Consider the following 69,250-nt stretch of genomic DNA (forward strand, 5'->3'; position numbering starts at 1 on the left):
AATTGAAAAACTAACATTTAATGTGAAAGTTAACTAGAATTCGGTGAAAAGACACGTGTCAATTGATTATGTGTATGGTGAGCATACACCATAGTTTATGGTGGTGAGCAAAAATGCTCCCTAATTGACGTAGGAAAGGCGAGGATTTGAAGACTTAAAAGTGGAAATTGGATCCAACTTTATGAGACTATTCTTCCATGACCCAAAAGGTGTGTTTAAAGTTGATGGTGATGGGGTGGGCGTGGGGGGCAAAAAGCAAAAGACAGAAAGAAAAAACACAGAATAAAAAATCTTTTTCAAAACCACAAGTAAACTTGTGGCTCAGAATTTCCCCCCCCAGATGACGTGGTACACCACCTCCATAGACAGCTGAAGGAGAAGGGACGAACGCACACACTCTCTCTCCTCTCTCTCTCTCTCTCTCTCTCTCTTCACATATGCACAGCGAGCACACAACGTGTCAGATCTTTCGTCGATTTCTCTCCATCTCTCTGTTTTTCTTTTCGAAATCGAACTTTTGGTGAAAAAAAGGATAAAGGAAAGGAAAGGAAAGGAAAGGGAAAGAAAAGCGTAGCAAAAATGTCGGAGGCAGCAAAGGACCCAGCGATCAAGCTTTTCGGGAAGACGATCCCCGTGCTGAGCTCCGACGGCGACTCGGTCGGAGTCGCCGGAGCTCCGGAACCCGATCCGTCGGCCGGAACTGTCGCGGAAGAGACTGTCGATCAGGACCGCGCCGCCTCCTCCTCCTCCAACTCTTCGCCTGAAGTCAATACCCACAGAGACCGGGAAGAGAAAGAGGTCAATGACAACAAGGTAATGGGATTTGGGTGTCCGAAATTTTCAATTTTTAGTCTCGAACATTGCTTGGAAGCTCGAAAGGATTCATGGGTTGCTTTCTGTGGAGGATTTTTGTTGACTTTTTGGTATGCTACTCTGGTTTTTGCTTTTGGGGGCTTTCTGGGATTCGTTTCAATTGCTTTCTGAACATAATTTTTGCTTTGGTTTTGCCTCTGGGTTCTTAATCTTATGAATTTGTTTGGAGATTGCTGGCTTTTGTGAATGGAATAAGATTGTTCAAGCTATTCGGTTTTCTTTTGTGTTTTCTGCTAGTGATTAATCAAGCAAGAAACTTTAATTTGCTGTTTCAAATGGGGTTGCTTCCCACTTGCTCAGCTTTTCATTTCTGGCTTCTTTTGAAATTTGAATTGACGGGTTAATGAAATTTGTGTGAATAAATGGATTTCCTTTATGATTTGTGGCAGTTTGGGGTTAGATTTTGTTTCGAAACTTTGCGTATTTTACATTTCTGTTGGTGATATCGAATTCTAGTTTACACAGCTTGTTCATACTTGCTTCTTCTGTTTGGGGGTTGAAAAGATTTGGAAAAATACTCTTCAAACAAGCTAATCATTTTGTCCTCCTACCGTGATGCATTCGGAGGCGAAACTTCTGTTTTCTAGTGTTGATCTCTACTTCTGCCTGCCTGCTTATAATACTTTCTCATGGCCAATGAGGACATATGAATATCCTCGGGAACCCTTATGTCGTGTTTTCTTTTAAGCGTTGGAGTTTGATTTTCAACATAGATCGGTTTCAGACTCTTTTTGTATGCATTAGCAACATAGTAGACATGAAGGATGAATGCAATAGTTTTGTTTATATTTTAATAAGACAGTTTTGAAACTCATCTTCTCATTTAATTTTTTGATCAATCAGGACACATTAGGAGAAAAACCAATTCAGACGAAGCAGGAAAATGGAATCACGGCATTATCTTCGGAAGAGTTGAAAAATCCAGATGCGGCATCCATAATAGGTGTAAACCCTGAATCACCTGTTGAGAAGGAGAATGCCACATTAAAGACTGAGAAGACTGAAGAAGAACAGAGTGAGACAAGTAATTCGCAGGATAAGACCCTGAAGAAACCAGATAAAATACTTCCATGCCCCCGCTGTAATAGTATGGACACCAAGTTTTGTTACTACAACAATTACAATGTCAACCAACCCCGGCACTTCTGCAAGAACTGCCAGAGATACTGGACAGCTGGTGGGACAATGAGGAATGTGCCTGTGGGTGCCGGTCGTCGTAAGAATAAGAATTCTGCTTCTCACTATCGTCACATAACTGTCTCTGAAGCTATGCCGAATGCTCAAGCTGATGTTCTCAATGGAGTTCACCATCCTTCAGTAAAACAGAATGGTACTGTCCTAACATTTTGCGGGGATATGCCCCTCTGTGAATCAATGGCTTCTGTCCTTCATCTAGCCGATAAAAATATACAGAACTGTACGCGTAATGGATTTCAGAAACCTGAAGGATCGAGGATTCCAGCTTCTCATGGAGGTGGAGTAAATGGAGATGATCATTTGACTGGATCAACGGTGACAGATTCAAATTCAAAGGATGAAGCGTTCAAATCTGGATCACAAGAGCAAGTTATGCAGAATTATCAGGGCTTCCCACCTCAAATATCATGCTTTCCTGGGGCTCCTTGGCCTTACCCTTGGAACTCTTCCCAATGGAGCTCTCCCGTCACCCCACCTGCTTTCTGCCCTCCAGGTTATCCTATGCCCTTCTACCCTGCAGCAGCTTATTGGGGTTGTGCTGTGCAAGGCCCTTGGAATATCCCTTGGCTTCCTCTGCCATCATCGTCAAACAACAGTGCTCCAAGTTCTGGTCCCAACTCTCCCACCCTGGGGAAACATTCGAGGGAAGAGAACACCATGAAACAAAATAGCTCCGAGGAAGAGGAGCCACCAAAAGAAAAGAGTGCCGAGAAAAACCTTTGGATTCCAAAAACTTTGAGGATTGATGACCCTGGAGCAGCTGCAAAAAGCTCTATATGGGCAACATTGGGGATTAAGAATGATAAGGCTGATTCAGTTAGCAGCGGGGGACTCTTCAAGGCCTTCCAGTCAAAGGGCGATCAAAAGAATCACCTCTCCGATGCCTCTCCGGTCTTACAAGCCAATCCAGCGGCGCTGTCTAGATCACTCAATTTCCAGGAGAGCTCGTAAAATCGGTAGCTTATTTTAAACTTCTTGTTTGTTTCAAGTGATTCTAACAGTTCAGCAAAGCTCAACTGCTCCACACAATATGACACCGCCTTTCTACGCCCAGCAGTCTTGTTGATTAGCCATCCTCGGCCACAAAACCAAATGTCAAAGCCGTCAATGGAGGAACATGAGAGGAGGATTTTGCGGCCTTTTCACTTAATTAGGAGCCACTAATTTTTCCCCTGTGAGTGCTACTATGAATATTTGCAACTATGTATTTTGAGTTAGACGGTTTGCTTGAGTTCTTGTACATATATTTACATGTAAAATTGAGAACTAGAAGAGTTCAGGTTTGTGCAGCATAATCCCAAATATGTACTTAAATAACTTTGGGGATTCAAATGAAAAACTTCCTTTTCATTTGTGCTTTTAATTGAAGATCCAGTTTTTATTTTTATTTTTATTTTTGTTATTATAACTTATATCCACTTAATGGGCGACGCTAAGTAAATAAAGCTCCTCGCTTTGCAAGAGTCAAGGGACGTCTATCGTACGGAGCCTTACTCTTGTTACAAAGAGATTGTTTTCATGACTCGAATCATAACCTCTCAGTCACAATGTGGCTGTTTTCACGGCTTGAACATTTAACCTTTCAATTACAAATGATCAACATTTTCGCGCGTTAAGGCTCGCCCTCAAATACTTTCGAAACTATAAATAGCGTCAACGAAGTTGGGAGTAGTTGATTTGATTCTCGTTCTTTACTCCTCATACTCCACATTCATGTTAAGTAAACATGACCGATTGGTATGAAAGCAAGTCAATGGCATAATTGACTTAAAGAATCTGAGATGACTAGTTATACATATGTTAGCCATTTTCTAGTATAATTAACAATATGATTGAGGATTCGGGATGCGGTTGGACATAAATTTACAGGAACTGTGGCACCATAATAATAATATCTTAATTTGTGCCAGCTTATGATGTGAGTTACCACTATTGTAGCGTAATAGTTGCATGTAAATTTTGTTCATAGAATGTGAGATTCAACTATTTTGAGAATAGAAAAGATTGGAGACCACTACGTCGTCCGTAGATGAAGAGATATTTCAATGTTCTCGGAACATGAGCGGTGCGTTATATGTTATTATATAAGTGGAACAAAGTTTATTTTGAAGTGTCTTTCCACTTGTATAATGACATATGACCTATGTACCCGTGTTTCGGACACACTGAACTGAAAAGTCAAGTACACTTCAGTTTCCATTCAAACCAAAAGACACCAGGTTCATCTTTTAATGCAATACAGCAAAGCCTGTAGTACAAAAGGCAAGGGAAAGCAAGATATCATGAAAAAGAAATTCGAAGCCACGCAACATATGGTTGGATTTGTACTTGGGAGTAAATCATGTCACGTTTTGGGACATAGCAACGAAATCTTCAAAAGTAAAATGTGTGACTGCAAACAAAGAACATTTTGTGATACTTTTTAGGCTTAGGGTATTTTTAGAGAAAGGTTGACCACCAGTTTTTGGATGGCTCGAGTTTGCTGGTCTTCGAGTTGGGACCCCATGCATGTGAGCTTTCTTGGTCCCCCTCTTTCCCTTTGTTATCAGTTTGTACTTAAATTCGTAAAGGGAAATTTGTTTGAGTTTGAGTAGAAAAACTTTCAATACGAGCAGTGGGTTTGTCCACGCTCCCACCCCCACCACATACATTCAAAGAAAGAGTAAATTGTTGTAATGGTTGCTCAATTTTAATCAAATTGAAGCAATAGTCTTTTAACTAAAAATTCATTACTATTGGTCTCTCAACTCATCAAAACGTGTATCTATGATTTTTATTGTTAACTTCGTCAAAATTTTGTCAAAATGAATTATGTTGGAAGGACCATTGCTGAAATTGGGTTAAAGTTGAGGGATCATTAGTAATAGATTTTTAGTTGAGGGACTATAGCTGCACGTTTTGATGAATTGAAAGACCAATGATAATGAATTTTTTGTTGAGGGACTATTGCTACAATTTACTCTCAGAAAAATTTAAAGAAGACAGTCTAATTTACCTAATATGTTAAGTAGCTTTGGAGTGTTGATTAGAGATCATTGAGATTTGTGAATTGTAATGTCAACTCATTTGGGAGTACTATGATTTGTCTGGTTCTTTCCAAGTCATTAAGCTGTAAACAGTAAACTAATCCGCTGAGAGGGAGGTCGAAGCTTCACTTTGCCTGGAAAGCAAGAAATATATAGAGTTTATTAGTGGAAACACCAATGGCTTCCCCCGTTTAATTATGAGAAATTTTAAGTTTGATTAGTATTAACTTGACATAGGTCTGGATGATCATGTTATTATGACAGTATCTCAAAACAACCATACAGACGTTTTAACTTTACCGAATGATATTGCACGATTAACTTGATACAACTACATTGACATATTCCCGTAACATGGAAGTCATTTTCCACCATATTTTAAGTAGATTTAAGAAAGTGAAAGGCTTAAAGGACAAAGAAGAACCTTGGCAACAGTGAAGAAGATTAAAAATGGAATGGGCTAAGCATGGGGCATTAATGTGGGTTAACTCGTGTGGAGCTGATTAAAATCCATAATCTCACTTGCAATCACTTTTTAGGATAAAAATGTAGTTTTTCGTTAAAGCGAATAATATCGGGAGCTTTTCGTTAAAGTTCCCATTTTATTTTAAGGTTTAATGGTGATCATATGAAAGATTAATCTCCATTTTCCTTCACTACCTGAGAAGCTTACTAATAATAAGCAAACTTATCCATGTTAATTAATCTCCTGAAATTGAAAACAAATAAAAGAAGTCAACTTTCATAGTGTCTCGGTTTTTTTGTATGAAGCTAATTAATTTGATTAATTATTCAACTCACCGACTTAATTCCGAGTTTAAATCTTATGTATTCATTTTGTGTGTGGTCTCTATAATTAATTGTCACGTGTTTAATCATTTTTAACTTTATTGTCATACTCTTAGCATGTGTCAATTAATGAGATAACCACAAACAAAACAAGTGTAGAACATTAACTATTAACGTTAAACTGTGAGATGTCAAATAATCAATCCCACTTCGAGATAATCTCCCTATCATTTCTTATCCTCTCTAGATTTCTCTTTTAATTTCGGGCAGTAATGCATAATTTCTGACCTCCTCAGGTGGTTGAGTATAAATAGGGTTCTTGAAAGTATCAACCTCTGTGCACCTTTATCCCCAGCCAATAATCTCCTTACACTCCAAAATTTAACTCTCTTGTGATCAGATCTGAAAGCTCATTCCAGCCTTTCGGCATTTCTTCCTCAAATCTCATCAAATCCCAAGTCGTTTTCAGAATTCTGAGAGCTACCCAATTCCCAGAATTCTGCAGGAAAAGATGGGTCGCCGATGGTTTCTGAGATTTCTCTTGGTTTCTTCCCTTCTCGCTCTTTTTTCCTCTCACGGTAAGCAACTCACACTGTAACGTTTATACTGTTTCATTGCAGCACTTTATATTCTGAGAACTGATTTCCGCACGCTTATTCCCAAAGTAGTGTGCAGAAATAAAAATAAGCGTGCGGAAATCATATCCCAATATTTTTTTGCGATTCCCGAAAAGCGGATTCTGAATTTGGTTTTGTTTTTAAAGGATTTGGGAGAAAGCTGATGGAGACTGCTGAGCATGGTGAAGATTCTTCAGTTCTAGTCTCAAAGGTAAAAAGAGTCTTTGTCCCTTCACCTTTGTTGGGTACTAAATTTTTTTATTTAATCAATTTTCTGTTTGTTTCTCAGGAAAATGATGGAAAATCGAGGAAGATGATCACAGTGATGGATTACGCAGATCCAGAGCCGAATGTGAACCCGAGAACAGGGTATATCTTTGCCCCTCCTCCTCAGCCCAACTAAGATGATCAAACTTTTGTGGCAAGAAAAATAATGTCATTTGTTTTCACTTTTTACTTTTTACTTTCTAAATTTTAGTTCTGAACGGTAATTTCTAATTACCTTGGCCCTTTTTTTCTTTGAACATTGTACTATTTGTCTTTTTTTTTTTCAATATCGGTTCAATCTCAATCATTCATATTCCGTAACGATTTGTGCTTTCTGCTATTGAAGAAAAATTATTGAAACGGTTATAATTTGAATGTGTATGCTTTGCTTTTATTTTTGGGAGTTTTAACAAAACACTTAAGGTACTATTCACTTTTAATGAAAAATCACATTTTTACATTTTACTGTCACTATTCACTATACCTTTAAAAATGACTTTTCATTAAAAATGAATTTTTATTGAACTTTTCGTTAGTTTTTCTTTTATTTTTTTTGGTTAAAAATGATAAAGTGAATACAATAATTTTACTTCTACACTCTAATGACGTAGTGATGAACACTGATGGATAAGTATAAAAAAAGTTTGACCTTTTTTCCGAAAAGAGCAAATAACGAGGATATTTGACATTGACTGTGATGAGGAAATAAGCAAAAAGTGGACAGTTAAGATAACAGGTATGATAATTTCTTACATCATTTGTTAACTTGACACAAAATAATACGAAAATAATATATTTCGGGTCAATCTGTTAACAACTGGGATATTATCGAGTCACTCGAAGAACACATTAACGAATCAGTTGGTCACCAGTTAAGATAATAGGTATGACAGGTAAATGACACGAACACGACCCGTTTGCAAAGTCTAAACATTAAATATGACAATTTCTTGAATGACCCATTAACTCAACATGAAACGACACTACCTGTTAACGAGCCAGATTGTCATTGGGTCACCTGTTAAAAGCTCATTAAGATGACGGATTTGACATGACACAATCCTTTAAAATAACGGGTATAACACGCAAACAATATAAACACGACAAACACGACCAGTATGTCAGACCTAATCTCAACATTAGACCAAGTATGGGACTTTTAGTGGTAGACGTCTTATCATGTTTGGCGATATGGGTTTTGAGAAATTGGGGAGTAGGATCCTTGAACCAATAACTACTGGGCCTACATATTGGGCCTCAGGCCCAAATGAAGAGGAGGCCTGAACCTGATTGAACGTAAAAACTACCGGATCCTTCTCGCACGTTAGCAAAACCAAACGTGTGCGGAACGTGCAACGACTAAATATCAACATGGAAAAATGCCTTTGAAACTTCAAAATTCCAAGGCCACACTCAAATTACAATTTCCACAACTTTTACAGTTTTACCAACGAATTAAGTAACTTGGAATTTCCTAAGGAGTCCATAATTGACTTTTCACATATATAACATTTGATTTTTCAGTGTGCCGGGAACATGATTCGGTACACCAAGTGTCTAAATACAATTGGTAGCAAATTTTTTTTTTCTTTTCAATTTTCTAATCAATTGTATCATTAGACTTGGTGGACTAAGCAGTGCTTCTCGCACACTAAAAAATCTCTCCTAAGATAAATGGGAAAAGTAAAACCACCATAAAATATTTCGAAAAAAAGTCTCATTGACTAAAATAAACAGTGTGGAGAAAAAGGGCATGCAAATATCATTTCCTTTGCAAATTGCATAAATAAAATAACACTAAAAATGTAAGCAGCATATATGCAGAAGTAACTCACCAAAAAATAAAAAATAAAAAATTATCGATTGCAATTAGCCGGTAAGTATGCTCGTTATATCAAATCACAAGTTGACAAATATGAAAAAATAACTCATTTGTCAACACATTTTTATATCCCAATTAGCAGGAAAGTAAGAAGAGTTGTTATGAGCAACTACTTTTCTTAAAAAAATCAGTGCACGGAAATTGAATGGCAAATAGTGTGAACCAACAGCCGCCCTAACCAGACCCTAATTTCCAAGAAACCCACTTCAGGAGATTTCTTTTCATTTTCTATTTCCTATTTGATTAACTAGTCAACCAGCCGTCTGATTCCCCAACACACAATCTCCACATACACCAAAAGGAGTACAGATCCCCTACGGATCTAAAAAAATTGAGCCTAAGGATCAAATGATCCGGACCGTTAAAATTTGATCCAACGGCTATAATTATTATAATTTTAGAAAGGCATCCCGTTTGTAGTCATTTGATCAAATTTCAACGACCCGGATCATTTGATCCTTAGACTCAATTTTTTAGAACCGGAGAGGATCTGTACTCCACCAAAAGGACAGAGACTAAAGAAATGCAGTCCAGCCGGACCCACCACATCTCCCTTCAACAAAAAACATAGAAACTTCCACACAACATACATTATGCCAAATGCCTAATTTCTAAGGTGACCATATATCTCCATCAACTTTCCACCATATCTTCCCAAAGACCTGCATCAGCAACTCACAAGCAACTTCCTTGATATTCCGGGGCTTGACCAGTTTTGATTTGATGGCTTCAAACAGAAAGACTCAATCTTTGGTCCCCTATAAAACACCTCCCTACCTATCTCTCCCTCCACAAGTAAGATCCTTAATGTAAATCAACACCCTAATCTTTTCTCCCTTTGTATTAGCTTTGTCAAAGAGATCTCTAACTTGGTTTTCTAGTTTCTGCTGTTTACATCTAACATCCATGCTTTTCAGCCTATACTACTCTATTACAATGGAGAAGACATCGTCGTCGACTAATTCTAACTCGAACACATTACCCTTCTTCGTTTTGATCGATGCAATCTTGTTGCACGCGATTTCTAACTGCTTAAGTAGAGTTCAGAATGTTTTTTCAAGGTTTCAGTCTGTTCTCCTCCAATCCCAAGACAGTTGTTGTAACTCGACAAAGGTTTTGAATGAGAAGAAGTCGGCTTCTGAGCCAAGGCGATTGCAGATGACCTTCGAGAAGAGAGGTGATGATGGGAGTTTGAGAAGAGAAGATGTGCATATGGTGATGGGAGACTTGGGAGTTTTTTGCAGTCCAGAAGGTGAGCAACTGCCGGAGACGCTTAGTTCCGATGAGCTTTCAGGGCTGTTTGATGAGAAGGAGCCGAGCTTGGGGGAAGTGAAAGAAGCTTTTGACGTGTTTGATGAGAACAAAGATGGGTTTATCGATGCAAGGGAGTTGCAGAGAGCTCTTCGCATATTGGGGTTGAAGGAAGGATCAAAGCTAGAAGACTGCCAGAAAATGATCAGGACCTTTGACGAAAACGGAGATGGAAGGATAGAGTTTAAAGAATTTGTAAAAGTTATGGAGGCCAGCTTTTGCTGAATCATTTTTTTCTTCTATGTTAAGCTTATAAGATTTCATGCATCTGTATTCTGTTCTTTAACGTCTTAGTATAATTCTTTCTTACTAATGAAAACTTGAACAAAAAGAACTCATATTTTATTTGACTTCTAACAGATACCATACAAGAAACTTTAATGCTGTTCTGATTGAATAGAATCTGCAACGGAAGCTGACAAATGATTAAAGGACTTAAAAACTAATGAAAATGACTTGAAAACTTTGAGTTTTAACGATAAGGACAAAATAAAGGGTAAAATGAATAGTATCAGGATTGACTTTTTAGTGTAAAAATGTGGTTTTTCGTTAAAGTAAACAATACTAGGAGCTTTTCGTTAAAGTTACCTTAAATAAAACAAAGTACCTGAGCTCCAATTCTGATAGATGATCGTCTGAGTGCAAAAAAGATTAGTTCCCAATTTATATGTGAAACCGATGTATTCACCTGAAAGGTAGACACTCAATCAAAATCTTTAACCATTGAAAAAAATTGAACAGGAGTGTGAATTTCATAATCTTTTTAAGAAACTATTTACTACTTACATGGCACGGACCTCTGCAAAGAAAGCTCTGTATGCTTAGGTTGTCGTGGATGCTTACATGGAGTGATCTCTATGACGCATAAGATGTTCCTTCTCTGGTAATCCACTTTGATTAAAGGTTTCACCGTTATCACCAGTAATCAGCACAAGAACATCTCCCATCCTGAAATTGGTGGAATCTATTGGCATCTCTAACAATTATCAACCTGTTTGTGACTTTTGAAATAAGTTTCACGGCAGCATGGCAATCATCGCATATCCTCAGGTTCTTAATAACACGAATGGGGGCATTTGTAGGCGTTTTCATGAGGCCATATGCTATAGCCAACTTCTCACTGTGATAACTAAGATAATCTTCCTTCTGCTCATCCTCCACATCATGTAGTACTGCAGCAATATCAGGTACATATCCCAAGGGTTTAATCTTGGCCAACAATTCCCCGACCTTTTCATGTATCTGACTAGACTCTGGATGCATGTTATCATCTGAAACAAAGATATGGGTAGTATTTCTTATCTCCACCCAGCTCACCCCAGGTTCTTTCTTGATGTTTCTTTCCCTCATCAATTTCCGGATCTTCACAACTCCATCCCACCTCCTTGACTTGGCGTACATATTTGACAATAGCGTATATGTTCCCACATCATTGGGGTCCATTCGCACAACAACCTCTACTACTTGCTTACCTAAACCGTAATTCCTATGTACATGACAAGCATTGAGCAAAGTTCGCCAGGCAACAATGTCCCACTTGACCGGCATAGTCCTCATATATTTCTCAGCTTGATCGAGTTGTCCAGACCTGCTGAGGAGCCCCACAATACAAGTATGGTGCTCTAGGCCAGGTTCAATGCCAATCTGTTTCATTAACTGGTTCAAATAGTAGAATCCTTCCTGCACCAAACCCAAACTAGCGCAAGCAGAGAGAACCCCTACGAAAGTAATACTGTTAGGACATTCTCCTGCTGCCAACATGTCTTGAAACACATTTAGCGCTTCCTTGCCAAGCCCGTGATGGGAGAATCCAGATATCATTGCATTCCAGGTAACAGAGTCTCGACATGTCATATCCAAAAAAACTTCATTTGCTGCTTGAATGTTGCCACACTTGGAATACATATTGATCAAAGCATTCCCGACAATGACATAGTCTTTGAAACCCGACTTCTCAACACAGGTGTGTAGTAGGTCTCCCTGTCTTAGCGCAGACAAACCTGCACTCGAGTTAAGCAAGACTGCAAAAGTATATTCATTTGGAAGAATGTCTTCGTTTCCCATTTTCGACAACACACCTAATGCATCCTCAAAGTACCCATTTTGGAAATAAGCAGCCATGATTGCCGTCCAAGAGACTATGTTCCGTTCTTGCAAGCGATCAAAAACGTTTGCTGCATTCGAAACCTTACCACATTTCCCGTACATGTCAATCATTGCACTGCTAAGAAAAACATCACACTTTATATCATTCTTCAACATTTGTCCGTGAACTTGCAAACCCAATCTTAAATCCTTAAGACGGGCGCAAAGGCCAAAAACAGTAATGTATGTAACACTGTCCCAATCCATGCACTGGCTTACCATCATGCCTAACATTTCCATTGCTTCTCTTACATGCCCATGTTCTAAAAGCCCATTTATAACTGAATTATACGAAAGGATATCACCACCTGGTACAGTGTTCAAAACCCTCATAGCCGATTCCACTTCCGAACAACTCGAATACATGTGAACAAGTGCATTCTTAACATACTCATAAGACAGCAACCCGGACTTCAGCACATAGCCATGACACTGCTTCCCCTCTTCAACTCTCCCACTGCCAGAACAAGAGGAAAAAATAGTGGCAAAAATGTATTCATTCGGGCACAACCCGTCCACTGAAACCATTGTCTTGAACAAGCCAAGAACTTCCAATGCCATCCCATTGTGTAAATACCCCGCCATCAAGGCACTCCAAGAAACCACATTTCTCTTGGGCAAACAATCAAACAGGTGGCGCGCAATTGAAACTTGGTCACATTTTGCATATAAGTTGATGAGAGAGTTTGCTTGAAATATATCAACGGATTTGGAAGGTTCACCAGAAACGATGAGATGGGCATGGATTGTTTTTCCCGTTCGTAAGTTCTTGGTATCGGCTGCTTTCTTCAAAAGCTTGATGGGGTCGTCAATGGAGGCGGGTACGAGCTTTGGTTTGAATACAAATGGCAGGTGTGAGTTTCTTGAGAGTTTTAGATTGGGCATTGCTGCTATGAAGCTCTGCATCCAAGTTTTGTCGCCGTTGGATTCAGTTTTATTGGATTCTGCTTTTGCTTCGTTTTGTTTTGCTAATATTGGGTTGGGCTATGAATTTGTAAGAGTATACCACCATTTTATGGGCTTAAAGCCCCTATGTTTGTACTTGTATCGATCCAGAAGATCACGTCTTCTGTACTCCACTTACAATCAAGTAGACCTCATGTATTAAGGTTGATCAAATTGGACCCATGAAATACCCCAACACAAGGGGTCCCCTGTTTAATCCAGTTATTTGATTTTGTTTGATTTATTCAATTCAATGGTTAGAAATAAATAGAAGTGTATGAGAAACTAAAAAAATGTGTGAAAACAACAATTTTTTAGTAATATTTCTCCCATCACGAGTTACATGTAGTATTTATTCGAGAGATGCCCGTAAAGGAATATACCGCTAGTTGTACTTAAGAGTACCCCTAAACTTGGAGAAATTTTTTAGTACGCCTAGACACGGGTGGTACATCATATGTCATTATATAATTGGAGAAAAAAAATTTATTTTCAAGTATCCTCCACTTGTATAATGACATTGGTGTACTACTATGTATTTGGGATACACCGAAAATCCCTCCTACACTTGAGTCAAAGATCAAGCCCGAACCAACAAGTCTTTGAAAAAATCAGTCCACTCTACTTAAAATAAGGAGTTTTTACTTTTTCTTGATACTATTCACTACACATTTATTTGTCATTTTTCATTAAAACTAAAGTTTTTATTTTTGTACTTTTTGTTAGTTTTCTTCTTAAAATAAGGGCCATTAGGTGTGTTGAATGGGAAAGTATTAGATCAGCTGCGCATGCTCGTGTGAGTCGGCTTTGGACGTTGTTATTTTATGATTTTATAAGCATGAATAGTCAGATCCGATCACAACGCACAGTTAGGTCTAGCATTTCTGGGACTTGCATGTTGCTGGCATTGATGAACAGTTGAACAATATCGGTTTTGTGATCTAGATGGCCATACATGTCATGCAACCAACCAGCTGGTGAGCTGGCTCACAGAGTTCGATGAAACATTAGGTGCCCTTTTACTATCACGCACCATAAGTCCATAAGGACCTACAAACTAAATCATCAATGCACTCCAAATCGAATCAGGTAGTTGCCCCAAATCTAAGTCTAAAATCGCCACAGCTAATGCGGTGAGAAAATCTGCCGCGTAACCGGTTCTATCTCCCACAAGTCACGGGATAAGTGTTTTTCCTTGGACTTTATAAAATTGCAAGCACCAAAAATTCCAAAAGATTCGAGCTATATGTCAAATGTGGTTGTCCTGACTTGATAATTTGCATCCCAGTTTGGTATCTGCATTCTGCACACAGCTTGCCTAGATGTCAATGTGGTTGCGACTTTGATGTGATACAACTTACCAGTGCAATTACGAGAAAAATGAAGGTGTTCAGTGTAAAGCATAAAACCGCATATTTGGGAATCCTAGCATACAATCGGGGATATATTGTTTAAAATTAACACTATACAATATATTTAAGAAATTAGCATACAACCGACATATATTTCCCTCTTATGATATAAACGTCACGTGGTGAAAAGTATAAGGAGAGGACAGCCAAGAGTCTACCTTTTGTATTAGATCAGAAGTTCCATAGAGATTAATTGTAATCAGAAGTCCTCACTTTTACCTACCTTTAGGACCAAATACAAAAATGTAATCAGAAGTCCAATAGAGATTAATTGCAGCAATCATTTGAAACCCTAACCCGATCTTATTTGAGCACTGGCTCCGTTAACGTGTTATAGTGTCGGTGCCTCTGCTTTCCATATCTGTTGCACCAAAAACATTCCTCACTTTTACCTAACTGAGTTAAAATCTTCTATCCCATAAAGCACTTTTCAACCACTCAATGAATGAATGGAGATTGGAGACACCATGTTCTATTCCATTCGTACTTTGTGTTGTTTTTGTTTTTAACAGTTGAGCGTTTGTCTTCACTCTGATAATTACAAGAGCAAACAGCTCCACAATGTTTCACTATCTGCACTAAAATGGATGATACATGACAAAATATACGTACTCTCTTTTGGGGTTTTCCTTCTTTTTTCGAGGCATTAAGTTAAGATTTTTTCTTTCAGACAAAGTAGGCTCCATCTTTTACACTCGGTTATAATCTTGAATGTAATTGTAGATCTTGACTAGGTCAATTCGTCAGAACAGTGTCCATGCTCTTTTTACACAGTTTGAAGTTCATCCATGTATTAGAGTAGTTTAGATTAATATCCGCTTCGAATGAAATTAAAAGCCGCACAATAGACAGCCCAAGTTTATTACATTTGCTAATCTGGTAGTAATTCTTAAAAAAAAAAAAAAAAAAAAAAAAAACCCTTCTATTTATTATTCATAACTTCATGAATTAACAGCGGGTGGTAAATTTCCACTACCAGACTGCCTTACATACAGATTCTCTCTCTCTCTCACTCTCTCTCTCACTCTAGCAGATATGGCCATGAGGCTTCAGCATAATTCCAGCCATGACCTGCAAAAACTCACAAATCTATAATCAAATGAAAAAGGTCACTCACTTTGAAGCAAACCCTTTTCATTTTTTACCTTATAATAAGCAAACCTTTTTCATCTTTTACCCTTACATTTTACCACATGTAGCTAAACAAACTGGAATAGTAAAACAAGCTTTTCTAACCATACACAGAGAGATATATAATTAACTAATAGAGAAACTGTCTCCCGGTATATGTCTGACCAAATGACCAATTAGGAGGGGCAACATTGTAAGAAACCAGTCTGCGGCCATCACTGGTGGTCACAAGAAAGGAGAGGCTTTGTCCATTGAGGTAAGAATTGCTCTGCCAGTTTTGGCCCCAGTTTCTTGACATTGCTTGCCACCGAGTCCTCGAGCCCTTGATGGCCACAGATTGCACATCACCAGCACCACCAACGTTTGTCACAAGGACTAAGTTGAAGTAAGAGTGTCCATTGACTGTGAACCTTATGCCTCCTCTTCTCCTGCATCTAACCCTACAAAACACATCGGAAAAACAAGTCGGAAACTTGACAAAATAAAATATAGTAATAATAAGTGGTTCCACAACTAATAACAGCTAGACATTTTGTGATAGAACCCTAAACTTTGCTGCATTATGCATGTGTAAGATTTAATTTACCTTCTGTAGGAAACTGGGACAACCCCGGCTTTGTATTGAGCAATGCGGAGGAAGACAGGCTGAGAGAGATCAAAGTGTTGCTGGGGAGGGTCGCACCAGCCACCTGGTGGGCAGAAGTTTGTGGCAGTGACTATGATGGAGCCAGGGAGGCACCACTGAGGATCATTCACACACCTGATCTGATAGCATGCCCCACAGGTCAAGCCATTGTTGAACAGTGCAGTGCTTAGAGCTGCTGTGTTAGTCCCATAGCCCTGGCTGTATAGGTTCCCATATCCACAAGCCCCTCCTATAAGTAGAGTAGAAATAGAAGAAAAGTATTACTTTTACCATAAGTGATTAGACAGAGCTGTTGTTATTGACACTCCAAAATAGTCATCATGCAGTTTTGTCTAATGAAAATAAGTGACGAATGAAGGAGTACATTATGAATATTTTATAGTGCTAATAACCGTTCGGTTGATTAAATCAAAATCATAGAGCGAGGCATACCCATTGTGCCAGAAGCATCACCACCTCCATAAAAGGTTGCATGAGCATTGGACCAACCTCCATAGTAGCCATTAACAGAAGAGACAAGTGAGAGAAACCCAATTACAAGAATCCCCAAGGAAGCCATTTTCCTGCACAAAAAGGAGGGTACGAAGTTATGAACTCTTCTAGCATTAATGTTACTAATATTTATATAAGAAAACTAGCTAGTAGTAAATAGTACACTACTGTATTATTTATGAGAAAAGGAAGTTATGGGAGAAAGAGGAAAGAGAGAATTATTATTTTTTTTAACCAAAGAATTATTACAAAGAGGAAATTATGATATGATGAAGTTTGAAAGGATGAAGTAGTGAGGAAATGAAGAGGAAGGGAGGGGGGGTCTGATAGTTTTTGAAGAAGAATAAATAGAAGTCAGTCAACATCACACCTGAAATGACAATAGCTGACAATTTTGAGAAATTTTTAGTTGTGACAGGAACACAGATGGTACACCACATGTTTTTATGCAAGTGGTGGAAAATTATAATTTTTAAGTTATTAACCTTTTAACATACATAACTCACTATTTATATAGAGACACAAGGTGTACCACCTTATGTGACGGCCACACTGAAAAATCTATTGACAATTTTAAAGCTGTTGGGACCATGCATGCTGCTAAGTGGTTTTGGGGACTCACGATATCTGTTGTTTGTAGAATCAATAAATGCAGTTTTTGGGGACTGAGAGAGCGGTTTTTAGGGTTCAAACCGCGTGGTTTTCAAGTTAATTTCCACCATTTGGCAATTGCCGTAGTGAAACCAATGTGTGGCAGTGGCAGAGAGTAATTTTGGCTCAACCCCCCATAGTAACAAGATAGGAGAGAAATTTCGATAGAGCTAGTAATTTTAGGGCAATTCTCATAACGGCTAGGACTAGTATGGAGTTCGATACAGAACTAAATGCATGGGGATGGGGGTATGCTTTGTGAGAGATACCCTACAAATACGTTGTTGGACACTCCTCTTACCTGCTCAAAATTTTATCCTCCCATAGTAAAATAATCTGGTCCTGAAGACAAGGTACTGAAGATGGTAAATTTTTAGGAGCTACTCACATTTACACTTAATTTACCTGCCACGTGGAATTTCCTCTCCAAACTCCAAATTTATTGAAATCAGTTCATGTAGTTGCAGGTAATTTCCATCTTTTTGTACTACTGCCTGCGAAGACTGCAAGTAGCTAGGGCTTGAATGTTTTCATTTGCAACAAAGTGCACCTTGCTGTAGTTATTTTGGCTGATAAATTCCGTTCATTCCAGACCAATGGGTTAACAACAGCACATGTAAAATTAAATTAAATGTTTCATGTTTATTATCTTTTTTTTTTTAACTGGTTATATAGTTTATCGGATCTATTCCTTTCATCACATGAACCTGCCATCACATGAACAGGCCATGTAAAAAGAGTTAAAAACAAGAAGATATACAACCCCATAGCTATGAATCTCTCATGGTGTATGGGAAAGATACATACCATTTTATTACAAGCCAAACTATATATAGATATAGAGTGAGTGACTTTAAAGCTATGGGGGTAACCTTGCCTAATACATATGGTGGTGTGTAATAGAAACAACCATTTTGCAAATTAAGTGGTCATGCATGTGGGTTTTATCTTTATGTCCAGAAACTTTATTCTGCATCTGCGTCTGGATTTGATGTCAAGTTCGTAAAGAATAGAAACCTTGTCTAGTCGAGGTGAAAACAGCGGATCTTTGCAGGAAATTTTGTGGGCCTTAATGCTTTCAATTTTCTCGTCTCAGTGATCGATCTACACCAACGCCCTTATTATCATTAGATAATATATATCATGACGCTAATTGTTCCAAAATAAAGAATTAGGGTTTAATATGCATAGATCGACTTGGCTATGACTTAATATATGTAAGTCTGCAGTATATACACTAAACAAACAACAAATCGTATATAAATTTCAAGATTTAGTGCTCTTTTATCCTTCGTTTAGTGCACCTTCAGTCCTATTTGTGCTCATTCCCTAGTAAAAATCAACTGAAGCTATTCTTTTATTTGTGTAAACTGTGTGATTGGAAGTGGTTTAGATTGGTCTTCATGGTCAACAACGCAGAGGCCAAGGTTTTCACCAATTGCACATGTCGGAAGACAGATGTTAGCGTATGTATGCACCACTCACTCACTCACTCTGCATCACACACACACACACATATATATATTATATGAGGAGCTTGCTTTTCTGGATATTTGGACACTTGCTTTCTGAGCCATGTTGAACAGTTTTGCAAATTAAGCTAAGCCTACCAGACAGTGGCCTAATCAATCACCCAACCCCAAGTGTTAGTATGCATCATTTTCACCATAACTGAACTCACAAACCTTTGAAATCAATGGCCAATATTTGCGACTGATGATGATATAATGGACAATAAATTGTTGCTAGGGTTTGATGCAGATGGTGCATGCTTCCGTTATCCGTGCATATATACTTCTCGATCACATGCATTTGCGTTTCGAAAGCCATGTGATGGCAATTCTCCATCATTAATTTGATGAGTACCTATTGAATGTGACGTAACGTGTAATACATATGCATGTGCAGCAACACGATAGAAACCCTACCATCAAGTGTTGTACATAAACGTCTATCTCTTCTCACATAACAGTTAATACATTAAACACATATGTTGCATACAGAGAAAGAGACAAACCCTAATTTGCATGTCACGATGTGTATATCTTTCACCTCATGTGACACATGAACAACAGAATTACAGATACCGATGTATATACATTTTCTGAATGGTAAGATTACACTTCTCCATTAATATATAGCACAAACATCTGCATCAGACCCTAGATTACACTCCTAAATTAAGCCATTAAGTTAGACCATACATGCTGATTTAACGGTATATATATCAACAAAATCAAAGAGTAGTATAATGTATAATCAAGTTCGACCAGAAACCGTTAGACTATATTAGACCATGTCATAGTTAGATATTAACCTCCAAATCTCCAATGCACAGCTAAATATATCCAGAAAGTTCGTGGCTCTAGTTAATTAATCTTGTGTCTGCCTCCGACCGGGCATATGACATATGGATTGCCTAGGTGAAATCGAGTAATAAGCGCAAAACGTGTATGTTCTATCTCCTTCATTGTCCTTCATTTACATCACCAAAAAGGTAAATTACCACACTACTAATTTGGAGCTTATTATTTGTATGTTTTGTTAGTTCTAAGAATTGGATTTACAATGAGGTAATTGATCTGATTCTCATTCTTTACTTCCCGTTATTACTAAGTTTTCAATTTCTTACTCCGTCATTACTAATAAGTAAACATGTAATTAATCAATTTCTTGATCATGCTCAAGTTTATTGTGACCATAACAAGGGTATGACTTTTGACCAACTATATATATAGTTCTCGGTCTACCTTCTCTTTCTAATGTTCAAAGCTTTCTAAGTTCGGACTCCCCTCCCAGTTGATTTAAAAAAAAAAAGGTTTTTTTTAGCCAAAATGATCTTTGAGATTGACATATCTCCTCACTTTGGTCTCTGATTGAAAATCGCTAAAAATTGTCCCTAAGATTGTACATCATCAATCATTTTGGTAATTCTGTGAAAAACTCCGTCAATTTGATGGTATTCTTGTCAAATCAACCCCTCCAATTAAACTGGTGGTTTCTTCAATTTAACAGAAATTTTTTATAGGACCAAAATGATTGACATTAGACAATCTTATGGACCACTTCTATCAATTTTAAATCTCAGAAACTAAATTGAAGAGTTATTACAATCCTAGAAACTATTTTGACTAAAAGATAAAAAAATCTCAATGAATATTTAGTTAACTTTTGATAATAGATTTCTGGTAAACTTTTAACTTGGCAAGCGGTACAACATCACCAACCCACATGGAGGAACCATATTTTTAGCCAATGCTGCATAGTAAATTAACAAGACCAGAATGTCACATCTGTATATATGTGAAATAACTTAATTATTTGAGTTGATTTTGGTGGAGCTTGTATGAAATTGCAAGGACAAACCAACTAATTGACAGCATCTGGATGCTTAAGTGGTACGTAAAATTTTAAAGCTGTGGGTCTTTCCTTTGATGTATGACTTATTCTTAAAACTTTTCACTACTGATTGATTAAACATTTATAATACTATGGTAGTGATTTATGCACTTCAATTTTAAAGCTATGGGGATTTACAATTTGCAATATACTAATTACAAGTAACTCTACAGAAGTATTAACTATTAAGTAAAGATTTGCCATGTTCCTTAAAAATGCAACGAAAGAAAATGACTTCCTTGTATGAAGATGAAACGCACAAACTTCGATTTTTGATTAATGGCAAGACTGACAAAAATTACAATCAACGAAAAAACAACGGTAAGATCGAAGCTAATCATTACGAGAGTTTAGGCACAAAACGATATACAACCAGTTACCAGACAGATTCTTTGAATATATTGTATAGCAAGTGTACTCATGTGGTGATATACTATGATGTTTTGCAGCATTAGAATTTGAGCAAAGAGTTCAATCTTGTTGACTATTCAACTAGATTATCTTGAGACAGGTTCACATTGGGATGTTTGAGATCCGACAGCTCTCGAGCTCTCCAGTCACCATCGAGGCAAAATCTTAGGCGCAATCAGTGTACGTTACTTTATGCTCCTCGCTCGAAGAAAGATGGGCACAAGGAATAGACGCTCGGTTGCACTCAAGTTTTTCTCCGTCATTGGGGTTTGATCACGGAGTTTGATCAACTTCAGGTGCGGACCCACTGGTACTGTGAGAAAGTTGTTCGTGTTGTGTTGAACCACAAGCCTGCACAACTCTCTTGTTTTAAATGAAGTAGGCCAACCAAGTAATTGACCTTACATTACAGGCTTTTGGAATTTACTTGGTGGTTGAATTCTCCATACGGTTCGTGGAAATAGTGAAAATCGTATGCTACTGGCCCACAGCAGCACAGGATGTCAGCGTTGCGGTCCAAACGAATCGTGCACCATCATGCTGAAGATTAAAACACAAGACAATGCATGATTCACTAAGAAAACCGTCACAGCAGAATCCCAAGAATAAGTTAACGGGGCATCGAATTATTGTTAAGCATATTGAAACCGTTCTCAGGTTCCCGGGACTTCAAATTGAAGGTGTGGATACAAAAATGTACTACAGAAACAACAGAATATATATGGGATATTCAAACTAAAACCAAAAGAACAGGTTCCAATCAAAGCAGGGCAGTGCTGAGTTTCAGACACTGCAAATCGAATTTGGGGTCGGACGCATTCCCAACAACAACAAAAATACACAAAAGATGAGCCCGGCAATACCCACCATTCGTTTAAAGAAAACAAAACACTACGTCCTATTGGCCGTAGTACGATGGTGAGGCACCAGGAGGCCGAACCCCTGGAGATGAAGCACCACCACCAGGTCGCGCATTGGGTGGAACCCCTGGCTGAGGCATTCCCCTAGAACCCATACCTGAAGCAGTTGGACCTGATTGGAGAGGCGAAGAACCCGCTGGCATTGCTGCAGAGTAATATACAGGACCGGATGATGCCTGGTATGTTTGACCGGGAAAGGTGCTAGGAGCCGAAACAAACGTTGATCTGCCTGCCTGCATGGCTGGATCCCATGATGAGGGTTGTCCTGGAGGACCTGGAGGAGCTTGGGCCTGCACAGAAGCTGCACCACTGTACTCATTGCCTTGGTACATTGGAGCAGCTTGAGGATTCTGCCAAGCACCAGGAGGAGGAGGAGGGTAACCAGAAACTTGTTGCGCCGCAAGCAAACTAGCATCTGGGATCGTATAGTCTCTACTTTTGTCGCTATACGCCTGCAAGTAAGAATAAATACAAGCAATCAAAATCTCAGGAAAGATATTTTGGGAATGCATTGAGATAATCAGATGGAAAGGTAAGTGTCAAGAAGCATACATTTAAGGACCAAATCGTTTTTCGACCAATAACAAATCCGCTTTTTCTTCTAAGGATGTCTTTACAATTTCCTTATTTTTATTCTCATGAACAGTTTAACTCAAAAACTCACATTTATACCTTTACATTGAGATCAGTATGACGAGAGTATGATAGATGAAGCTTACAATAGCCACCATCATATATGCAGTGTCCCTCTAGAGCTTCTCTGGCAACTGCTGCTGTATTGAGATCTGAGAATAACAACTTACAAGTTAGCCACAGCCGAATTCTCAAAGATCAGTGACAAATCAAAGAGTCGTATTGAAAGAGGACATACCAGGGTATTGAACTAATGCTTGTGTTTGACCATTCTTCTCGAATATAGCAATTTTTTGGACAGTGCCAAACGCAGAGAACACCTGTAGCATATAAGAAAGGATCAGGATATCTACAACTCCTCTTAGTAAATTGAGCACTTAAAAATACATGAAAGGTGAAAACCCTAACCGTGTGAATAACATCCACTGTGACAGCATATTGCATATTTTCAATTGAAGCAAGAAGCACGTTACTCTCCAGCTCTTTCTTCTTTCCATCAGGACCTACAGTAGGCTGGAGATAGCAGCAAATTAGAGCAATGTTGGGCTTCGGTAGTAATATCCAATACTACATAATATATGTTTAAGTAAATATTCTAAAAGCAAGAAGATACCTGCATAATTCCCTCTATTGCAGTAGGATTTACAGGAAGGAGCGGATTTGTATAGTCCCTACAGGATCAATGCAACAAAAATCATACAAATTAAGCCAAAACTACACGTGTGAACTGATGTGAGAGTGTAAAAAACTGCCTCAAAGTAGAAACATGTCCGTAAAGCCATTTGAAGCCCAAACAAAAAGGTAGATATCGTTTTACAAAAAAAATTGAAGAACGCTTATTAAGAATGGCCATGATTAAATGATAAAGGCAAGGCATTAACACCATAATAAGACAGCCAAAAAAGCTAGAAAGATGATGTTCGGTGAAGTTTGATGATCAGTGGCAGTGTTGTTTAATCACCTTGTTGTCCTCAACTTTTAGATGTACTATTAAATTCATTAAATACTGGAACGATTAAGTCAGTTTTTAACTCTCATTAGTAGACAAGTCGGGTTCTCTAAAATACATTACAGATACTTTCTAATTGTAGAATGAGAAGCGATCATTTAGTATAAAGAGGAATATGTGGCAGATACAAGACACTGACAAGAAGCCATCCCAACAAGAAAAATGTGTTGGAAAAGAAAAAGAGTGTGATCGTGTAAGATCAAGGCAGAAGAGAACATTTCCCACAATATTAAATGAGCAACACTAACTACAATGAAATTAACAAATACATAAAGGCCAACATGTAAGATCAAGGAATTACTAAATGGACATGACAAACACATCTGTGTTCTGGCTACCAGGCTTCACTAATCCCTAGATGACAAAAGGCACACACACCAATTAGCATTTGATTTTACACACAATAAAATCAACTAAAGAGTGTAGAAATAGACACAATCAGAGACAGAAAAATGAAGCCAGCAAGAAAAAAAGAAAGATTATTGACCTGCTGGTTCTGTTTCTTACCTGCTTCGGTGAGACTGGAACTTGATGTTCAGATCAGTGTGTGCCGAATAAGAAATACGTAAGTGGCAGGAACCGACATGCTCTGGAAGCAAGTACCTGAATGCAAAGCATTACATGCCAAAATTAGCAACAATACACACTATTCCAGATGTACTGATCTCTATGAGAAAAATGATGGTGGGAAGAGGGAGCATATGGAGATTGCTTGCCTGGGTATGCTTCTTCCATCCAACGCATTCCTTGCCATAGATGCAGTGCCAGCATCACTGAACTGAATCAATGCCTGCAAAATTAAAATGAGAGAATAAGAATGAAGCACAAAGCATCTCGAATACAAGTCATATGCAAAACTAAGAAAGATCATCCAATACAAACCTGGAAGCCAGCTGCTTTTTCAAAAGTGGCAATCTTGTGAACAAAGCCAAAAGCAGAGAACACCTGAAAAATGGTTCGGTTCATCATACATGTATTACATTGATACTGAAAGGAAACAAGACAACAGCAGAAACCCTCCACGATGAAAATACTATGGGCAGCAAAAAAAATCCAAACAGATGAGTTATAAGTGCAGAATGACACCTGTGCATATATGCGTGACCTTAGTAAGGAGTATGACGTACATGATAATAATTCCAAACTGCTTCCAACAAAAGAATTTAAATAAGAGGCATAACCATCTGTGATTCAACTGATTTCAATAAAAGGGGCAAAAAAAAAAAATTCTGCTTTACGTAAATTAAACGTAAATGTTTATCCAGAAACCCATGACTTAGAAAACAACTCGGCATTTCATGATCTCTAGACATGTACCAGGCAGGTTGAAACAAGGTTTTGCAAATATGTTATAAGATATGCTCAAATGTTGGCCAAAATACACTTACCAAGTGAATAACATCAATGCTCACATCACCGGCTTCAACACCCTCGATGGTTACCAACAAGACATTTCCGGGTACGTCTCCCGGACTTTTGTTGTTGACAATTTCATGTCTATTTGAATACTGAATGTAAACGGTTTTACCACGGACCTGGGCAGGCTCCGAGGATGAAGCATAATACGAAACCATATTTATGGCCTGGTTTAGGTCTGCCTGCAAAATTAATAATCACATTCATCAACATATAAACATTGAGCGATGCGAAATATATACCATAAAATCCTTGCAAGAAATAAGAACATTCATACATATTAGGCAGCTAACTGGATAACCCTGAAGCCATATATCATAATTTCTGGAAAATTTTAGTGAATTTATAAAAAAAATTAATGGCTTGTATTAAATCCTTACAAGAAATAAGTATACTCGCACAAATTACGCAGCTAACTGAAAATTCCAAAGCGAAATATCATAAAATCTGGAAAATTTAATGAATTTATTAATAAAGAAAATACAATACTGAAATCAGAACGGAGAAAGGTGAGAAGGAGCATACGAATTCGACGAAGGCCTGATTGCGATTGGCGCCGACATTACACTTGGTGTTGACGATCTTGCCGAAAGGTTTGCAGAGCTCGATGAGCTCCTCCTCGGCGCACTCCCACGGGAGATTGCGGAGGTGGAGCACCTTCGACGGCGTCTGCGTGTACCGGAACTGCGGCGTACCCGATGTCGACATAGGGCATAGAAAGGGTGGACCAAGTTGGATTGGGGGTTAGGGTTTGGGGAGAGAGCGAGAGCGATTGTGGTGTTTGGCCGTCGAGAAAGTGTGGGAGATTTGACCGTGAAAATTGTGGGTTTGGGTCGGATTGGGTGGGAACTGGGGACGTCTGGTGGGAGGATTTTTATCGATAAGAGACGAGGGTAAATATGTCTGCGACGCGCGTCATGTCCTCGCGAACGCCGTTTTTGCTTGGTGGAGGGGTTTTTTTGTTAGGTAACGCTACGTTACTATTTATTTAAATTATATTTTGTGAATTATACGATTGGTAAATTGTAACAATGATTTTTTAATTTTAATCAAATTAGTGTAATGGTTATTCAACTAAAAATTCATTATCATTAGTTTCTTAACTCATCAAAATGTGTAGTTATAATCATTTTCGTCAACTTTATTAGAATTTTGTCAAAATAAGTTATGTTGGAATGACCATTGCTACAATTGGGGTTCCTCAACTTATCAAAAGGTGTAGCTATATAGTCATTTTCGTCAACTTCGTTAGAATTTTGTCAAAATGAGTTATGTTAAAAGAAACATTGCTACAATTGGGTTAAAGTTGAGGGGCTAATTCTTTAGTTGGATTAAAGTTGAGGAAACAATTGATTAAAATCATATTCATTTTCAATTTTTTATCAAGGTCCTTGGGTATTAATAACATCATTAATTATTTGAATAATAAAATATTATTATTTTTAAATATATTCATATAGTGTTAAAAATGTTACAATTAGTATATTTATATTTATGACTAAATTTTTTATCATATATTTTTATGTTTAGTTTGTACCTATTTTAAATTGCAAATATTTTTTAATTTGTACCAATTTTCTTTTCATTTTTTATTTGTACCCATATATTAGTTTCTTTTTGTGCCCAATTTTTTAAAAGTTTTTTTTGTGTTTGTACCCATGTGTATACCGTCACGTAACATTGTATATTTAATCAATGATAGAAAAATTACATATGATATATTTATGTTTTATGCCTAAACTTTGTATCATATATTTATATTTTTAGTTTGTATCCACTTTTAATTTGCAACATTTTTTTAAAATTTGTAGTATTTTCTTTTTAGTTTTATTTTGTACCCATGTATTAATTTCTTTTAGCACCTATATTTTTAAATAAATCATTTGTACTCATAATTTTTTAATCTTTTATCTGTACCATAATTTATTTATAATGTACACATTCTTCTTTATTAATATACCACTTTGTTATATGTGAAATGTACCTATTTCTTTTGTAAAATGTACCAATTTTTTTAACACCATGGATACATTCTTTTGTCATTTATTATTTCTTATTTTTACATAGTTTTTATCCATTTATTAAATCAAAATGTTTGAATTTTTTTATTGTAACCGTTTCTAATAGTATTATAAATTATAATGAGGGATTTTAAATTTATATGATTATAAATCTCATAAAATATCAAATAATTAATGTCAAAACTATAAAAATATAAATATTAATAGTAATATAATAAGGTGTACAAAGTCAAATTTCTTTTATTAAACTTTAAATACTATTAAAATTTTAATCAAATAATATTAAGAATTAGATGCGCATCCAAAATATTTTATTCTCCTCGCAAGCTTGAGGGTCTTCCTCTAAGTCTATGGTAGTAATACAAAAAAAGAAGAGCAAGGGCGGTCAAAACCCTAGAAATCTGAATCTAAGATTTCAAATCGCAGAGGCAGCAGAATCTGGTAGTTCGATCATCATCTCTCTCCGTGCTAAAGGTACTCGATTTTCTTCTCCAATTTAGGGTTTCTGTGTACCAATTTTGGTTGTAAATTATATTTTAATCGGATTTCGCACTGATTTTGTTTCAACCGAATGATTGGGAAACAGATAGCGATGGCAGGTCAGAGGAGTAGTTACGGAAAACGTTCGCATTCGCAGTCGGAGTACGCCGACAACGGCGGCGGAGGAGGAAACAAAAGGAGAAATTCCGGCGAAGAAAGAGAGCAATTCATCATCGATGCGGAGGACACCGTTTACCGTTACTTGTGCCCGGTGAAGAAGATTGGGAGCATAATTGGGAGAGGAGGAGAGATTGTGAAGCAGCTGAGGGTGGACACAAAGTCCAAGATTCGAATCGGCGAGACGGTGCCGGGCAGCGAAGAGCGGGTGGTTACTATTTACAGTGCGAGCGATGAGACGAATGGGTTCGAAGATGGCGGGACGTATGTGGCTCCGGCTCAGGACGCTCTGTTCAAGGTCCATGATAGGGTGATTGCTGAGGACACGCATAATAATATTGACGAGGAAGCGGACGGTAGTGGTGGCGGGGGGCACCATGTGACTGCGCGGCTTCTTGTGCCGTCTGATCAGATTGGTTGCATTATTGGGAAAGGAGGGCAGATTGTTCAGAACATTCGAAGTGAAACCGGTGCGCAGATTCGGATTCTCAAGGAAGACCATTTGCCTTCTTGTGCCTTGAACTCTGATGAGCTTGTGCAGGTAGATTGAATGAATTTTTGAGCTTTGCCATTTTGTTGCGTATGGATATGTCTTAAATTTGTGATTTGATGCGGGTTCTTAGCGCTTTTGATCTGTAATGGGTAAATTTCTTGGTAGCATTTTGACATCTTTTAGCTGAAGTGAGTAGTGCTTTGCATTTTCTTATCTGTTTAGAGATTTCGATGGAACATGCTATATTATATTGTGAGACGTGCAGTTGTTGAGAAATTTTCTTTGGAGTCACTTTGTGCAAGTTATTTGTTTTGTGGGGACTTGGATATTGCTTATTAAGTTCTTGATAATGGATTCAGATATCTGGGGAAGCTCCGCTTGTTAAGAAGGCTCTTTTTCAAATTGCATCTCGCCTACATGATAACCCGTCACGATCTCAGCATTTGCTTACTTCTTCGGTGCCTATGTATTCTGGTGGTTCACTCATGGGTCCATCTGGTGGTCCCCCACTGATGGGAATTGCTCCAATGATGGGTCCTTATGGAGGGGGGTACAAAGGTGATGTTGGAGACTGGTCACGCTCCTTGTACTCGGCTCCAAGAGATGAAGCATCCTCAAAAGAATTTTCTATTCGCTTGGTTTGTCCAACTGCAAATATTGGAGGTGTGATTGGAAAGGGTGGTACCATAATTAACCAAATTAGACAGGATTCTGGGGCTGTCATTAAAGTTGATAGTTCAGCTACTGAAGGAGATGATTGCCTAATTACTGTATCGGCAAAAGAGGTGAATTACTACTCCATTTGTCTTTTGCATGCAGATGTATCGTTGGAGGATATTACATCATTGTTTTTTTTTAACATGTACCATTTCAGTTCTTTGAAGACACATTCTCAGCAACTATAGAAGCAGCAGTGCGTTTGCAACCCAGATGCAGTGAAAAGGTAGAAAGAGATTCAGGAATTGTCTCATTCACAACCCGCCTGCTTGTTCCAACCTCACGAATTGGCTGCCTAATTGGGAAGGGTGGAGCTATTGTAACTGAGATGAGGAGACTTACCAAAGCTAATATTCGCATACTTTCCAAGGAAAATCTTCCCAAAATTGCATCTGAAGATGATGAAATGGTGCAGGTAAAGCCTTTCTCCCGGTGCTGTGCCTGACCATTGTATTTTCTTGTGTCATTTTGATTTTTTTTTCTTTTTGATAATGCATTTAGAGATTTTCTAGATTAAGCTAGTATGAATATTGACAATTTTGGGTTTCATTTTACAGATTTCTGGAGACCTTGATATTGTTAAGGATGCTCTTATACAAGTAGTTACCAGATTAAGAGCAAACATTTTCGACCGGGAAGGTGGAATGTCGGGATTCCTGCCAGTTCTGCCTTATCTTCCTGTGTCAGCAGATGGTCCAGATGGTCCAAATTATGATAGTAGGGATGGTAGAAGACATGGCCGTGGGCATTCATATAATGCTGGCTATGGTGGCTCAAGTGATTTTGCAGCTAATGACAGTTATGGAAGTTATGGTGGTTCACAGGTATCTTTTTATAGTTTTTGACTATTCTTCTAAGAGTTAAGGTGACTTGTTTTCACTTTACAAAGGTTTTCTTCTTCACTTAGTGCCATCTTTCATAGATTCTTTATTTAGTGCAGTTGATTTTGTTTATTTACCCTTTATGTGCAACCACCAATATCTTCATTTGTTCCCTCACACTTTTTCTTCATATCATATGTAGATTGGTGGTAGCGGCAGTGCTTACGGAGCCTATGGAAGTTTTTCTTCTGGGCGGAGTGGTAGTTCTGGGTAAAACTTTTCTTTCATCGTCCTTTCTTAGTTGGATTGCCTCTTCTTAATTTCAGCTCCCCGCCTCCCTTTTATTTTTTGTTCTTTTGCTCTTTCCTGCGAGTGTTTATCGAGTAGCTAGATTTATCCCTAATGTTAGGTGACAACTTCACCATCAGTAGAACACCTCTAGTTGGATATCCATAAAATATGAATTCTGGAACTTCATAGTAGCACTTAACGAATTTTAGACAAAATATCTCTGAATGGAGTCATCCGGCTTTGTTCATGAGCGCAGTAGGCTTCTAATGTTGGGTTTATTAAATAAGTAACCTGTTTCTTTTTCCCACGAATACCGGTCTCAAAACGCATTAATCCTGATTTGAAGCTTATGATATCAGGTTATCTAGCCAGAACCCTGTTTCTCGGAGGAGAAACTATGTTTAATGATGGTACCATCAGGTAGACTATGATTGTCTTTTGAGATTTTCATGTCTGTTATTATAACTGGCATTACCCCTTGGCCAGTATTTTGATAATCGTAACCTCTCCAATCTCCCTGTATATAAAATTCTGATGCTCTTGTTTTCCCTCTTTTGCCTTTCCCATCCCATCGAAACAGCTGAGTTCTATGAAGCCTGAAGCCAGCCTACTGTCTGCCTAAACCAGAAGACGAACCAGCATATGACATAGTCATGGCCCACCTTGACGAATCTACTTAAAAAGTCCAAGAAACCAAAATTACCAAGCTTCCTTAGAAACCATATACCAGCTTGCCTGCCCATGTTGCTGTTTTTCCTGTTACACTTTGACATTATGAAGCCATGTTACTTCAACGTTGCCTCTGTATTTGTGTTTTCTCAGCTATGTAGTTTGATTACTTTGTTGTTTGAATTTATATGTTGTGGATCATGAAAACTTAACCGGTTACTTTGTGATGTAGCAGATTGTTGTACCATCTGACTGCACGCATTTATGATTTCACTTCTATATCGTTTCATATTACATTTTGGTTTCCGATATCTGTTGTGAAATCCATCTACATAACTGTTTTTGGGGTCTACTAGTTCTGATTTAAAAATGACGAGGATGTGTAATTGAAGCTCAATCTCAACACGACTAGGGTAGTGGAATTGGAGTAGACTCGAGGGATCTGTTTCTAGAGTAGCTACCATTACTTAAGCTGTGTGCTTGGTGGTGTTTGCGCTTGTGTTTGAGCTTTAATTAGACACCTGCCTGCATTTTTATAAATTGAATGCCATGCAACGAAATATTTGCTGTCCTGGGAAATTTTTGGTTGAACACAAAATTTAAGTGCAAGGTTCCTATCAAGTTCTGCTGCTGGCAGTTTTGTTCATGTTCATGTTCAGGTAAGTTTGGAGTTTCTTTCAATTGTTTGTTACATCCCAACTCGATGGATGCTGGAGCTTCAGACCTAAGTTTTGAAGGCCTAGTCGGAAAGTTGTGGGGTTGAAACTCGACGATTCTGAGTGGTAGGTTGATTTATTATGTTATGCATGGTCGTCGTGTCACTGTCTGGCTATAGTTAAATGTGATCTCTCTTGTACAACGCATTTGACAGGTTATATGAATGAATGCCGTCGGCATGATCATGATACAAGAATTGCTTGTTGCAAACACGATTTAAGCAGGCGTATATATCCTCTGTTGGTTGAGTACATAATCTGATCGGCAACTTATTGCGTATTGTTTGTACCTAGTGGCTCTGGATGGGATTGACTTTTGCAATTTTGTTTTTCTCTTTGGAGGGAAGGGGATGTGTGCGGGTTGTGTACTTGTCGGGGCGCGGCCCCGTCATGCTTTTGTAGTTCAGCAGTTTTTCTCTTGTTTATGAGTTGGTGTGATGTGTTTTGAAGCCTTTGGTTGCTTTCTGCGTCTTGGTGTTTATCACAAATGTCTGAAGGGAATCAAGAAATTGCCTTTCCGGTGTTTTTTATTGCAAACTTTGGATCTCTTTCAATGTTTAGACGGAAAATACCACTAGACCAAGAGCTGGATGGCGACTTTACTTGCACAGAATAAAAATTGACAGGAATGCCGATGAGCACGTAAGGTGATGACCCTCATCTAATTTAGTGGTCATCTGCAGAACAATAATGGTGACGCTGAGACATTACTTTTAGCAAAAAGATTTACATCAGTCATCTCGCAAAAAAAAAGTCACAACTTATAACAAATTTTTCAACTTCCACTTGCCCCAAGGTCTTTAGGTATCTTGTGCTACATGTGGTTAAGTTGGGGACACTATAGGTATTGTACTATTTGGCACGTCTCAACTTCAATTCATTTTTGAAGGTCAAAACACAAATATAATTTTCATTTCAAGTGTAGTTCGCGGATCTCTAGTTAAAATTGAAATTGAAATTCTCGTTTTAGGTGTAATTTACGACAATGACACTGTAATTCAATTGGTTTATAACATTTGCTTTATGCACTTAAGATCTTGAGTTTGATTCACCCTCCCTATATATTGCATTTATAATAAATAAATAAAAATTTGGAGCTCACGCGAGTTAAATTTGATCTCCAAGAGCATCTCTAATGGAGATGTCAAAAAATAAATGTCAAATGTTAATTTGATAGCTGACGTGACAATATCAGATTTTTTCTTTTTTCTAACCGATATATATTTTTTGTTATAAATAATATTTGTAGAACCCATTTTAAAAAGAAAGCAATTAAAATACATTTTCAAGTTCTATAATTAGTGATTAATGAGACTTACACAATAAAATAATTAAAAATTATTTGACATCACGTTTTCTGAGCATCTCCAAAGAAGATATCAAAATTTAAGCATAAAATTTAAATTTGATGGCCCATGTGGCACTTTAACATTTTTTTAAGTTATGTTCTCCACCTGATATGTCAAATTAAATTATTATTTTATTACACCATTTTCTTTTCATTTTCATTTTATTTTTAAATGCGAAACGAAGCCCAGCCCCTCCTTTCGGGAAATCTCCGGATTCGAAGATACTGTGGAGAGGGTGGAGAGGGGAAGGAGAAAGACGAGAGGAACTGTGGAACGGGAGAGAGAATCCTGTGCACAGACAAGAACACGAATTAATTTCCATTGCAGAGAAAAAATCCAACTTTGAAGACCACGACGAAGAAGGGAGGAGCGGATTTTACCTTTAGGCCTGCAACTCCGTTTGCAGGTGTGGTGATGGACTCCATGGATTTTCTTTCTCCGGATTGCAGCGAAGATCGTGAGGTTTTAGGTTTGTTTCTGGGTTTGGTTCCTAGAAAGGGAAGAAGAAGGAGGATGAGCGACGACTGAGATTCTAGGTTCCGGTGAGAGAGGAGAGTTGGAGATTTGATACAAATTTAATAATGAATTAAAAAAATATTAGAAGCTGCTGTAAAATTTGTCAGCGAGGCAAAGAGATTTTATTTCGTGTTATGTCACATCAGATTTGGTTGTTTGGTTGAAAAACATTGTTGGTGTCTTTTTTATCGTTAGTGCTAATTTGGATATTTTGACATCATTTTTGAAGATGCTCTCGTATGTCAAATTTGACATATGAGTTTCATATGTCAATCTATATAGGATTGACATATCGGTTGAAGCTTACTCATTCATTCAAATTTGATTACATAGTATTCTACTTAAGATTTGACATCTCTTTTAAAAATGGTATAATATAACATTTGAGTTTTGATTTCAATTCTCAGCCAATTCGTTAAATTTTAACTTTGAATTCTTACTTTGTTGCACATTACGAACATTAAACCAAATTTGAGTTTTATGATAATGAAGTCATATCGGGATCTGGATATCTGACAGATATCTATGCATATATATTTGGACGGAATTGGATCCTCTCCGAGGCAATGCTTCGGGATCCTACTGATTGGACAATATGAACCGTTGGATCAAACATGAATGTTCCTTTAAAATTATAATAATTGTAATCGTTAGATCAAAATTCAACGATTGTTGTTCCGTCAGTAGAATTCCGAAGCGTTGCCTCGGAGAGGATCCAATTCCAATTTGGACTTGCATGAAATCTAAATCAAAGTTGGCATCTTCTCAAACCAATGCGATGTCATGTGATAAATCGAAATCAAGTTGTGTCATATCATTGGTGAAAGAAAAACCCTAGCCCTAAAACTTTGTTGGGAATCTTGGGATGCGGCGCATTCCCAAATGCAGTAAATTAACTCACCTCACCAACCCATTCCTACTCGATCGTACACGTTCTGAAGAGAGCCATACCAATTAATTTAAAAACAGAGTATTCAAAGATGAGTAGAATTTTTTTTTTAAATTTCTTAAAATGATTCGTTGCTTATTTATAGAATTTTATGTTTATAATCAGAATTATTCAAATTATAAATCATCCTATAAAGATCGTATTTACAAAAAATAAATTAAAAATAAAAAAAAACTAATGAAAAGAGCTTGAAAACTTTGAGTATTAATCAAAATGACAAAATGTGTTGTAAGTTAATAGTACCATGAGTGACTTTATAGAGTAAAAATATCATTTTTCGTTAAAATGAACTGTATCGTGAGTGTTTTGTTAAAACTCCCTTAAAAATAAGGTTGTTTAGTCATTAAACTGTTTGTAAACAAATGAACGATACATGTAAAAGTATTACGAACCGTCTATATATTTGCTACAATAGATTCACTAAACGACCTTAGCTTTAATTTATTGTTGGCATAGATGATCTTTACAATGTGATTTATAATATAAACAGTTCTGATCATCAGCATAAAATTCTGTGATTAAAACATTAAAAAATTTGAGTAGGAACTCCTACTTATTTTTTAGTAGTCAAATATTGTTCCCAATTTAAAAGCACATCAATTCCCTAGAAATAATGCACCATGAAGGGTGATGGGGATGTATCTTTAGGCTTCGATATTCTTTGGATTATGCACCCATGCAAAGTCACATCCAAATCTAAGAACCCTCTAAATTACTCGTTTTTTTGCTCAAATCCTATTGGACAAAAGACGCGGGTCGGACAGTACTAGGGTTGCTCTACTACTGTGCAATATCTGACACCATTAATACAAGGACTGTTTGGATACAGAGAAAAAGCAGCTTTTCCAATTTCATAAAACGTGCAACGAGCCAACTGCAAGACAGTAGAGTTCTAGGGTTTGCTCTATATGTATGCTTGGCTCAAAGCTTATTCGTCCAAGCACTGCCAAGCGGACTTTGTAGTCCAATCGGCTTCTTTTTCTCTACCTGTTTCTAACAGCTTCTTGTTTGGGAAATTTGCTTGTTTTCTTGTTGAAATAAGTAGAGGGGTTTCGTTTCCGTTTTCTGCTCGGGAATGTTGTCTTTCTCCTTTGGGAAAAAACCCTAAACTTCTGCCTCCATTTCTTGAGTTTCTTGCAGTTAAACTCTACTTTGATTGGTTGCCCTGCGGGAAAGTCTGCCCTCTTTCTCTTTGCTGCCAAACAAACACATACAATCTTCACCTGTATATCGGAACTTCATATTATTCTACTTATGTGGTATTTTTCATCTTAAGTCTTGCATGTGGGAACGAGGTATGCAGTGCAGCCAAGGATGACTTGCCGGCAACAATGCTCCCATACAATATTTGTATATCAACCCTAATCTTGTAGATCTATATATGTATATATGTATATGTGCATAGCATATACATATGGGATGTATCATGTATGTTGATGTCATCTCATGCGTATATGCATGATTGATAAGATACATGATCTTGGGACACTGAGTTGATCGGCAAGTCGTCTCTGGCTACATTTTTGCCTCCTTTTCTCATGCTAGATTTATGATGACGACGATAACAACCACGATCTCGACAATCATGCATGCAGTGACGGTAGTTGTAATCATGGGAGCATGTTCTCATGCCATAAACCTCAATTTGAAGGGTTAGTTGGTCTATTTTTATGGAAATCTCGTTTATTTCTTTATGCACTTAACATTATTCCTTGATCTACAGATTTGGGCATTAGCCACATTATGTACTCGAGTTCGAATTTAGATTTGCCTCTGTCTATATATTAGATTAGTTTACAGTATAGAATATCGGTTGTATTAGTTAAAGAAAAACATTATTCTTTCATCTAATCTTTTTCCATACTTTGCAGATGGGAGTCGCCGGCTTGATACATCTAATTTTATGTAAGGTTACTTGAAGCTGTCTGCTTCGTATATATGTAATGTTTTGAAACTTTCTACATGAAACAGAAGTTAGACAGCTTATGGAGCTTTACTGTCAAACTAATATGTCCGTCTTTACTTTCACAAGGTAGGATATCACAGATTAACACAGTACGACTAGCTTGCAAGTTAAAGGAACTGCCCTTGTCTGCTAAGTTGATGCTTCATTATTCTTACTGGCCATTTTCATGTATTTATCTAGCTATTGTATATATGTAACCTTGATAAATTGCAAACTTTGCACAATCGTTTTGACTGGGGTAACTTATGATAACTGGTCAATGTTATGTGAGGTAGTTGGGATTGGATTACTTGTTCTCATAACATGAACGTGTTATATGTATACATACCATATATTTCATAAATCTATGAAAAAATGGGATCCCGAGTCTCTACATTTAGTATCGGTGCGTTTACACGCATTTAGTAAAAGTTCAACCACTTAATTAATCTAGTGGAGTTAACCATTCCATGACACCATATTTAAATCAAATTTGATATTTGTACCGGATCGATTTTAGTTATATAGTTTCAATCAACATCATTTCTAACATCAAAAGCTATCTGTTGAAAGCAACTAATTTCTCAAGAAAGTATTCCCATATGCACTTGTGATCCTTGATTTGCATGATAATACATAGAAAAAAAAGGCATACAGATTACATATAACAAAAGCCCACCAATCCAAATAACTACTATTAAACACGCTCTAGATCATGCAAATCTCCCAGAAAAAATTGTATAAAGCATATCAAGCAAATTGCAATTACAAAAACGAAAAGGGAAGCGAAAGAAATTTATAGAGTGATGGAGTGAGCTAGAGAGATATGAGACCTTCCCTGACCAGCAACCCAAACATGAGAACAAAGAGGCCGACTCCGATGCACTGAGTTGGAGAGACGAGAGTTTGAGAATAAGCAGACAAAGTGACTGCAGCACCAACTATTCCAATCACAAAAGCACTCGACTTCGGATCCATTTTCCTTTTTTTGTTAAGAACTTGTGAGGAATGAGAGAATGCGTACACTTTTTGATGAACTTCAACGCTGATATAACTGAAATTTTTGATGGGATGATTAGAGTTCAACAGCAACTGAGGTCAACTACTCTTATGGTTGCCTCTTGCATCTCAATTCTCAAGGGCAATGCTTGCCCCTTGATGTTCTCTAAGAGTGCCACAAGTCAACCCTTTAGGTGGATAATCGATAATTTGATGATTAAATTTTGTTTGCCTCATTTGTCAATATTTTGAGAATTGAGTCCAATTTTTAAATGTTATGTTTCATTTGGACGGTGATGTCACACTTCTCTCTGTGAAAAATCATTAATACTACATAACTTATAATGCTACAAAAGTGTAGGGTGAGGATTGAAGGAATTCAATCAAACGGTTGTGAAAAACATAATTCATCACAGATACAAATGAATGATTAGAATACGGTATCAAGAATTAAGTCGAATTAATCATAATTAATTCAGTAATTAAGCTTAAGTCGATGTAAATTGCGAAATATTTATCGTTTTTTCTTCTCTTAATTTCAAGCTCATCCATGGGTACCAGAACTTGACCGGGAAGAGCTCTGCAGAATTTTAGACTGCTAGCTGCTTATGCTTTTAGTCTTATCTTTGCAAGATTGCTAAAAGTTTACTCCATCTTTGTCTCTTGCATATATGATATCGGGGAAAATGAGTTACGCTCAAGCGCGATCTACATGCAAAAGTCGTCTTTTGTGTGAGAGATGTCGCATACATTGCTAGTTCATATAATGAAAATTTGGCTTTAACAAGACAATCACAAATCCATTTTGCTAAAATAGGAAAATCCACATCATTGGTACAATCAACACAAAACGCAATATGATTCGCGTAAAACAACATGATCACCAATTAGAATTTTGCATTTAGAAGATGAAATTGAATCGAAAGTTGTCCACTGTGAAGTTTTAAATTGTATAAATATAGGATCTTGTGAATATATTTGTATCAAAATTTGTGTCGGCCGTGTTGATTTCCCTATTTTGAAAAAACGGTTTGTCCTTTAACAATTAATTCCTCTAATATAATGGCTTAGACAACAAAACGACGGACCCTCTTGTCGTTCCGACTTCCACACAAACGCTAACCTTTTCTCATACTCTGCTTACGGGTACTGAGAATTCCCTCACTACGGGCCAATGCTATGCATAAATGAGACGAAGAACCACCACCGCCACAGCCGCCACCGCCACCGCCGCTCTCTGCGATGGGATGCTCCAACATTTATATTCTCACTCGCCTCACAGACCCTATATCAAACAGGTTCCATCTCTTCACAATTTCTTCTCACTCCTGACTACTCGCCGCCAATTCTCATGTCTCACGGACCCTTCGCCGCCGCCATCTCCGCCGACCCCAGATAACAAAACCCACATAGATTTATCTTCCGTTTGTTGCTCTGGGATTGCCCAGTCTGTGTTTTCGAGAAGTTCCCAATTTTTTGACAAGAACAAAGGCAGAGACTTTGCCAATGCTTCTCTGAAAGACCTTCTTTTGGAGATTTATGATGTGGTGCCCGAATACGCTCGTAGAATTAGGCGGGTTTCGGAGCTAAAACCTGAAGATGTGCTCGGATTATTACTGGGTTTTCGGTTTCAGTGTGGGAGAGTTGGGTTTGAAGTTAGAAAGGTCGAGTCTTTGTGGGAGATTTTCAATTGGGTTAGTGGACAGAGTAAGGGTTTTAAGCATTTTTCGGAGTCGTATGTGGTCATGGCCTCGATGCTTATTCGAGTGGGGTTGCTTAGAGAAGTTGAATTCTTGCTTTCCACAATGGAAAACCAAGAAATTGTATTGAGTAGTAATGAAGTTTTCAGTGATTTGATTGAAGGGTATGTTAATGCTGGTGAATCAGAAAGGGCCATTTCGATGTATGATCGAATGAGGCGGCATTTAGTCCCATCATTATCGTGTTATGATGCTTTTCTTGATCATTTAGTTAAAATGAAGAAAACCAAATTGGCTTTTCGAGTTTGTTGGGATATGGTGGAATTGGGTGTGGATTTGAGAGGTTTGAAGGAGGGTACAGTTGAGAAAATCATAGGATTGCTTTGCAGGGATGGAAAGATACAGGAAGCAAGAAATCTTGTGAAGAAGGCTATGGCTTTTGAGCTCAGGCCTAGCAACTCAGTTCTGTATGAAATTACTTGTGGTTATTGTGAGAAGAAGGACTTTGATGATCTGTTGAGTTTCTATGCCGAAATCAAGTGTGCACCTGATGTTCTGGCTGGGAATAGGATTATGCATTCTCTATGTAGCAGTATCGGGACAGGAAGGTCGGAACTATATATGCGAGAATTAGAACATTTAGGCTTCAGTCCTGATGAGTTAACCTTTGGGATCATGATTGGCTGGAGTTGTCGTGAACGAAAACTCAAAAATGCCTTCATTTACTTGTCAAATATGTTGGCAAGACAACTAAAGCCCCATAAGTATACCTATAATGCTCTTATCAGTGGGGTCTTTATGGGGGATATGTGGAAGCATGCTGGGGAAATTTTTGACGAGATGGTGGATAGAGGGGTAACACCTAATCTATCGACTTTCAGAATTCTCTTAGCAGGCTATTGTAAAGCTAGACAATTTGATGAAGCGAAAAGGGTAGTTTTTGATATGGCAGGCCACGGATTGGTTCAAAACTCTTCAGTAGAGGATCCACTATCGAAGGCATTTACAATTTTAGGATTCGACCCATTAGCTGTGAGATTGAAGAGAGATAATGATGTGGGGTTTTCTACAACGGAGTTTTATGATAGTCTTGGAAATGGACTTTATTTGGATACAGACTTGGGTGAGTATGAGAAGAGAGTCACTGAGATCCTAGAAGATTGCTTGGTACCCAACTATAATTCACTTACGATGAAAGAATGTGCTCTTGGAAATTTTAAGTGTGCGTTGATGTTGGTTCATGAAATGGTTCAATGGGGGCAAGAATTGTCTTTTTCTACCTTCTCTGCCTTGCTGAAAGGGCTCTCTGCTTCCCCTTCGCATATAAAGGGAATTGCCAATATTGTGGATAAAAAGCTTTACTTGGTAAATCAGCTAGACGAAGAAATTCTAAATTTTATTGTCCAAGCATACATCAAGAAAGGATTGACATCTGATGGGTGGAGAATGTTGAATGAAATGTTCCAAAGGCATCTGAAAATCAATAACGAGACGTATACTGCTGTAATTAAAGGTTTATGCAGGAGAGGAAACTTGAAGGAGCTGAATGTTTGTTGGGATTTTGCTCAACACGACAGATGGTTGCCAGGGTTCGAAGATTGTAAATCTTTAATAGAATGCCTTTGCAAGAAAGAAATGATAATAAAAACGGTGCAGCTTCTTGAAAGTATGCTTATATCCTTCCCTCACTCAAGGTTAGATATATGTCATATGTTCATAGAAAATCTTTCCATTCAAGGTTTTACAAGAACTGCGCATGTATTGTTGGAAGAACTTGAACAGCGTGGTGGCATCCTCGATCGTATGGCTTATAGGTATCTTATAAGGGGATTGTGTAAGGAGGGAAAGTTTCATGTAGCTTTTACGATACTGGACAATATGCTGGCTAGAAATTTGGTGCCATGTTCGGATGTTTTAGTCTTATTAATTCCTCAGTTGTGTAGGGCTGGTAGATATGAAAAAGCCATTTATTTGAAAGAGATTGGTCTAAAAGAGAAATCTTATTCTCCACTTACCATTGATCGTGCATTATTCGAAGGCTGTTGTATTACAGGGAAAGTTGGCGAAGCAACCGCTCTAATACAGAGTATGGTATTGAAGGGGCTACATCCGGATGCTGAAGTTTACAATATTCTGGTTCAGGGTCATTGTAAGATTAACAACTTAAAGAAAGTGAGGGAGCTACTTGGTATCATGATAAGGAACAGTTTCAGCATTTCATTCTCAACTTTCCGCAATTTGGTGCGGTTGATGTGTGTGGAAGGTAGGGTTCTTCATTTGTTGAGTCTGAAGGAGCTCATGATTGGACAAAGTGAGTGTCATGGTCTCACCATTCACAATTTTATGATTTTCTATCTTTTCCAAACCGGGAATGCTTTGCTTGTCAATAAAGTGGTAGATCATTTGCAAGGGGAAAAATTGCCGCTCGATGAAGTAACTTACAATTTTCTTGTTTATGGGTTTTCTCGGTGTAAAGATGTGTCAAGTGCTGTGGACCATTTGTGTACTATGATCTCCAAGGATTTCAGGCCAAGCAACCGCAACTTGAGAATGGTTATAACCAGCTTGTGTGGTATTGGGGAGCTTGAGAAAGCCGTGGGGTTGTGTCGAGAAATGGAATTGAGAGGCTGGGTTCATGATTCAATCATTCAAAATGCGATTGTTGAGGGCCTTCTCTCTCAGGGTAAGCTTGAAGAAGCAGAAGGTTTTCTTGACAGGATGGTAGAGAAATGTCTAGTTCCTGAAAATATCAACTATGATAATCTAATTAAACGATTTTGCTCGTATGGAAGACTGAGCAAGGCAGTTGACCTGCTAAACATAGTGTTGAAGAAAGGAAATCTTCCGGCCTCTACGAGTTATGATTCTGTCATCAGTTTTTGCTGTGTGGTTAATAAACTGGACCAAGCTATGGATTTTCTTACTGAGATTTTGGACAGAAATCTCAAGCCAAGCATCAACACTTGGGACATTCTTGTTCACAGTTTATGTCGGGGTGGACAAACTGCAGAAGCAGAACGGCTTTTGAATTCTATGGTTTGTGTAGGCGAACCAGTGACCAGGCAGATATATTTGTCTGTAATTAATAGGTATCGTTCAGAAAACAATCTCAGGAAGGCATCAGAGCTCATGCAAAAAATGCAAGAGAGTGGTTTTGAGCCAGACTTTGAGACACACTGGTCTCTCATAAGCAATCTAAGCAATTCTCGAGACAAGGACAGCACAAACAGCGGTGGGGGTTTCCTGTCAAGGCTTCTCTCTGCAAGTGGATTTTCCCGGAACAAGAATTCATAACAAAACTATGATAACACAGTAAGTAATCATTCATTCATTCTTTTCCCAACACCACATTTGTAATTCCTGTCTACGTCGCGTATGACTTTAACTAGTTTCCATCTTTAGATGCTTTGGTGGTTGATAGAACTGTAGTCTATAATGTAAAATTAGGTCTCTTATACCGTGAAATGTATATGACTGAGTTTGTCAAACCTGAAAAGAGTTGTACAATACGTGTTCAAGTATACCGTGCTGTAAATGTAACACCGGTTTCTACTAAAACCACATTTTGAATTTCCCTTCTTGAATAGGGTGCTTCTCATGGTTATGAACGGAAAATCGCAGGCATACAGCAAGCGATATAGCCCGAATTCTTAACAAAACTCAAAAGCTGTTGATTGTGCTTATACAGTAGGGCAAGATGCAGTTGTACGTACAGCATTGCAAGCAGTATTGTGTGGGTGGAGTAGAAAGATAAGCGAGAGCTGGCTTATTTTTCCAGCATGCAGGCGCAGGTTTTGGTGTTGAAGGATAATATAAAGTAGGAAAGCATACCAACTCTTCAGTAACAAAACCGACCGTCGATATATAACATTGTTGTGGAACATGGTGGGGAATTTGGAAAATTGTAAATGGAATAAAAAAAAAAGCCAAAAGGTTCTAGATCCAACATCTAAGATTTGCATAATTTGGTTCAATGGAGTAGAGAAACTCTGGTGATAAATCTTATGTCATGGTTGTAAAACCGAATTTTTTTTTAGTGTGACGAGAACACGCTCTGATACATCAAATGTTATAAGACAAGTAGCTGAATTTTTTTTTCTCTGTAGCCAACCAGTTGTACCATGACACTTGGTGTACATGGCTGTGTTCTTGGCACACAGAAAAATCTCTCATAAAAATTGCGTAAAGTCATTATTATTATTATTATTATTATTAATTTTTGTTATAAGCGATAGTGGGAAGAGAAAATTGAACTTAAAATTTCAAGTGCAGAGGTAAATACTATTAACCACTTAAATTACAAATCTTTTGTAAGATTAAGTAGAGGTAACTACTCGTTTTTGGGTTAATAGTTTTTATTTTATTTTTTTTTGCAAGATAATTCACGCTAAAGAAGTGAGAAATTTATATTAAGCTACACAATAACTCAACATAATAAATTGATATCAAACTTGCTATTTAGGAGAATCGAACATAAAACTTTCAATTTACAAGTGAAAAAAAACATCACCACACCTATTAAAATGCAGATATATCGTTGATATGTATCTATATTACTAATAGTTTAATATGCTTCAACAATGGATATAATTGTTGATAACACTGCGCACATCTACGATAAGAGCAATCATTGACCAACTCAGTTTTCATGCCCTTTGTAGCCTCCAGTTGTCTAACTGCCCCCGAGGGCCCGAAGTCTCAAATTTTCATATCCCATGCACTTTACCAATTTCGTCGTTGATTCACTTTACCAAAATGGGGTCAAATTTGGTGCAGTTGGAGTTGTGTGGTGGCCTTTTTTATTTGCTCTAAAATATTTGTATAACAGAGCAAGTACTAGTAGGTGATCTTTTCACTTCATAATTTATGTGTTCCGTCCGCCCAAGGAACCTTTTTCATTTTTTATGAAATTTTTCAGGTCCTGATGCCAACGTAGAGAGACTTTATGAGTTTTTTGCATGCATATAAACAACCCTTCGACTCCTCTTCCATGCACACCAATCAGCTTCCACAACTCGAGTTTGCAAAATCGATTAAAAACCGTGAGTTTAATCCAGCACAAAAAACATTAACATGAAGGCAGGAGCAGCTATTGAGCTTGGTCGTGGTGAGTCCAACTCCAAAGGGATGACTTCGACCGCTGCAAGGGCAGGGGTGAACCGAGGAGCGTCTATCCTCGACTTCATTCTACGTATAGTTGCGTTTCTTGGGACGTTGGTGAGCGCAGTCACCATGGGAACCACCCGGGAGAGGCTTCCTTTCTTCACTCAGTTCCTTCAGTTTCGGGCTGAGTACGATGATCTTCCCACATTCACGTATGTGTTTCTCACCATCAACTTTTCTGTGTTCGTTAAAATAATACCCTTATGGCACATAAACTATAGTGAAGTTCTTTGCTTCTTATAAGAACAGGTTTTTCGTGGTTGCGAATTCCATCGTGTGCGCATATCTGGTGTTTTCTCTAGCCCTTTCCGTCTTCCACATCATACGAAGCAATGCTAAGAAGAGCAGGATTATCTTGATCTTCTTCGACACGGTAATACCTCATTACGATTTTGCAAGTTTACATCATAATATCCATTAAGTTCGCTTAACGGAAGTGAGTTTTTATACCGTTGTGCAGGCAATGCTTGCTCTTCTGACGGCAGGCGCCTCCGCAGCAGCAGCTATTGTTTACTTATCACACAAGGGAAACGCCAAGGCGAATTGGTTTGCCATCTGCCAACAATTCAACTCCTTCTGCGAGCGCATCTCTGGATCTTTAATAGGATCCTTTGTTGGAGTTGTTGTGTTCATCCTCTTAATCTTGCTGTCAGCTGCGGCCCTCTCCAGGCGCTGAGAGTTTCACAAATAAGTGCCAAGTACGCTTCGTGCATCAGTTTGTTAATAGAATTTGTGTGACTCGAGTGTCATCTACGATGTTTGTTTTTCGATTTGATATGAAACGTATATTACTATATTGTGTTAATGTATCCCGTTTCCTTTTCCTTGCCAAATTATTGTATCTCAATTCGACTGCAAATTCGAGTTTGTATAACAAGTGTGACCTAATGTTTCTCTTAAATTTTTCATGCATCTCAAGTTACTATAGTACGTATCATTCGAAAATAAGGAACGAACCAAATTGAAGGCAAACGAAAATGGGTAGCCGCAAAGGGTTCGAACTCATTCCCAAACCAAATAAGAACTTCTGAGAAGAAGCAAAACTTCCTATTAGAACTACTATATAGGTGTTGACCCTAAAAACTACCAAGTTTACGTGGCACACAGGTCGAGTAATTACTAAGCTAACTACGTCATTCGGTTGTGTGCGGAGCATGCCACTCATTGGCTAAGGAGTAGAATGCGTTGATGTGGCGTTGGGCATGCTGCTGACTTCTTGACCTCGCGACTGCGGCCGAGGAAGGAACACGTCTTGGCCTTTGGGTTCTAGAGCCTGAAGACAAGGCTACTAGTTCTGCGAAGTTCAAATATCAAATTCGGCTTTCAATGTGCCGAATGTAGTAACCTATAACACCTCACTTCGCCGAAAAGGTTGATGAAATGACCTCTACCAACAAAGACTCGAAAATCCTTATCGACCGAAACTTGGATAAATAACTAGTCGGTTGAGAAGCAGTGTTGTTTATCCAAACTGAAAATGTTGCCGGTTGCCTTCACGGTGAGGTTTATCCAAACTGAAGATGTGTTGGTGGAAAAAGAAAATAAAAAATCTCAAGATGTTTGAGAGGTTTGCGTAGGGCAATTTGTGTGTTGAATTGGAGAGGGCTTGAATGATACACTCCCTCCTCTATTTCTAGTAGTAAATTCCTTCACAGCCGAGCTATAATCGTACTTGGATTAGAACTCCTCATCCCAATTTGACTCAGTCTCGGCCAATCCTAACCCTACTAGGACTTTGAACCAAGCTCTTTATCAAACCAGATTCATCCCTAACTCTTAACGTCATTAGCCTCAAAACTCCTCGTTGTGCTAGGTTTCGATTATTTCATCTTTATTTGCACAAAACTTCCTCGGAATATAATTTGGCCGACCCATACCGGACGGCCCATAACAAGATAAGACTAATGCTACTGGGTCGAGAACATTTCTAAATTCGGCCCAAAATAACATTTTGGGCCCAAACAATAGGTCACACTTTGTTAGTGCATATCGATTGTAAATTGTAATTGGCATTTTTTTAGCCTAAACCTTTGTGTATAAGTTGAGTCTTAGATGTTAGGATCGGTTCTACTCAAGCTATCGAAGATCGTTGTTCTAAGGTAACTAAATAACAATCTCAAGTTTAGGACGGTAAGTGAGACTTAGAAACCTACATGCATTCTTAGATGGTTTAGAAGCATAAAAAAAATGTTTTTCTGCGTGTGCAGGATTGAAGAGGCATTTCAATCATATGGTGTCCGGGAACTAATTAAAGTTTGTGTAATTCTATTAGCTAAGTGACTGGTCCTCATTGTTTTAATTTAAGGCTTCGGAAATAAAGCGCATCAGACTTGAAATTTTAGTTTTGTGATTTAGTTTTCTACACTTTATTTATCTGTGTAACAAGATTGATATCCGCTTTCAATATTGTTGATTGATTGTTATTTACATTCCACTCAATACACACGTTAATCACAACTTTGTTTTCTATTTTCGCTGCATACTTGATCAACGTGATTATTAAAAGTCTGCAAAAATTGAATTAAGCCTATTCAGAACAACCCCCTAGGGTTTGTGTTACAACCTACTGCATTTTCATTGAATCCCAGGTGTTTCTAACGGGACTTAGGTTTGGAGTCGAACAAAAAATGCATGAGAGCGCTGTTATCTGCTTCAACTAAGCTACAGCCAGCCTCCTTCTTCACCCCACTGTCATCCATTAGCTTTCTCACCTCTTCAACCCCTTGCCACTCACCTCTTGAAGCATATATGTTCGACAGTAGCACGAAATCCCCACTCTCGTCCCTTCTCATTTCAAGAAGCCGCTCATTTGCGCTCCTTCCCAGCTCCACGTTACCATGTACTCTGCAAGCCCCAAGCAGAGTCCTCCAAACAATGGCATTGGGAGCAATCTCCATTTTCTCTATGAACTCAAAGGCTTCGTTTAATATCCCGGCACGCCCTAACAAATCCACCATACACCCGTAATGCTTTATGTTTGGCTCGATTCTGTAAACATTCCTCATGAGATTGAAATATCCGCGCCCCTCTTCTACTTTCCCGGCATGACTGCATGCAACCAAGACTCCAACAAACGTGATCTCGTTAGGCCTGACTTTCAGCCTTCGCATCTCTTTGAACAGATTAACCGATTCCTCAGAGTGGCCGTGGAATGCCAACCCTCCTATCACCGAATTCCACGACGACACATCCTTGTCCCTCATCCTCCGGAACACCTCAAGTGCCCCTTCGATACTCCCACACTTAGAATACATATCTATAAGCGCATTTCCAAGTATGATGCTCATATCTCCTGAACCCATCTCCAAAAGAGCGGAATGTATCTTTTGCCCTACGTCCAAATCTCCAATATCCGCGCATGCAGACAAAAGACTCAACATTGTTACTTCATCAGGCTTTTCTCCCAGACTTCTCATCTCCTCAAACATCTGCAATGCCTGCTCATTCGATCCACAAAGTACATAACCCGCAATCATTGCATTCCAAGTCACCACATCTCTTTTCGGAACCTCATCAAGGAGCTTCCTTGCACTCTCCATCTCCCCTTGCTTGGCATACCCCGTAATCATAACATTCCAAGAAACCAAATCCTTAACAGGCATTTCATCGAAAAGCCGCCTAGCCACATCCAGCTTCCCTCTTCTTGCATATCCTGCTGTCAAAGCTGACCATGGCACAACATCCCCTTTCGCTGAGTCATCAAAAAGCGCGCTCGCAATCCTCAAATCCCCACAATTAGCATGAAAATAAATAAGGGTATTCCTCACAAACGTATTCGACTCGAACCCGAACCTCACAACCTTCCCATGAATCCCCATTCCCATCTTAACCCAAGAAAGTTTAGTGCAGGCCTTGAGTACAAAAGGGAAAGTGAAACCATCAGGCCTCGCGTGCCGATTTTCCATCCGGGTATATAGTAAAACCGCATTTAAAGGGCTCTGGCTCTGAGCTGAGCCTCTGATCATGGTGTTCCACAAGAAGTTGTCTGGTTCGGACACATGATCGAACACCTGGTGGGCATAATCAATTGTGCCCGAAATAGCCATGGCGCTGCAGAATATGAGCTCTCGTATGGCGGAATAGTTCGAATTGAAGCCGTTGACCACCATGGAAGCGTGGACTTGCTTGAGAGCTCGGAGGTTGGTGCATTTTTGCCAGAGGCTTGACCGTTGCTGGCGATTGGTGCTTCTGTCGTTTGGTCTCTTTCGGATCATTACACGTAGCTCCGCCGCTAGCACTCCTTGGAGGGAGCCGAACTAAAATTGAAAGAAGAATGGGCTGAAGATGGGCTTAAAGCTCGGATTTTTGGCCCATTTAATATTAGAATGGACCGGCAATCTAAAGTTTTAGGCTCAAATTTATTTATTTAATTTTTTATTAGAACATCGATATTTTTTTACGCGAGGGGGGGGGGGAAAGTTCGGTTAAGTCACACAATGAGCAGCCTAATTTGATATCGAATTCGCTATACACGAGATTTGAACCTAAGACCTCTTATTTTTAAGCAAAGAGGAATACCATCAGACCCTGATAATATATATTAGGCTCAAATTTATTAAAACCGGGATATGCAAGGTGGGAGAGAGTGAGAGTTTGAATAGTTGGAATAGGTGTGGTTGAAATTTTATGCGCAGAATGACTTTTTTATGCTAAAGCACGGATTTGTATTTGATTGTGTCGATTATCAATAACTCGTCGATACGTTTTGGTAATAATATGTTATTGATACTTTAGAGGCACTATATCAACCATCTACGTAAGAACTAGTTCGTGTGTATTAGCCAAATGTTTTATCATCGTAGTTGTTAGCATCACCATGCCAATACCTAGTTTATTTGAATCATTTGTGGGTGTTGTGTTGTATAGTATAGGGTGTTTGAGTTTACCTATTTATAATTGTATCATGTTCGTGTCAACCGGCGAGTTGATTAAAGCGCAAAATGATACAAAATTAATAAAATAATACTACAATAATGCATACTATTCATCAGAAAATGATTTTTTTATCATTTTATTAATGTTATAATATTCGACAGTGTTAGCTATGTCTTTAACGTGTTCACATCGTATTTTATGTTCATGTGAATTTCGAATTATGTAGCGTGTCGTGTTTATAATTGTCATTCCTAATATAGACGGTAGTGTGCACTTGTTCATAATCCTTTTGTGTATCAAACAATAAATAAGTCAAGCACAAATAATTGTGAAAAGAAAAAAAAGAAATCAAACTTAGGTGGTAACAAATCTATGAAATAATCACACTACAACTGCCTCCTACATAAGAAATTGTTTCAAATTTGTCCCCAATTGTCTAACATGACAATTTCGTCAACGGTACAGTCTTAATCATCCTGATTTCTCAACACAAACATGTTCGTGATAATTGCTCAAACACTTTGAAAATTTTAAAAGAAGAACTAATGTTGTATTTTTAAAAGAGAAAAAAAAAGAGAGAGAAAAAGAAGATCTGCGTCTCTCTCAGATATCATATATAATTTGGAAACAAAAATTTTAATAAGGTACTTCTGATAGCCATATCACACCTTAAAGAATAGAGTTAATAATTAATTAGATATGTTTTAGTCACACAAGACTAGTCACTGGGAAATAGTTGTAAATAATATCCTTCAACAATATTATATGATGAATATAGGTGCCACAATTCTTGGATAAATAGTTGGAGACATCATTTTTTTTTTTGTTATCTTTCCTTCTGAATTAATTAGTATGCTTTTTTCTCTTGATTCCAGAATGTAGATGGCAAAATTATTGAGCATGCCTAGTTGGGATCTAATAAAAAAGTGGTGGATTTCACTATGGTATTGTGTGTCTCGTCATGCGATTATTAATCTAACGATTACAAGGTGATCCAGTAGTTGAAGACGAATTATAAGTTCATAATTCACACGGTACGTCCTACGTTCGATTCTTGGCATTGATGAACCACACGATGGTGGTTAGAAGACTGAAATGCCTATATGAGTATTCCCAACCCTCGAAAATGAAAATTGTTGTAGCAAAGCTACTAGCTAGTTCCTTTTAAAAGAAAATTGCCGTAGTAATGATATTTGATAATGTTTTGACCGGTTTATTATCTGATGGTTGTTAGGTCCTACCTTTTTTTGTGTCCTTCGTTTCCAACAATCCCAACTCTCTCAAAGATAAGTTTTTAGGTTCTTGATGCGCCCACTACTACAATATTAGCTTTAGGTGTCGGACGATCCTGGCGGTTAATAAGTTATTCTGACGGATAAAAGATATCCAACACATAATTTATTTACTGTCGGATTAAAGTTACTTTCTGTCGGATATATCCGACAGAAATTACCGGCGGATTTTTCCTAGTGGATTTAACCCTCAGTATTTTCTCTGTCGGTTTTATCCGACAGAATTACTTGCGGTTTTAGTATTTTCTGTCAGTTTTATCCGACAATAATTCTTTTATTTATTTATAATAAATATATATCCTGTCGGTTATAACCAACAGGATTTCTGTCGGTTTTAGAGTATTTGGTGGCGGTTAATTCATTTCATGACGCAGGCAATGCTGTCGCTTATTATATCCGTCACTTTATCCATTTTCTGTCGGATTTTGCTTAAAATCCGACAGTAATATACGTTTTTTGTCGATTTTTGAACCGCCAGTTATAGATAATTTTGTAGTTGTGGCCAAATGCATTCAAAGATAAGTGAGAATTAAGTGGGACTAATTGTTTCCACTTTTGATTAAGCAGCTCAAAAGCATCCGATGAACTTGTCCCGATTTGTTTGTGAATTGCTTGTATTTGGTCTGGTTAATGAGATACTTTGAATCAAGTTCCCAAAAGTTCTAACTAGTCCATATAAATATCCAAAATCGTTTGATTTAGGTGCACTAATTCCATCATTAGCCTAAGTTTGTGCACCACTGTAGCCTATAGCTTGATACCTAAATTAATTAGCTTGCCCTTAATCTATACAAGATCAATTATCAACAACTAATTAAATCTGATATTTTGGGTGTAGCTAGATGCCATGGCAATTATTCCACCTTAAAAAGAAAAAAGAAGCAAATGTATATGGTAACTAGAAGTACGTGATGAAAAGAAGCCATTAGTCATATAGTAGAGAAGTTTTTGGCATGATTATCAATACATACATCTTATAAAATGCGAATTTATTTGTGAATATTATAGAAAGGTCCATAATATATCAATTATGTTGCTCATTCATATTTTAGCACGTAAATTAAGATTGGGCATCGGGTTAGACTTCAACCCATTGGTCAACCCAATAGGCTCGAATTAGAATTGTTCAAACCCATTGTCACTCAAGAAAAGTGGCAACCCAACCCACTAAATTAACCACTCTTAAGCATGTTAGGTTGGGTAAGTTCCACAGTTGGATTTGAGTGGTTTCTTTCTCAATCCTAGAGGGGAGCATTTTTGCTCACCACCATAAACTATGGTGTATGCTCACCATACACCTAATCAATTGACACGTGTCATTTCACTTAATCTTGGTTAATTTTTTTCAAAATTGAAAAACTAACATTTAATGTGAAAGTTAACTAGAGTTAAGTGAAATGACATGTGTCAATTGATTAGGTGTATGGTGAGCATACACCATAGTTTATGGTGGTGAGCAAAAATGAGCATCAGAGACAAATAATCAATAGTTACGTTAAACTAGGCCAAAATCATGTGAATTTGATGTTATACCACTACTATTCAAATCAAGCAGTAATAAACAAGTGCATTTAAAAGATTAAATTTCATCTATAAATCTATTTAATATACATGTATGTTTAAAAATACTCTCTCTCAGGTGGGACGGTTTTTCAATCAAGTTAATAATACTTTAGTCCAACCCAGCCCACCTAAACAGGTAATCAAATTTTTATCCCAAAAAAAAAAAAGAATTTTTTTTTAATGTTTAGAACCCAACCCAGCCATATTCAGTGAATTGGTCGAGTTGGTGAGCAGGCCCACTAAAATGACTGGCCACCTTAACGTAAATTAGTATAATGTCACGTGACAGTATGATTATTCAACATTTATGATAAAAATACATTGGATCTAGGCTATACAGCATACCCGTTAATATGAATATGTGGATGATGGACCATACAAATGATTTCTATTTATTTCATTTTAGTCAATGTAGAAAGTTGTATCATTTCATTAAGATATCATTAATATTTCATCCTACCTTTAGGAAACTAATCTTATTGGTGGTGAGGACTACTTAGAATAAATTGAAATGTGCTTTACATTTTTTTTAATGAAATAAGGATATGATTAACACCAAAAGTAAAACCATTTTAAGGTAATGGTTTGGACGTTGGCGCAAAGTATAAGGGTAAAGAAAGACTTGAGAAGATTTGAAAAGAGACTCTAAGAAAATACATGGATTACTTGGAGTTAAGATAAGACTTAATACAAAATTGAGCGCAGTGACGTTCTAGAATTCATACAGCTGACTTCACCTAGTAAGGTAAGATTTTATTGTTGTTGATGTTGATTTGGCATTCAAATATTAGGCCAATGATTGAAACCCTAATCTCTATGCCTCCATCCAAGGTATTGGTCAATTAGAAGAATAAAAAGAATAGTAAACAATAAGAGAGTGGAAGCTTCCCCAAATAAAAAAGAACCAATAAGAGAGTGGCCAGGCAGCTGTAGCCTACTCTTATTTTTTTAAGTTTTTGCCTAACCTACTCTTTTAATATAAAAATTATAATATTAAAATCTAATCACATTATCAAAACCCATATCTTTACTTGGTCAACATTTCTGCGAAACCCACTTACCCACGTGTCAATCTCCTTCGTGGCCTCTTGTCGGAATGGAGGTAGCAGGACCCACAAATGCCAACACAGCAATTATGGTCGGTGTAGCTTCATTTGGGTTTGGCACGAATTTTCCACTCAGCCAATCAGAACTCGCCAAGTTTACGAGTTTGGTTGCTTTTCCGTCGGCAACGGCGGCACGGTCAACTGTTTTCTCGGACGGCGGATGATGGATATTTAGATTGACAGGATGATCAAATATAAGCCGTCCGATCATGAAGGTTGCTGAGATGATAGGAAACCCTAATATTAGATGAGAGTCCCTACCCCTACGCCTTCAACTGCATTTTAAAAATATTTCCTGAAAAGGAAAGGGGTTAATTTGGAGTTATTCAGATTAATTAAGAAATTAAAAGGTTAATTATATAATTATTGAAAACCAATCACCGGATGGAAATTAATCAACACAGCTGCTAATGAAGCCAAATTTTGCTGGTTTGTTTGTTGGCATTGAGGATGTAAACAAAATGCACATGCATGTTTAATTTTCATATAATAAAGTTTTTTTTAGGAACTGTTATTAGCACTTCAAAATTTTCATTTTATCCTCCTCATAAATGTATTTTTCTTTCTAATTATAGAAAGTTTGGAGTACCAAATGAGATTTTTGGAGTGCTAATAACAATTCTCTTATTTTAATGCATTTTAACCTGACTAAATCAACACATCCTCCCTCTTGTCGTTGGCTGCTCTTGTAAATATAGTTGGGATCTCGTGACTTCGTCTTATATAATTTTTTTCTTTTTCTCTCGGCTTATGTCCCATTGTCAACTAAAAAAATTCATTATTACGTGTAAACACGGGTTTTTAATAAGCTTTTACGAGTTATTTTATTGAAGTCATATTGAGATTAACAATGATGCTTCCTTGGCCTTGTGGAACATAGATTAGCATTATATCAATTCCTACAAGTGATCACGTAGAATAAGTAATTACGACTTATGTGTTTTCAACATTAAATTAATTGCATGACCTTGGTGTTTATACCTTCACCACATAAAGCATGATTCTAAGATACTATCGGTTTGAATAAAGGTTCGCGTGAATGTGCTTTTAAAATGATTGAAAGCGCTTTTAGTGAAATCGATTTTGAGTTTCAAAAGCACTTTAAATGCTATGCTAGCATCAGTCTTGTACGCTCCATTCTTACAAGGACAGTGTTGAGAACATGCAAGTATATGCCCCATCCATGTGACTTAGGTGAACCCAAAATAATAACAACCATGAAAGCCACACTTAAATTTCTGCGAAACCAGCTAGCTTGTCGGGTCCAATACTTCATATAATTTCTCAAGGGCAGAGCCATAGGTCTCTATTTTTTTTTTCCCTTAATTATTTGCTCAATGACAATCGATCTCGTTGGCAGAAGTTAATCCTTGGATGGGTGTGCATTTGAGGAAATATCAAAATTACTAAAACTAGTTTGAAAAGTTCAGTGGAGATTTTGATGCACCACCCAAATTTTTTCTAAAATAGCTACCTTTTTTTCCAAGAAATCGAATGTGTGACTGGGGTTGAGTATAACTATGGTTTCTATTTCTTTTTGGTTGATGGGATTGGACCAAATTGCACCATTTGGTTATGGAATTGTTCATGTGTTCAATGTGAGTAATTTGGTTTTGTAGATGTAGTACGCTTCAGATTTAGATTGATTTCAAGTCACGTTATCATTTAATAGTTGATTAGAGAGAAAAATTAGAACAATTGTGAAACCATCATATGACGCAATATGAGAAAATTGTTTCATTGCCTAGCGACCCCAAACCCTAAGTGTAAAATGAGGTTAATTAGTCTTTGATCATTTCATTGTTTAATGTGATTTCCTACTCATCCATAGGGGGGTGATATTTGTAATATTTTTCATGTATTTTTCTATAAATATTCTTTATCAATGGAAGGATTTAAACTCGCAACATTTTTCGATGTTGAAAAAGAAAAATACTATCGGAATAAGAGCTAGTCTATTCATGTATCTAGCTTTTTTGAGGCCCCAAACATGGAGGTGAATTGTCTGCCCTTCCATTTCCATACTCTTCCCATCTCCTCTTGTTTTGTGTGGTCACGGTTAAGCCACGTTAATTTTTTATATTCCTATTAGTTTTTGTTTTATTATTTTTATAAAAAAAAATCAATATAAAATGTTAACGTGGTTTAACCGTGATCACACAAATAGAAGGAGATGTGAAGAGTATGGAAATGGGAGGGTAGACAATCCACCTCCCCCAAACATAAGGCACCAAAAGTGCACGCAAGGGATATAACTTCAAGCTGTTTGGCTAATTCAAGTTGAAGCATGCAAATTCATGACATATCACGCAAAAAAACAAAAAAAAAAACGTATTCCTTGATGGATCATCGTTATATATACAACCAAACACATCACTCGAATATATGCCTACCTGCAATATGCATTACCAGTAGGGATGACAAAATACCCATGAGTTTGGGTAACCGCGGTTATCCGTCCATTTAAAGTTCACGGTTATGGTTATAAGTAACCGTTTAGACGAACAAACGATATGGATATAACCGTTTATCAATGAAATTTAAATGGACGGTTGTGAATATTACCCACGGTTATAACGGGTATCCATCGGTTATGGGTATTACCCCCGGTTATAATGGGTATCTATTTACCCACACTTTTGCAACAACCAATCAAATACTTCCCTCACTGTTTAGGACAAATGACATTTTGGAGGAGGGAAAATTTTAACTGGAACCTCGATGGCAAGACTAGACGCTTTTAGTTACCGGTGGGCACTTAAAATCAAAAATTGAAACGGAATGGACTAAATTAGACCTCACTAAATGGTTTATTTTTTGCGGTTTTGAAACCGATCCGCAAACTAAATGACTTTAGTTCCTAATAAGAACTGAACAGCAAACTAAATGATTTAATTTCCTCCTCTCTCACATCCTCGACTCCCCAGTCCTCTTCGTCACTTTCGTTCTTTCATTCTGCCCTCTCATATGGTCACACTGCAAATCGCGACCAATTCCAACCAATCTCCAAACGAATCGCTCCTCGTCCACAGTATGGTGATCATGTATTAATGTTATAATTAAAGATTTGTTTGGATGTAGCAGAAAAATATTGTTTGTAAACTATTATTTCAATTATTGGAATTGTACGAGGACTTAAATGATTAAAATAGGAAAATGCATGTTAAAATGTACCTATAACGGTGTTTAATTGTCAGAAAACGAAAATTATGACAAATTTTGTCTTTTATAGTTTTCAAGTTGTTAAAAAAAACACATGTAGACGGGTGAAAAAATGGGTAAATGGGTAAAAAAAGGATAAACGGGTTTAAAAGCGGGTAAATGGTTATAGTTAAATGGGTACACGGTTATGAGTATAGTTAACCGTTTATAAACGGTTATGGGTATGAGTATAACCGTTTATGTAATTACCTAACGGGTAAACAGTTATACGGGTATGAACATAAACGATTATGGGTAAATAACCGCGATTATCCATCCGTCATAACAATTGTCCATCCCTAACTACCACACAGAGAGATGGTCACTGTTCATACCTAGCTCGCATATATTGGTAAAGAAGTCAGAAATACAATGTCACACATAGCGTGGTCTCATTTTGTCCACTTGTACAACAGACCAAGTCCCCTCCCATGATAATAAAATAGAGCTTTTTTATTGCCAAAAAGAAAATTGTTGCAAATAGAAAAGTACTTTTATTATTTTAATACTTTAAGTCTTTAACGTTGGTTTTAATAACCGTTTTGTTTTTATTTTTATTTTAATTTTAATTTTATCAGGACTCGTTTGGTACACATAAATGAATGGAGATCAGGAACTTTGAAATTTCATAGTTTATTGCAGATGACAATGGGCAACTTTTTATTTGGATGGGATACGAAGAGGACTTTTTATTTTATTTTTTTAAGTAGGATATTTTATTCATTAAAAAAATGGCATCACACATACAGATCATGAATTACTAGGACCTAAAGGGTCCTTACAAATTAGATATAAAAATGTTACAATAAAGTATCATTAATCGCAAATCAATTAGTATACTTAAAGCACTTGTTCGAGCTCGTTAGGAACCACAAAATTATACATATCAATAAAACCATTAAACTTCGTGTTACACGGAGATCATGTGAGAACAAATCTGAAATCATATATTGGAACATGGAGTACGATGCCCATGGGTTGATTGATCACCTAATCATTATCACGATCCCAAAGCAAGTAAAGTAGATCCAGCAAATCAAACAGCTCCACCCTTCACACATAGATTCAAAAGAAGTAGTACACCGAAACAAAAAGAACATTAATATCAAGCAACTCTCCTATAGAAGCAATCAAACTAGCAAACTCTCATAAAGAGAGAAATCAAAACTAAACTCCAATACAATTCCTAGAAATTATTATACAGAAACAAAATAAAAGATAAAATCATATCGTCGCTCCACATCCTCTAGACATTCAAAAGCTGTGTCACCTCAATGGCTAAACTCATATTGTCGCTCTGGCTAAACTCAATCCCCATGCAATCCGACATCTTCCATTAATTTCAGCTTCAACTCTACATCGAAGGTGATAATTAACTAGATCCAAACCTTGTATTTACCATGTGTGTGGGACAAAAAACGACAACTATCATAGCAACTGTAGTGTTTCATGGCGACAATTATATACTAAATAAAGTAAACAAAAAGGAAGAGGGAAGAGACCAAGAATGATTTTGAAGAAGGTTGTTGCCGACCTCAAAGCCAAAGCAGAGGCTAGCGTTAGATAATTTTATTATGGTTTCTTTGGCTTTTGCTCTAGACTGCTGATTAGGTAAAAAAAAAGGGAACTTTAATGAAAAGCACCCGGTACTGTTCACTTTAACGAAAAACCACATTTTTACACTAAAAAATCAATCCTGGTACTATTCACTTTACCCTTTATTTTGTCTTTATCATTAAAACTCAAAGTTTTCAAGCCCTTTTCATTAGTTTTCCTAAAAAAAAAAGGTCATCCTCTCTAATCCTACCATTTTAAAGAAGATTGGAATGGATAAATATTCCTCGCGAGCAATCCATCTTCACCTTCTCAAGTGTCTTCTTGTGGTGATATTTTAATGTGCCCTTTACATGTCAAAGAGAAATAAAACCATTGCAGCATTAGATGACTTTAGTTAAACAAAAATAACTAACACAGTGACTTTGGGTCTCTGAATCTCTTCTCACCTAAAGTCAATTAAGTACTTGTTCAATAGTCAATTAATTACGGATTACAGATTAGAGATGAAATTAAGGAAGTAATTGTTAGTTATATTTTTTGCATGCTATCCATCTTCAAAGTCAAGATGCATGGAAGGACTCCAGAAGAGTTAAAAAGGGAGAGCTGAAAGTTTGAAACTACCCACCAAGTTGCCTTACAACCCACGCTTCTTCTTCTCTCTCTCTCTCTCTCTCTAAAAAACAAGTATTTAAGGAGTTTCTGAAACTTTGCACACATTTTTTTCCAACATCTCTCAATCTCTCTCAGTTAATCAGAAGCTTTTCAGTTTCATATCATTTTCCTCCCTTCTTTTTATCATATAATATCTACTATTCAAGCTTTTGGTAGCCAAAAATCAGTTTGTTATTCCTAGTTCCACAGGATTTTCGTGTTGATTTCCCGAATTTAGAGCCTTGTTTGTGAAAACCCAATTGAGATTCAGAAAGGAGTTTTCAGATTATTAGTTGATTCAGTGCCAAAAATAGGGGTTTAGTGGAAAATTGGAGAAATGGAAAATACTTCTGGGTTTATTAACGTGGATGAGCAGATGGAACTTCCTCCGGGATTCCGATTTCATCCAACGGATGAAGAGCTCATAAGTCACTACCTCTGCCCCAAAGTTCTTGACAACTTCTTCTGTGCTAAAGCAATTGGTGAGGTGGATTTGAACAAGTGTGAGCCCTGGGATTTGCCTTGTAAGTCCTTTGATTACACCAAACCATATTGTCCTCTGTTTTTCTCTGTTTATTTTTCAATTTTTATCTAATTTTTTACTGAATTTGTGTTCTGTGTTTGTTCACTGAAGGGAGGGCAAAAATGGGAGAAAGGGAATGGTACTTCTTCTGTGTGAGGGACAGAAAATACCCAACTGGTCTAAGAACAAACCGGGCAACGGAGGCCGGGTACTGGAAAGCCACAGGCAAAGATAAGGAGATTTACAAGGCAAAAACCCTGGTTGGAATGAAGAAAACTCTTGTTTTCTACAAAGGAAGAGCTCCAAAAGGTGTAAAGACCAACTGGGTGATGCATGAATACAGATTGGACGGCAAAAACTCTGCCTGTAATCTCCCCCAAACAGCAAAGGTATCAATCAAAATCTTGATCTGCTTTCCTCTCTTTTTCTATCCATTTTTTCTGCGATTATTTGTTAATGATTTCTGCTTGTGTTTGTTTTTCAGAATGAGTGGGTGATTTGTAGAATTTTCCAAAAGAGTAGCGGTGGGAAGAAGATACATATTTCAGGTTTGGTGAGGCCGAGCCCCTTCGTGAACGAATTGCGCTCTTCTTTATTGCCACCATTAATGGATTCTCCACCCTACAACAGTGACGCTAGAACAACCCCCACCGCCTGCGAAACCTCTCACGTGTCGTGCTTCTCCGATCCACCGGAGGATCAGAAGACTCAGGACGACATTATGGACAGCTTCAACAACAGCAACAACCACCACAACAACGACATTCCTTACGCTTGTTCATCGCCTTCGAATCCCTCAGCTCATTTGAACTCTATTTACTCCAACCAAATCACACCAAACATTGGACTTTTGCAGCACCAAAACTCAGTTTTGATGCAGGACCAGTCGTTTATGAGGATGTTGATTGAAAACCAAGCACCAAACTTGAGGCGTAGTGCGAAAATAGAGTTCTCACAGGACGCTGGGCTGAGCATTGATGCTTCCTCAGTGGTTTCAAACAGAGAAATGGTGCAGGATGATCCATCGTATTCTTCCGCTCCTGTAGAATTCGATTGCCTCTGGAATTATTGATCTCGAAGATCGAATATAGTTATGAATTAAGAGAAGATTTTTCAGGGATGTATAATTAATATGGTACTTTATTATTATGCACTTTGTATAGAAATTATCCATTGGATTATAGAACCAAGAAGTGCAGCTTGTTGTAATTTGCAGGGATTGATAAGAACATATATACAGTGATGGCTTGGAGATTATTTCCTATTGAATTGACCATGCGGGTTATTTTGCCTTGTTACTTTATTTTATTTTGAATTTTTTATTGAACATAAATGAAAAAGAAAAATGAAATGAATATGAAGGATTTTTTTCCAGTGGCGATATCCTAAGTTGATCAATTATTCTTTATTGTGGCATTCTAAGTCACACACCATCGCCACATGTCCTAGATGTAGATAAATTTCCTTTGTTAGTACAGCCGTTCATGGTTTGTGCGAACTTGATTTGTTATTAATTAATAATTAATATGATATTTGGTAGATTAGTTATAGTAGTAAGTTGGGTTCTAGTTCATTGGTTAGGCCACCAACCAAGAGTTCTCCATGGTGATCAAATTATCAATAACAAATGGCAAACGTATGGACTGTCATTGAAAGCATCAAAAGCAATAACATCTTTATGAGCTTTTCAGCATAAGAAAATTCAGATAATGCTTGTTTTCTTTTTACTCTATTTTCATCCGTGGATGTATATATAGATTCATTCATTTTCAACATTTAAAAAACCGTTTAATAAAAATAATTAAGGGCCTTAATGATATGGTGTCCCAATTACTTTAATCCAATTACAAAAAGCAAAAATTATATGTATTCTGCAGACTAATAGTGTACTACTTGCAACTCACCTTTTATTATTGTCTTTATTTATCTTTTGAATAGAGGATTTCAAACTTGGAATCCTATATGATGATTTGTAAAGATAATGAACGGTTTCGATTATAATGTTCGGATGATAAAAGTTTTTTAAATGAAGGAATTTACTGGAAAACACAAGCATTATCCTAATAAGATGGGCCCATCCTAACCCTTCTTTTCATTTTCACGCTGAATTCTCTTCTCCTCTCTCTTATGCCCCCGATCTCAATTTCAGTCAATCTCTCTCTCAACCTCAATATGGGCAGTCGAGATCTCGATTAGATAAACACCCTAATCTGGGCAGCCAAGTGGGTGATCGATTTGTCTCACTCATCCTCAATTTCCCGCCTAGGTCGCATAGATGACGCCTAGGATGCCGCCTAACTCGCATCCTGATTTTAGTTAAATTGTGGTGACTTGAAATCGCTTAGCGTCTAGGTCATTTTTTAGAACTCTGTACAACAAAACACAAAACATTTACATATTACTTTTATCAAATTATATTGAAAACTAGTATATGAAACGTAAGTATTTGTTCATGCGTAGTTGCATATATACTTATATAGAGAGCTAGTAGATTGACATTATAATCGTGTAGATTATATATTATAGTATGTACATATATTATAGTTTATAGCAGCTATTTTAAAGTCATTGAAATATGAAAAGTGTAGGCAATTATATTGCTTGATCTCCACATCATAACGCGTATGACCTGAATATTCCCAGTTGATCAAGTTGATGAACACTTTTTTCATATTTTTAACGGTCCTTTATTTGAGGAGTGACATAAGACATAACTGTTTCTTTGTAACATGACACCATGTTATACTGTGGTCAGTTGTCACCCCAAAAACATCTACATACAAGGAATATATATATATATATATATATATATATATATATCATAATTTCTACCCAATATGTAACTATGCATATATATATATATAGAAATGGGTCTCTTTCTTTATTCCCATCTGCTATATCTTTACAGGAAGTTCATTCCCTTTCAGTTTTCTTTTTTGCTTTTATTTTATTTTATTTTAGATTTCTTAGACTGCATGGCAAAAAGCATATATATGTGTTTTACCAGTTGTACAACTGCTGGGGAATATGATAGGAAAATGAGTTGGGAATATGTATACTGTGTTAAGGGTTTAAATTCCTTTTATAATAGAGAAATTAAGACCTTTAATTTCTAAGTAAGTATTCCTTGCCACTTAGTAATACGGTCTAATGATATTTATCTTTACTTGTGAGTGAGAGGTCTTAATTAAGTTCGATTCTAGCCAAAGGCGAATTTAAACCACGTTATTGCTAGCCAATTGTGAGGCTTAATCCATTCCCCCACCCCCTTAGTGCAGATCGTTTGTTTAAAAAAAAAAATGTAATGCTAACTAATTCATTTTACCACCATTTCATATATGCCTGAACGACGCTAACAAATCATACCCAAACCCTTAACGGGTAATTTAGCATATATATATATATATATATTTCTAGCTCATGCATTCCCCTAAATTCATAACGTTTGGACGACGCTAGCTAGCAAATTAGGAGAGTCGTACAAGTTTTTAAGGTCCATAAACCTTGTAATTTAGTAAGCTCCCACATGATTATGGTCCTCTTACAAGCCTTGCACGAAATGGTCCATACCATATTCAAGCATGGGAATTGATGTAACTAATTAGAGGTTATCTAATTAAGTTTTTTTTCTCATACAAGTTTCTCAGGTATTTCAAAAGAGACAAAAGTTTGGAAGTATATGTGTTGTGTGGAGCTCTCAACCTCACATCAGGTCTGAATTGTGTTGATTATAAACAGTGCAATTTCGTCAGTTACTGTTGATCATTAGCTGCTGAGTTACGCCAAACAGAAATATCCAAATACTTTGCATGCTCCCCTCGGCCTTATTTTCAAAAATATACTCATTCTTCTCTGGCTAGCTAGCTGCATGCCTTATCGAACGTTAGAGATTTTGTGTGGGATACTATTTAATTAATAAACAAAATAAATAATTGGGTATTTGGCAAAAGGAATGAACCCTATTTAGTTTGCAACCATTGTAGTCCAAAACTTCACTTTAATTAGGATATGATTTGTAAGAAAAGGATTGGGAAACCATATATTGGAAAAACAAATCTTTTACATTTACATGTAATATTGTTGAATGATAAGTAATTTGCTTTAATGTCGCGTTCACCTACCGTAGAAATTCTCCGTCGATGCGAAACAAACTTTATATGCTCTTAAGGTTAGTTCAAATGGTGACAGTCAGGTGTCAAAATTTGGTTAGGTTTGACTCCGTACATTATAGCAAAAAGCAATTTAAACACTTTCATGAAAATGTAAACCCATCTATTCAATAGTTAGAGAAATAAATGCAGATTCAATGATTCATACAATATAAATTTTACTTAACAAAAACGAGTTTTTGAAAGAAGGGGCAATAATATGAAATCAAAATTACCCTTTTTTATTTTTGAACAGAAAAAAAAATGAATAAAAACGAGTGTGTAGATGAAGAAGGAGTTAGGCCGAAGCCGCCATGCAAAAAGAGTGTTAGGCCGAAGCCGCCATGCAAAAAGGAGGTTTGGACGCCCATCTTTATTCCCAACGGTCCAGATCACGTCACATACCGCGTAGGTCCCACACACCACCGCTAACTACTCGACACGTTGTTCAGTTTTGCTAGACGAGCTTACGTCATCCTTCTTTGCCCATCCACGATTCACGTGTCATTCTGGTATCTTTTTACGAGGGTTCTGAAGATCCTTTAATCATATTCGTTCATTGTATATCGTACAGTCAGTTTTTATTAGATATTATTTATATTCAATTTTAAATAATAAAAAATTACAATAATTTCTAACCAAATAATGTACAATAAACAAATATGATTTGAAGATCTTTGAGATCCTCGCAGAGGATTCGGCCAGGATCGTCATTCTCTTCAGTCACTGCTAGCCATCAGTTTTCCGAGACGTTGTTTAACTGTTCTTCAAGCATGAACGTGTGCAAATGTAATTACGTAAGTCACTAAATTAATTGGTAATTATTACTATGACCAACCAAGGACATTAATCATGATTACGTATGACCAGATGTGGTCCTGGTAAATTAACATTCAGTCACCAGGAAAGTGTGTTTACATAAAAGTGTCGTCGAGAAAGAATCAACATCATTACTAGATAACATGTCATGTTGTGATGACTATTAACATTACAAACACAAAATCCATCTTTGGTTGCACATATATATGGGGTGTGCGGATACTTCTCACACACTCCTTATTAATTTCTGTTTTTTGATCTCCTTCAATTCATCAGATCCGATGATCAAAAATTAAAAGGATGTGTGAGAAGTAAAAAAAAGTGTGTGAACAGCACACCCCTATATATATTATTAGATTGCAACATGTAACTAATCCAAAGAATTACAAGTTAATGATGACAATAATAAATAAGTTGGTGACTAATCAACCTACCCAAATACAAAACAAGCAATATAAGATAAGGCCATTACTCAAAATGGTAAAATTTGTAAAAATTGTAGTACTGTGATAAATGATGTGAGTGGATAAAAATTGCATGGGAAATATATAATTAATTACTTTGGGATAAGGTTATAGCTAGTAGTAGTACGTACACAACTCAGGCTTATCTTTTCGTTTCTTCTTTTATGCGCCTGAAGGCAGCTACTTTGTTTTCAACAAGGACTGAAAGTTTACCAATGTGGGGAAGGCTGATATGCTCGATCATAATCTTGTTATCTGGATGGATACATTGTATGGAGAGTGGGACAATGTACTGGTACCGTACGTCCTTGGTTTTTTTACATGGAGAAATGCTAAGGAGATTCTTTCAAAATGAGACTCTTTATGGACTATTTGTCACCTCACAGTTTAACGTCAATTTTCATGCCACAATTATAAAATATTATTTAAAAAACATGAAGTGACAGATTAGTAGATAGAGAATCTCACTTTTAAAAGAGTTTCCTTAACATCTCTCTTTTAGATACGACAAATGCATTGAACCCTGTCCCCAGGAATTCTCTCATGCATTATTTGCGTCCAGCTAGTTAAGTTCAATTGTGATTACTACGTCCTTGGTATTTTTACATAAAGAAATGCTAAGGAGACTCTTTCAAAGTGAGACTTTTTATGGACTCTTTATCACCTCACAGTTTAACGTCAATTTTCATGCCACAATTATAAAATATTATGTAAAAAACATGAAATGACAGATTAGTAGATAAAGAATCTCACTTTTAAAAGAATTTCCTTAACATCTCACTTTTAGATATGACAAATGCATTAAACCCTGTCCCTAGGAATTCTCTCATGCATTATTTGCGTCCAGCTAGTTAAGTTCAATTGTGTGATTACTACGTCCTTGGTATTTTTACATGGAGAAATGCTAAGGAGATTTTTTTCAAAGTGAGATTCTTTATGGACTCTTTGTCACCTCACAGTTTAACGTTAATTTTCATATCATAATTATAAAATATTATGTAAAAAACATGAAGTGACAGATTAGTAGATAGAGAATCTCACTTTTAAAAAAAAATTCCTTAACATCTCTCTTTTAGATACGACAAATGCATTGAACCCTGTCCCTAGGAATTCTCTCATGCATTATTTGCGTCCAGCTAGTTAAGTTCAATTGTGTGATTACTACATGTAGTATATGGGGTTGCAGTCTGACACGAAGGACGATAAGGCCTTTCCCTTTTGACATGCATGGTGAGATGTGAAAGACAATCCACGGTTCAACTCTATCCATGCACATCTAGCTAGAGATAATCATGACATGCAGATGTCAAAATGAAGTTACTAGTTAGAGAACCTACATGGTGAAGGACGCTAGGGCCGGTAATCTGATGACAAAGAACCTTCCTGCTACGAGGATATCATTGTGGCATTATTCTAAGTTATTTATACATTAATTGGAATGTTGAAAAAATTAAAGTGCATAATAATCTAGTAATTAATTTGAAGTATCGTGACATCTTTAGCACAAATAATTAAAAGTCTGTTTGGAAATATTTTTATATTAATTAATTCATCAAAGGCATTTTTGATAATGTATAGCAAAAGAAGCTATAAGTATTTTTGGGTTACAAAATACACCATTAGGAAGAAGCACATGTTGTACTTCTTTCTAAAAATACTTCAAATGCTTTTCTACACGCATTTTTATTAAAAGTCCCGATGTATATCCAATAAAAGCATTTTACTAGAAGCTTTTCAAGCATAAGTCATTTTTAGAAAATCATTTTCAGACGAAACCTAAGTTTCTCTCGAGCCATTGGACAAAAATTTGGGATATAATTAAGTTAGTAATGATTCCGTAAGATGAGGATAATAATGGTTAGAAAACTAATTAAGGAGTGATCAAGGGGAACACTCATGGAATATAATGATTCCTTTCTTACGACTTATAAATCGTATTAGCTTTGAAAAATGGAAAGAGGTTGTGGTGAATAATGCGTATATAAATATGAACAAAGCCTACATGCATCCTGGTTTGACATCATCACTATGATCAGGGTCAAATATAGTTGTGGTTTTAGTGTCTTTTCTGCCTACTGGGTAACATACTAATGGCTCCTTCCCTTCCAGATGAAGAAAAGAACATTGACAAACTACCCACAAACTTGAAGTGTCTAACTAAGACTCTATAAATTTGGTGCAAAAGATTATCAAGAAATGGACAAGTGTCAAAACCTAGAACAACCTATCAATGCCATTATTATTGTTATTTATTAATATTATTATTACATGTGAAAGCTCTTGCTCTAAAGGTTGACGTATGAAAAGAATTTTTAATGTGCAAATAGCACAGTCTGGTACATCAAGTATAATAATATAATTGGTTGGAAACTTAAAAAAAATTCAATAATTTGTATTATAACACTTAATGTACCAGACCATATTATCGGCACACTGAAAAATTTATCTGACGGGCATCATACGCTACAATAAAAACTAAAGAACAAGCAGCTAGCATATATAGTTATATACATAAAAAATAAAGTCTACAAACAATCATATATGTATTTTTTCATACTAGTAGGGTTCAAAATATGCCCGTAGACTATGAGATCATCGACCAGATTATGACATCAGAGTCCTAATGAAGCTTAACTAGCCATACCCACAAAGAGAAAATAGGCTAGACAAAGCACAAAACAAATTAGCCTGCAAGCCCGTAAAATAAGAATGAGGATCATCTCCGGATTCTCTTTGTGAGAATCTTGGAGATCCTTCAATCACATTCGTTCATCGTATATCGTGTGATTAATTTTTGTCAAATATTGTTTATATTTAATTTTAAATAAAAAGATTTACAATGATTTCTAGCCGCATGATATACGATGAACGGATGTAATTGGAGAATTTCCGGGATCTTCACAAAGAGGATCCGGAGAGAATCCTCATTCGTAAAATAATAAAAACTCTGTTAATCGATGGGCATGCTTGAATAAACACTTCTGGAAGGGTTAAAACCTCTTTCAGATAATCAAAATTGTTTTTGTGGTGCTGAGCCCAAAAATATTAAACGTGCTTACGAATTTAGTAAGATTCTAAACTAATTTGAACTATATGGGAAATTAGATTCGTATTTAGGTGCAGAAGGATGAGTGTATTGCTCGCCATTTCGGCTATGGTCAACTACTCATGATTTTAAAAGCACGTTTAGTGTTTTCTATTTTTGTGAAGTGATTCCAAGTGCATATCAACAAGTGGGAAAGAGATTCTCTCCGGATCCCTTCCTCTAAAGCTCAGATATTAAGTGATCTGAGTCTTTAAAAATTTGATCTAATGATTAAAAATTATTATAGCTTTTAAAAGTTTTTACTAACCTCTTTATTTTTAACCGTTAGATCAAATTTTAAATGTCCAAATCACTTTATCCCTGAACTTTGAAAGGAAAGATCTTCCCAACAAGTGTTTAAATTTTAAATAATTTTTAATGTGCTTCTAGCGAAAAAGCTTATGAACATGCCACATCAAGTCAATGATTGACAAATTGTTACCTGGCTATTCAGTACTGATGACTCTGTAATATGGAGAGATTTAACATAGGGCTATTGCACTATTGATCATAAAAACTTAAAACAAATTAACATCAATGGATAAATAATTAAAGATCACAAGATAACAGTTTCAAATTTCAGACAAAACCAAATGAGCCCTTCACTTTAATTAATTTATGGAAATTTTAACGAAATACTCCAGGTACTGTTCACTTTAACGAAAAACCACATTTTTTACACTAAAAAGTCAATCATGATACTATTCACTTTACTCTTTATTTTTTTCTTATCGTTAAAACTCAAAGTTTTCAAGTTATTTTCATTAATTTTCCTTAATTTATACCACTCGGCTCACTCACTTTCTTGTTCTCCTGTGCTTTCTCGGCCGGGTTGATCTTCTTGCGCGTCGCGGCCGATGTGGGCTGAGCAAATTGCGGTAGCCTAGTGTCACGGGATGACTCTTTAAGCCTTCCGCCCGTGCGGCACTTAGACTTGAATACCTCGATGAACAAGCTAAGTAAGCCTTCGAAGCCTCGCTTCCCCGGATTGAATCACAAAGAAAGCTAAGATAGCTTGGAGAATGCTAAGATCACTTAGAAGATGGGAGAAAGGAAGTTTTGTATTGAAAGTTAAGAGAGCTTTACAATTGCTTACAATTCTTGGATGGTTTGGCCAAATGGCCTTGCCTCCTATTTATAGGCCTAAGTCACCTCCTCAATGGAGGGTTCTAGAATCCCCTACTTACATCCAGAAATATCTAGCATAGTTCTAGATACAACTTGCCTAATCTAGATTGTTCTAGGTGAGGCTTTAAATAGGTACACTTGTGTGGAATATTCCGGAATTCCCTAGATTATCTTGAATGCTCCGCCATGTTCTTGATTTCTCCGGGACGTTCCAGAAGCTTCCATGAAGACATGGCTTCATGGGCTTAGATATATGATGTCTTGGGCATTTTCTTTGTTTTTAACATGCGGCCCGTGACATCCTCCCCCACTTAAGCCGTCGACGTCCTCGTCGACTCTTGCCTCTCGAATGTCTGAATCAAGTCCTTATATTGCCATAAGGACGTCTCCTTCTCCCAGGTTGCTTCGGAGTATGGTAGCCCCTTCCATTTGACAAAGTACTCCACATGCTTTGGTTGTCTTGGTCGCACCACGACACGCTTGGCTTCAATGCTCTCCACTTCTTTGTCAAATGCCTCCGTCATCAAAGGGGGTGCTCGATGAGACTCACCTCGACTTGGTTCTTCATCGTCCGCATGATAAGGCTTCAAGTTGCTCACATGGAACACCGGGTGAAACTTGAGGCGGGGTGGGAGTTCCACAACATAAGCAGCTTTGCCA

The 69,250-nt window shown here is 37.2% G+C and overlaps 10 protein-coding genes and 1 long non-coding RNA gene across 16 annotated transcripts; 7 read left to right on the top strand and 4 right to left on the bottom strand.

Annotated features, from left to right (window-relative positions):
* Positions 1-341: 341 nt before the first annotated feature.
* Positions 342-3,433, top strand: LOC126583724 (cyclic dof factor 2-like). The gene is made up of 2 exons (XM_050248230.1): positions 342-813; positions 1,717-3,433. The coding sequence occupies exons 1-2, from the start codon at positions 580-582 to the stop codon at positions 3,019-3,021; spliced, it is 1,539 nt and encodes a 512-aa protein (XP_050104187.1). The 5' UTR covers positions 342-579; the 3' UTR covers positions 3,022-3,433.
* A 5,991-nt stretch (positions 3,434-9,424) lies between these two features.
* Positions 9,425-10,312, top strand: LOC126583726 (probable calcium-binding protein CML46). Its single transcript, XM_050248234.1, has one exon. The coding sequence runs from the start codon at positions 9,558-9,560 to the stop codon at positions 10,185-10,187; it is 630 nt and encodes a 209-aa protein (XP_050104191.1). The 5' UTR covers positions 9,425-9,557; the 3' UTR covers positions 10,188-10,312.
* On the bottom strand, positions 10,283-13,093 carry LOC126583725 (pentatricopeptide repeat-containing protein At5g39680). Of its 2 annotated transcripts, none has more exons than XM_050248233.1 (2): positions 10,760-13,093; positions 10,283-10,650 (listed from the first exon to the last, which is right to left on the bottom strand). In XM_050248233.1, exon 1 carries the CDS (start codon positions 13,011-13,013, stop codon positions 10,878-10,880), a length of 2,136 nt encoding a protein of 711 aa, XP_050104190.1. In that variant the 5' UTR covers positions 13,014-13,093; the 3' UTR covers positions 10,283-10,650; positions 10,760-10,877. The 2 variants fall into 2 exon arrangements, with proteins under 2 accessions (XP_050104190.1, XP_050104188.1); XM_050248231.1 differs by having other exon boundaries at positions 10,749-13,093.
* A 2,279-nt stretch (positions 13,094-15,372) lies between these two features.
* On the bottom strand, positions 15,373-17,099 carry LOC126583727 (expansin-A10-like). The gene is made up of 4 exons (XM_050248235.1): positions 16,983-17,099; positions 16,674-16,804; positions 16,182-16,470; positions 15,373-16,035 (listed from the first exon to the last, which is right to left on the bottom strand). Exons 1-4 carry the CDS (start codon positions 17,096-17,098, stop codon positions 15,726-15,728), a joined length of 846 nt encoding a protein of 281 aa, XP_050104192.1. The 5' UTR covers position 17,099; the 3' UTR covers positions 15,373-15,725.
* Positions 17,100-21,800: 4,701 nt separating this feature from the next.
* Positions 21,801-26,104, bottom strand: LOC126583728 (polypyrimidine tract-binding protein homolog 1-like). 3 transcript variants are annotated; one of them, XM_050248236.1, is made up of 10 exons: positions 25,698-26,102; positions 25,145-25,354; positions 24,639-24,701; positions 24,473-24,546; positions 24,264-24,359; positions 23,361-23,418; positions 23,156-23,260; positions 22,986-23,067; positions 22,787-22,899; positions 21,801-22,566 (listed from the first exon to the last, which is right to left on the bottom strand). In XM_050248236.1, the coding sequence occupies exons 1-10, from the start codon at positions 25,878-25,880 to the stop codon at positions 22,093-22,095; spliced, it is 1,458 nt and encodes a 485-aa protein (XP_050104193.1). In that variant the 5' UTR covers positions 25,881-26,102; the 3' UTR covers positions 21,801-22,092. The 3 variants fall into 3 exon arrangements, with proteins under 3 accessions (XP_050104193.1, XP_050104194.1, XP_050104195.1); XM_050248237.1 differs by lacking the exon at positions 25,698-26,102 and adding an exon at positions 24,843-24,900 and having other exon boundaries at positions 25,145-25,307; XM_050248238.1 differs by having other exon boundaries at positions 22,391-22,566; positions 22,834-22,899; positions 25,698-26,104.
* A 1,396-nt stretch (positions 26,105-27,500) lies between these two features.
* Positions 27,501-31,150, top strand: LOC126583729 (KH domain-containing protein HEN4-like). Its single transcript, XM_050248239.1, has 8 exons — positions 27,501-27,667; positions 27,780-28,391; positions 28,703-29,128; positions 29,218-29,475; positions 29,618-29,884; positions 30,084-30,151; positions 30,532-30,592; positions 30,753-31,150. Exons 2-7 carry the CDS (start codon positions 27,786-27,788, stop codon positions 30,575-30,577), a joined length of 1,671 nt encoding a protein of 556 aa, XP_050104196.1. The 5' UTR covers positions 27,501-27,667; positions 27,780-27,785; the 3' UTR covers positions 30,578-30,592; positions 30,753-31,150.
* Positions 31,151-35,293: 4,143 nt separating this feature from the next.
* On the top strand, positions 35,294-36,716 carry LOC126583730 (uncharacterized). Its single transcript, XR_007609812.1, has 2 exons — positions 35,294-36,023; positions 36,243-36,716. It is a non-coding gene; the product is annotated as an uncharacterized LOC126583730 (long non-coding RNA).
* Positions 36,717-38,405: 1,689 nt separating this feature from the next.
* On the top strand, positions 38,406-44,053 carry LOC126583731 (pentatricopeptide repeat-containing protein At5g15280, mitochondrial). 3 transcript variants are annotated; one of them, XM_050248243.1, is made up of 2 exons: positions 38,406-42,327; positions 43,934-44,053. In XM_050248243.1, the coding sequence occupies exon 1, from the start codon at positions 38,503-38,505 to the stop codon at positions 42,307-42,309; it is 3,807 nt and encodes a 1,268-aa protein (XP_050104200.1). In that variant the 5' UTR covers positions 38,406-38,502; the 3' UTR covers positions 42,310-42,327; positions 43,934-44,053. The 3 variants fall into 3 exon arrangements, with proteins under 3 accessions (XP_050104200.1, XP_050104198.1, XP_050104199.1); XM_050248241.1 differs by lacking the exon at positions 43,934-44,053 and adding an exon at positions 42,603-43,051; XM_050248242.1 differs by lacking the exon at positions 43,934-44,053 and adding an exon at positions 42,637-43,051.
* A 14-nt stretch (positions 44,054-44,067) lies between these two features.
* LOC126583732 (casparian strip membrane protein 1) lies at positions 44,068-45,079 on the top strand. Its single transcript, XM_050248244.1, has 3 exons — positions 44,068-44,330; positions 44,428-44,551; positions 44,639-45,079. The coding sequence occupies exons 1-3, from the start codon at positions 44,089-44,091 to the stop codon at positions 44,852-44,854; spliced, it is 582 nt and encodes a 193-aa protein (XP_050104201.1). The 5' UTR covers positions 44,068-44,088; the 3' UTR covers positions 44,855-45,079.
* Positions 45,080-46,571: 1,492 nt separating this feature from the next.
* On the bottom strand, positions 46,572-48,436 carry LOC126583733 (pentatricopeptide repeat-containing protein At5g15300). Its single transcript, XM_050248245.1, has one exon. The coding sequence runs from the start codon at positions 48,390-48,392 to the stop codon at positions 46,773-46,775; it is 1,620 nt and encodes a 539-aa protein (XP_050104202.1). The 5' UTR covers positions 48,393-48,436; the 3' UTR covers positions 46,572-46,772.
* Positions 48,437-58,469: 10,033 nt separating this feature from the next.
* Positions 58,470-60,215, top strand: LOC126583734 (NAC domain-containing protein 100-like). Its single transcript, XM_050248246.1, has 3 exons — positions 58,470-58,947; positions 59,058-59,335; positions 59,431-60,215. Exons 1-3 carry the CDS (start codon positions 58,761-58,763, stop codon positions 60,016-60,018), a joined length of 1,053 nt encoding a protein of 350 aa, XP_050104203.1. The 5' UTR covers positions 58,470-58,760; the 3' UTR covers positions 60,019-60,215.
* Positions 60,216-69,250: the final 9,035 nt, after the last annotated feature.

Source organism: Malus sylvestris, chromosome 9, assembly GCF_916048215.2.
Source record: "Malus sylvestris chromosome 9, drMalSylv7.2, whole genome shotgun sequence".
In the NCBI taxonomy this organism is placed as follows: Eukaryota; Viridiplantae; Streptophyta; class Magnoliopsida; order Rosales; family Rosaceae; genus Malus; species Malus sylvestris.

Bases quoted from the DNA above. Each gene is read 5' to 3' on its own strand.
- LOC126583725 (XM_050248233.1), bottom strand. From the start codon at position 13,013: ATGCAGAGCTTCATAGCAGCAATGCCCAATCTAAAACTCTCAAGAAAC.
- LOC126583731 (XM_050248243.1), top strand. From the start codon at position 38,503: ATGAGACGAAGAACCACCACCGCCACAGCCGCCACCGCCACCGCCGCT.
- LOC126583732 (XM_050248244.1), top strand. From the start codon at position 44,089: ATGAAGGCAGGAGCAGCTATTGAGCTTGGTCGTGGTGAGTCCAACTCC. The intron at 44,331-44,427 runs GTATGTGTTTCT...TTATAAGAACAG, and splicing joins GATGATCTTCCCACATTCAC to GTTTTTCGTGGTTGCGAATT. The intron at 44,552-44,638 runs GTAATACCTCAT...ACCGTTGTGCAG, and splicing joins TCTTGATCTTCTTCGACACG to GCAATGCTTGCTCTTCTGAC.
- LOC126583728 (XM_050248236.1), bottom strand. From the start codon at position 25,880: ATGTCGACATCGGGTACGCCGCAGTTCCGGTACACGCAGACGCCGTCG. The intron at 25,355-25,697 runs GTATGCTCCTTC...TTAATTTTGCAG, and splicing joins ATCAGGCCTTCGTCGAATTC to GCAGACCTAAACCAGGCCAT. The intron at 23,419-24,263 runs GTAAGAAACAGA...TTGATCCTGTAG, and splicing joins TTCCAGTCTCACCGAAGCAG to GGACTATACAAATCCGCTCC.
- LOC126583727 (XM_050248235.1), bottom strand. From the start codon at position 17,098: ATGTTGACTGACTTCTATTTATTCTTCTTCAAAAACTATCAGACCCCC. The intron at 16,805-16,982 runs GTAATAATTCTT...CTTTTTGTGCAG, and splicing joins CATATCATAATTTCCTCTTT to GAAAATGGCTTCCTTGGGGA. The intron at 16,471-16,673 runs GTATGCCTCGCT...CTCTACTTATAG, and splicing joins TGATGCTTCTGGCACAATGG to GAGGGGCTTGTGGATATGGG.
- LOC126583724 (XM_050248230.1), top strand. From the start codon at position 580: ATGTCGGAGGCAGCAAAGGACCCAGCGATCAAGCTTTTCGGGAAGACG. The intron at 814-1,716 runs GTAATGGGATTT...TTGATCAATCAG, and splicing joins AAGAGGTCAATGACAACAAG to GACACATTAGGAGAAAAACC.
- LOC126583729 (XM_050248239.1), top strand. From the start codon at position 27,786: ATGGCAGGTCAGAGGAGTAGTTACGGAAAACGTTCGCATTCGCAGTCG. The intron at 28,392-28,702 runs GTAGATTGAATG...TAATGGATTCAG, and splicing joins ACTCTGATGAGCTTGTGCAG to ATATCTGGGGAAGCTCCGCT. The intron at 30,152-30,531 runs GTAAAACTTTTC...TTATGATATCAG, and splicing joins GGGCGGAGTGGTAGTTCTGG to GTTATCTAGCCAGAACCCTG.
- LOC126583726 (XM_050248234.1), top strand. From the start codon at position 9,558: ATGCTTTTCAGCCTATACTACTCTATTACAATGGAGAAGACATCGTCG.
- LOC126583733 (XM_050248245.1), bottom strand. From the start codon at position 48,392: ATGATCCGAAAGAGACCAAACGACAGAAGCACCAATCGCCAGCAACGG.
- LOC126583734 (XM_050248246.1), top strand. From the start codon at position 58,761: ATGGAAAATACTTCTGGGTTTATTAACGTGGATGAGCAGATGGAACTT. The intron at 58,948-59,057 runs GTAAGTCCTTTG...TGTTCACTGAAG, and splicing joins TGAGCCCTGGGATTTGCCTT to GGAGGGCAAAAATGGGAGAA. The intron at 59,336-59,430 runs GTATCAATCAAA...TTTGTTTTTCAG, and splicing joins ATCTCCCCCAAACAGCAAAG to AATGAGTGGGTGATTTGTAG.